This window comes from Eurosta solidaginis, chromosome 4 (assembly GCF_040869045.1).
Source record: "Eurosta solidaginis isolate ZX-2024a chromosome 4, ASM4086904v1, whole genome shotgun sequence".
Lineage (NCBI taxonomy): Eukaryota > Metazoa > Arthropoda > Insecta > Diptera > Tephritidae > Eurosta > Eurosta solidaginis.
In genome coordinates this window covers 123,401,404-123,467,721 of record NC_090322.1, presented here as the reverse complement: position 1 = coordinate 123,467,721, position 66,318 = coordinate 123,401,404, and the positions used below count along the sequence as shown (strand labels likewise).

The 66,318-nt window shown below is 38.8% G+C and overlaps 2 protein-coding genes and 1 long non-coding RNA gene across 5 annotated transcripts; 1 reads left to right on the top strand and 2 right to left on the bottom strand.

Moving 5' to 3' along the window:
• The first annotated feature begins 6,410 nt into the window (after window positions 1-6,410).
• On the top strand, window positions 6,411-22,244 carry LOC137250257 (uncharacterized). The gene is made up of 3 exons (XR_010952882.1): window positions 6,411-6,713; window positions 21,973-22,153; window positions 22,224-22,244. It is a non-coding gene; the product is annotated as an uncharacterized lncRNA (long non-coding RNA).
• A 10,340-nt stretch (window positions 22,245-32,584) lies between these two features.
• Window positions 32,585-33,394, bottom strand: LOC137248164 (cyclin-dependent kinase 8-like). Its single transcript, XM_067779026.1, has 2 exons — window positions 32,895-33,394; window positions 32,585-32,829 (listed from the first exon to the last, which is right to left on the bottom strand). The coding sequence occupies exons 1-2, from the start codon at window positions 32,994-32,996 to the stop codon at window positions 32,686-32,688; spliced, it is 246 nt and encodes an 81-aa protein (XP_067635127.1). The 5' UTR covers window positions 32,997-33,394; the 3' UTR covers window positions 32,585-32,685.
• Window positions 33,395-37,158: 3,764 nt separating this feature from the next.
• On the bottom strand, window positions 37,159-44,070 carry LOC137248163 (PHD finger protein rhinoceros-like). 3 transcript variants are annotated; one of them, XM_067779023.1, is made up of 5 exons: window positions 43,948-44,070; window positions 43,762-43,882; window positions 37,697-37,891; window positions 37,423-37,639; window positions 37,159-37,333 (listed from the first exon to the last, which is right to left on the bottom strand). In XM_067779023.1, exons 2-5 carry the CDS (start codon window positions 43,770-43,772, stop codon window positions 37,166-37,168), a joined length of 591 nt encoding a protein of 196 aa, XP_067635124.1. In that variant the 5' UTR covers window positions 43,773-43,882; window positions 43,948-44,070; the 3' UTR covers window positions 37,159-37,165. The 3 variants fall into 3 exon arrangements, with proteins under 3 accessions (XP_067635124.1, XP_067635125.1, XP_067635126.1); XM_067779024.1 differs by lacking the exons at window positions 43,762-43,882; window positions 43,948-44,070 and adding an exon at window positions 39,438-39,698; XM_067779025.1 differs by lacking the exons at window positions 43,762-43,882; window positions 43,948-44,070 and adding an exon at window positions 39,454-39,698.
• Window positions 44,071-66,318: the final 22,248 nt, after the last annotated feature.

The following is a 66,318-nucleotide window of genomic DNA, read 5'->3' as shown; positions in this document are numbered from 1 at the left end:
TATCAATAATCCAAAGGCGAAAAAGTATTCGAATTATTGGAAGCGAGGCAAAAACGCGTCTATTAATACCTCCCTCGACGGTTTTGGTCGTGTTTTAGCAATCGTCCCCCGTAATAAAGTATCACAATTTGTTAATTAAAATTGTCCAAAACATGGATTTTAAAGAGGGATGTAATAAGTGCTCGTTTGAAAGTAAATAAGGGCTTTTCTTTGTAATTTTACGATAAAAATTTTACGCAGTTTTCGTAAGCAGCTACTACACTTTTCGTAGACCTAAGAAGTACAACAGTGCCAAATAGCATCCACAAAAAAACGAACAAGCACAACATTTTATCAGGTGAGCGTGGCTGTGTATGTGCGTACTCCTACATATCCTACTTGTAGACCTGTACTATGAGTAGATCTACACCAAAAAGTCAGGAAATTGTTACGGCATTACCCGGCATAACAGCTGATTACAGTTGGGAATCACAAATCCATAGCGGAACGATACAAGGTGGCAGCATGGTGACATACCTACAAACATAAATAAAAATTTCATGTACTTTGTTTTTGTAAATTCGATGGACAAATGTCAAAATCGTACTCTGCCGCATTTTGATGTATCAAATGAAATAAAAAAAGCTAAAAATCAGCTGTCCCATGCTGCCACCTTGTATCGTTGCGCCATGCACAAATCATACAAAGAAGATTTTGCATTCACGAGCTCAAATTTGCTTCGTTCTGCGCATCTACGTCACACTTGACTGGTTCAGCGAATGAAAGAAAGAGAAAAAAAGAGCTAAAGGAAAAATACGTAAAAATTGCTCATAAAAAACAACTGAGCTAATGTTTACATGCGCAATGCTCAACCATTGTGAATCAAACTAACATCCCTATTATGAACTCGTACGATAAACGCATGCAATCTGTTTTACCGTATTATGAAATAAATTCTAGCGTGTGAAACCCGATCGTTAGCGTTTATCGTTTATCGTGGTATTGCCATACGCTAACTATCGCATATGCTGTTCAATTTTCTACGCTAGCTATCGTTGATAAATTTGTCCACGATACGTTGGGATCTATTTAAATAAAAGTAAATATACAATTATTACATAATCCAAAATAATCCAACGACAGGCTCATTTCCAACACTCTGTTGCAACACCCTAGGCAAGAAGACTTAAAGTGGCACAAACCTTCAAAATACTAGGGATGGATGGCCTATTTTTACGGGCGCGCCTTCTATTTCTGTTAAGACATACACCCCTATTATGAATTTTCATACGATAGACAATAAACGCTTGCTAGTGTATCGTAAAAAATCAGCTTTCATATTGCGATTTCCACACGCCCGATAGATGTACTATTGTGAATGACAGCAGAGTTTTGTTTACAAATTTTTGTGAATCTATACGAAACAGATAGCAAAACAAAACGTAAATACTAATAGATCAATTGTTTTGTACGTAAAAGTGGCAAAGTTTTTAAAACCTGTAATAATAAATGTTTTCTGCAACCTCTGTTGCCTTTTTTATAAACTCAAATGAACAAATTAACGAAACTTGCATAGAGGTCCTAGAAAGAAGAAAATTGAGAGATGCTTCCAATCTTCTTGAAATGAACTCTACATACATATTAAAAGTAAAAAAAAAAGTTGAATAAAAAAAATTGATTTCAGAGTATGTCTTAACAGACGCGCCCGTAAAAATAGGTCATCCATCCCAAATATTTTGAAGGTATGTGCCACTTTAAGGTTTCTTGCCCAGGGTGTTGCAACAGAGTGTTGAGGCTTTAGTTGGATTCTTTTGGATTTTTTAATAATTTTATATTTACTTTTATTTAAATAGCTCCCAACGTATTGTGCAAAAATTTATCAACGATAGCTAACGTAGAAAATTTAACAGCTGGTGCGGTAGTTAGCGTATGGCAATATCACGATAAACGCTAACGATCGGATTTCACACGCTAGAATTTATTTCATAATACGGTACAACAGATTGCAAGCGTTTATCGTGTATCGTATGAGTTCATAATAGGGGTGATACACCCCTATTATGAATTTTCATACGATAGGCGATAAACGCTTGCTAGCGTATCGTAAAAAATCAGCTTTCATATTGCGATTTCCACACGCCCGATAGATGTACTATTGTGAATGACAGCAGAGTTTTGTTTACAAATTTTTGTGAATCTATACGAAACAGATAGCAAAACAAAACGTAAATACTAACAAATCAATTGTTTTGTACGTAAAAGTGGCAAAGTTTTTAAAACCTGTAATAATAAATGTTTTCTGCAACCTCTGTTGCCTTTTTTATAAACTCAAATGAACAAATTAACGAAGCTTGCATAGAGGTCCTAGAAAGAAGAAAATTGAGAGATGCTTCCAATCTTCTTGAAATGAACTCTACATACATATTAAAAGTAAAAAAAAAAGTTGAATAAAAAAAATTGATTTCAGAGTATGTCTTAACAGACGCGCCCGTAAAAATAAGTCATCCATCCCAAATATTTTGAAGGTATGTGCCACTTTAAGGTTTCTTGCCCAGGGTGTTGCAACAGAGTGTTGAGGCTTTAGTTGGATTCTTTTGGATTTTTTAATAATTTTATATTTACTTTTATTTAAATAGCTCCCAACGTATCGTGCAAAAATTTATCAACGATAGCTAACGTAGAAAATTTAACAGCTGGTGCGGTAGTTAGCGTATGGCAATATCACGATAAACGCTAACGATCGGATTTCACACGCTAGAATTTATTTCATAATACGGTACAACAGATTGCAAGCGTTTATCGTGTATCGTATGAGTTCATAATAGGGGTGATACACCCCTATTATGAATTTTCATACGATAGACGATAAACGCTTGCTAGCGTATCGTAAAAAATCAGCTTTCATATTGCGATTTCCACACGCCCGATAGATGTACTATTGTGAATGACAGCAGAGTTTTGTTTACAAATTTTTGTGAATCTATACGAAACAGATAGCAAAACAAAACGTAAATACTAACAGATCAATTGTTTTGTACGTAAAAGTGGCAAAGTTTTTAAAACCTGTAATAATAAATGTTTTCTGCAACCTCTGTTGCCTTTTTTATAAACTCAAATGAACAAATTAACGAAACTTGCATAGAGGTCTTAGAAAGAAGAAAATTGAGAGATGCTTCCAATCTTCTTGAAATGAACTCTACATACATATTAAAAGTAAAAAAAAAAAGTTGAATAAAAAAAATTGATTTCAGAGTATGTCTTAACAGCCGCGCCCGTAAAAATAGGTCATCCATCCCAAATATTTTGAAGGTATGTGCCACTTTAAGGTTTCTTGCCCAGGGTGTTGCAACAGAGTGTTGAGGCTTTAGTTGGATTCTTTTGGATTTTTTAATAATTTTATATTTACTTTTATTTAAATAGCTCCCAACGTATCGTGCAAAAATTTATCAACGATAGCTAACGTAGAAAATTTAACAGCTGGTGCGGTAGTTAGCGTATGGCAATATCACGATAAACGCTAACGATCGGATTTCACACGCTAGAATTTATTTCATAATACGGTACAACAGATTGCAAGCGTTTATCGTGTATCGTATGAGTTCATAATAGGGGTGATACACCCCTATTATGAATTTTCATACGATAGACGATAAACGCTTGCTAGCGTATCGTAAAAAATCAGCTTTCATATTGCGATTTCCACACGCCCGATAGATGTACTATTGTGAATGACAGCAAAGTTTTGTTTACAAATTTTTGTGAATCTATACGAAACAGATAGCAAAACAAAACGTAAATACTAACAAATCAATTGTTTTGTACGTAAAAGTGGCAAAGTTTTTAAAACCTGTAATAATAAATGTTTTCTGCAACCTCTGTTGCCTTTTTTATAAACTCAAATGAACAAATTAACGAAGCTTGCATAGAGGTCCTAGAAAGAAGAAAATTGAGAGATGCTTCCAATCTTCTTGAAATGAACTCTACATACATATTAAAAGTAAAAAAAAAGTTGAATAAAAAAAATTGATTTCAGAGTATGTCTTAACAGACGCGCCCGTAAAAATAGGTCATCCATCCCAAATATTTTGAAGGTATGTGTCACTTTAAGGTTTCTTGCCAGGGTGTTGCAACAGAGTGTTGAGGCTTTAGTTGGATTCTTTTGGATTTTTTAATAATTTTATATTTACTTTTATTTAAATAGCTCCCAACGTATCGTGCAAAAATTTATCAACGATAGCTAACGTAGAAAATTTAACAGCTGGTGCGGTAGTTAGCGTATGGCAATATCACGATAAACGCTAACGATCGGATTTCACACGCTAGAATTTATTTCATAATACGGTACAACAGATTGCAAGCGTTTATCGTGTATCGTATGAGTTCATAATAGGGGTGATACACCCCTATTATGAATTTTCATACGATAGACGATAAACGCTTGCTAGCGTATCGTAAAAGATCAGCTTTCATATTGCGATTTCCACACGCCCGATAGATGTACTATTGTGAATGACAGCAGAGTTTTATTTACAAATTTTTGTGAATCTATACGAAACAGATAGCAAAACAAAACGTAAATACTAACAAATCAATTGTTTTGTACGTAAAAGTGGCAAAGTTTTTAAAACCTGTAATAATAAATGTTTTCTGCAACCTCTGTTGCCTTTTTTATAAACTCAAATGAACAAATTAACGAAACTTGCATAGAGGTCCTAGAAAGAAGAAAATTGGGAGATGCTTCCAATCTTCTTGAAATGAACTCTACATACATATTAAAAGTAAAAAAAAAAGTTGAATAAAAAAAATTGATTTCAGAGTATGTCTTAACAGACGCGCCCGTAAAAATAGGTCATCCATCCCAAATATTTTGAAGGTATGTGCCACTTTAAGGTTTCTTGCCCAGGGTGTTGCAACAGAGTGTTGAGGCTTTAGTTGGATTCTTTTGGATTTTTTAATAATTTTATATTTACTTTTATTTAAATAGCTCCCAACGTATCGTGCAAAAATTTATCAACGATAGCTAACGTAGAAAATTTAACAGCTGGTGCGGTAGTTAGCATATGGCAATATCACGATAAACGCTAACGATCGGATTTCACACGCTAGAATTTATTTCATAATACGGTACAACAGATTGCAAGCGTTTATCGTGTATCGTATGAGTTCATAATAGGGGTGATACTCTGACATCAATTTTGTTTAATTAACTTTTTTTACTTTTAGTATGTCAAGTACTTACAGTGTAGAGTTCATTTCAAGAAGATTGGAAGCATCTCTCAATTTTCTTCTTTCGTCAATTTGTTCATTTGAGTTTATATAAAAGGTAACAGAGGTTGCATAAACATTTTATTATAACAGCTTTTAAAAACTTTTGCCACTTTTACGTACAAGACAAATGAATTGTTAGTATTTACGTTTTGTTTTGCTACCTGTTTCGTATAGATTCACAAAAAATTTGTAAACAAAACTCTGCTGTCATTCACAATAGGACATCTATCGGGCGTGTGGAAATCGCAACATGAAAGTTGATTTTTTACGAAACGTATGAAAATTGATTATAGGGGTGTAAGTGTGATATCTTTAGCATAGACGTCAAAATTCCAAAGTGTTTGGATCACCTGATTTGTAATCATTGTGTATTCATACAAGTGAACATTTTTTCTATGCCTCCATTGCCATATCTTCTTGTCAAATAATAGCTGACAGGGAGAACGGCTGTCGCGAATTGCCAGAGATTGGAAGAAAGGTTTATTTTTTGCTCGCGGTTATTAAATTGGAAGTGCATTAAATTGCTCATTTGTGTTTGAAATCAGCTTTTCTTTTAAATGTGTATACAGAAAATCAGACTACATATTAATATTTATTTCTAAAATCTGGTTAATAGATTAAATGCGACCAGCCAGTTAAGCAAACATGTTAAAATATGTAAATAATGCAAAACGCCAGTCGTCTACAAAAATGTTTGAAAACCCTATTGGAAAATGATTTAAGTAATCGAACAGCGATTGAACAGGTGATGTTGTTGTTGTTGTTGTAGCAATGAACAGGTGATCGAAGCTGTTTGCTATTGTGAACGTTTTTGTCAAACATTCGCCAATTGTATGAATTCACAATGTTTGTAATTGACTATCGGTGTCTCATTCTGTATCTCTTTCTATCAGCCGCTGAAGATAGGCGGCCCAATGCGCCGCCATATTGAACAACACCCTGTCAAAACGCTAAAAAGTAGCCATATTGAACATGCTGTCAGGCAGTTGACAGATGAGATATCACACTTAGTTTGATTCACAATGTGCGCCACCTTCTATAATTCCATAATGGTTGGGAATAATTGTGGTGATTTTTTCGGGTTGGATTTTATATAAGGTGCCACGATTTTCAAACTTTTGTTGATTTGTAGGGGTAAAAGGGGTCCTAAAAATCACAAAATTATCATCCGCAACTCTAGGAAATTCTTAGTTTATGAAATATAAGCGTTTAAAAATGTAAATTTCACCGAACAAACTTAATGCGTTCTGACCGATTTATTTAAAATACCGCACTTGGAATAAGTTCAAATCATTAAACTGAGTTATTTTAGCCACTACCGATGTTAACAACTAAGCCACAACGCGTTTTAATTTAATAATTAACGAAACTTAAAACAGAAAAAATACACCCGCGTCGACGAGTTCGTTTGTTTATTTTATAATCGAATTGTCATCTGCAACCGAAATAATATGGCAGACCTGAAGGTAAGAATATTATGGAAAGGGTTGGATTTTATATAAGGTGCCACGATTTTCAAACTTTTGTTGATTTGTAGGTGTAGAGGGGGTCATAAAAATCACAAAATTACCATCCGCAGCTCTAGGAAACTCTTAGTTTATGAAATATAAGCTTTTTAATTTCCAAATTTAGTAAAATTTCAACTTAAGTCCTGCACTTAAAATTCGGGTCGCACATGTCGATAGCGATATCAAAAGACGCGTATTTGCGTCAAGATTCAGAATCCGAAAGCAGAAACTACATTTTTTTTCTCGGTTAAAAGTTATTCGCGGAGAACCCGTCGGTACTATTGCGCTTTTTTCGTTGTTGCAATTAAACAAACGAAAACCAATGAAGGAGGTAAATAGTGTTGCCAGCTCCGCAACAATATCTTTTTAACTTGTAGAAGATTATAAGGTGGTGACACGTCGACATAAATGCAAACAAACATACACTATCGATGTATTTTGTTTTGTAATTCTCTGAATAATTTGAAATTAATGTATTTGGCAGCGATTTAGTTTAGCACCCCCCGAGTTCGGGGTTAAACTTGGTATCAAATGAAAGAGGGAGTTCTCCCGATCACAAATATATTTAACTTAAAGTGCGCAGACTTATAGTTTACGAGTTATTTGATGTTAAAGCTTGCAAATTTAGCAAATTTCTATAGCACTCTCACTTACAATTTGCACATCTTTCAAAACCTTTATGCTCATAAATATCTATATAAATTGGTAACGATACACTTAAATTTTATTTTAGTATATTTCACATATAATTCTTGCATTGTTTTTACTTAATTTAAATGTTTTTATTAAATAAATCGCGCTTTTGTATCAACATTCACATTTATGCATGTATATATTTTATCGATGACATTACAAAGCTGTGCTGCCACATCAACAAAGAAAAAACAAATATAAATATTAACGTGCCACCTTTCAGTTAATAAAGAAAAAGGAAAATATATATTTTTACTACTATGCGGAAGGACATCACCGTGGCGGTAGCCACGGTTATACCACACACCCGGACTTGGTATGGCGTAGCCCAGGGTTTTTTTTAAATAAGCGCGGCCGAAGGCCGCCTACGCGGAAAGGTGTTCTACGCAGAATTACTGTGCATGGCGCAGCCGGTGTTGGATCGGCTAACATAACAATAAACATAAGAGTTATAAGGTAATATGCGGAAGGACATCACTGTGGCGGTAGCCACGGTTATACCACACACCCGGACTTGGCATGGCGTAGCCCAGGGTTATTTTAAATAAGCGCGGCCGAAGGCCGCCTACGCGGAAAGGTGTTCTACGCAGAATTACTGTGCATGGCGCCGCCGGTGTTGGATCGGCTAACATAACAATAAACATAAGAGTTATAAGGTAATATGCGGAAGGACATCACCGTGGCGGTAGCCACGGTTATACCACACACCCGGACTTGGCATGGCGTAGCCCAGGGTTATTTTAAATAAGCGCGGCCGAAGGCCGCCTACGCGGAAAGGTGTTCTACGCAGAATTACTGTGCATGGCGCAGCCGGTGTTGGATCGGCTAACATAACAATATACATAAGAGTTATAAGGTAATATGCGGAAGGACATCACCGTGGCGGTAGCCACGGTTATACCACACACCCGGACTTGGCATGGCGTAGCCCAGGGTTATTTTAACTAAGCGCGGCCGAAGGACATCACCGTGGCGGTAGAAATTGAGCCGTTATAGATAGAACATTGGATCAAATTGTGAATGGTGCTAAACGGGGATGGCTATCTAATGCAAAAATATAATTTAGAAAATCTTGCGCAGTTCAAGAGATGGCGCCAAATCGGGTTTCGGGGTCATATGTGTACCGATAAACTCCATTTTTTCATTGAAGGGTTAATTATGGAACTCTCAATCAAATTGTCGTTTAATCTACAAATGGATACCCACATATTGCCAAAAAAAAAAATTTCCTATCCTGCTTGGTTCAAGAGATATGCACACTAATCGGTTTCTAATCAGCACTGATCGACTAACCCATCAGTGTGCGGTAGAAATTGAACCGGTATAGATAGAACATTGGATCAAATTGTGAATGGTGCTAAACGGGGATGGCTATCTAATGCAAAAATATAATTTAGAAAATCTTGCGCAGTTCAAGAGATATGGCTACAAATCGGGTTTCGGGGTCATATGTGTACAGATAAACTCCACTTTTTCATTGAAGGGTTAATTATGGAACTCTCAATCGAATTTTCGTTTAATCTACAAATGGATACCCACATATTGCCAAAAAAAAAAATGTCCTATCCTGCTTGGTTCAAGAGATATGCACACTAATCGGTTTCTAATCAGCACTGATCGACTAACCCATCAGTGTGCGGTAGAAATTGAGCCGTTATAGATAGAACATTGGATCAAATTGTGAATGGTGCTAAACGGGGATGGCTATCTAATGCAAAAATAAAATTTAGAAAATCTTGCGCAGTTCAAGAGATAAGGCTCCAAATCGGATTTCGGGGTCATATGTGTACCGATAAACTCCATTTTTTCATTGAAGGGTTAATTATGGAACTCTCAATCAAATTGTCGTTTAATCTACAAATGGATACCCACATATTGCCCCAAAAAAATTTTCCTATCCTGCTTGGTTCAAGAGATATGCACACTAATCGGTTTCTAATCAGCACTGATCGACTAACCCATCAGTGTGCGGTAGAAATTGAGCCGTTATAGATAGAACATTGGATCAAATTGTGAATGGTGCTAAACGGGGATGGCTATCTAATGCAAAAATAAAATTTAGAAAATCTCGCGTAGTTCAAGAGATATGGCTCCAAATCGGGTTTCGGGGTCATATGTGTACCGATAAACTGCATTTTTTCATTGAAGGGTTAATTATGGAACTCTTAATCAAATTGTCGTTTAATCTACAAATGGATACCCACATATTGCCCAAAAAAAAATTTCCTATCCTGCTTGGTTCAAGAGATATGCACACTAATCGGTTTCTAATCAGCACTGATCGACTAACCCATCAGTGTGCGGTAGAAATTGAGCCGTTATAGATAGAACATTGGATCAAATTGTGAATGGTTCTAAACGGGGATGGCTATCTAATGCAAAAATATAATTTAGAAAATCTTGCGCGGTTCAAGAGATATGGCGCCGAATCGGGTTTCGGGGTCATATGTGTACAGATAAACTCCATTTTTTCATTGAAGGGTTAATTATGGAACTCTCAATCAAATTGTCATTTAATCTACAAAAGGATACCTACATATTGCCCAAAAAAAAATTTCCTATCCTGCTTGGTTCAAGAGATATGCACACTAATCGGTTTTTAATCAGCACTGATCGACTAACCCATCAGTTTGCGGTAAAAATTGAACCGTTATAGATAGAACATTGGATCAAATTGTGAATGGTGCTAAACGGGGATGGCGTGAAACTTTAAAGCTTTCCATTTAAACTTGGCTATAGATGCGTCAATCTACAAGGCTCCGAGGAAACCCTTTTCTTTCCTAAAGTTAAAATTTGTGAGATTTCCCACTTCATGTACGAAACATAGAAAAATTTCCGCCTGCGGCGCTTTTCTTTTATAAAATTCAAATTTGTGAGGTTTTCCTATTTCATGTCCAAAAAATGCGACGCTTTTCTTTAATAAGCTTTAAATTCCAGATGTTTTCGATTTCATGTAAAAAAGCTAACAAAATCAATATGGTAAACAGAATGAAATGTATAAGCATTAGGTCTGGGACTTATGGCAGGATTTTGTAGCCTTTGACAGACATAGAGGGAGATTTGCAAATATGCTTTGGTTATTTCAAAGTGAAGTAAGTAAAGTTGTATTGTTTATTTTATGGCGGTGTCAAAGCGAAGTAGCGCAGAAAAAGCACTTATGTCAGTTGAAGTCGTACGCGAAGCCAATGGCAAAAATAGTTATACCGTACACATCGGGCACTATCAAATACTCGTTGATAGTTTAACGAATACACATGTATGCATTCCTTGTTTTCGTTTGTTTAATTTCAACAACGAAAAAAAAGCGATAATTGTACCGGCCGGTTTTTCGCTAATAACTTTAAAAATGTTAAAAAAAAAATAGTTTCCGCTAATGAATTCTGAATCTTGACGAAAATACGCGTCTTTGGATACTAGTTTCGACAAGTTCGACGCGAATTTTAAGTGCAAAACTTAAGTCGTAATATTACCAAATTTCGGTATTTAAAAGCTATTTTTTCATAAACCAAGAGTTTCCTAGAGTTGCGGATGATAATTTTGTGATTTTTAGGACTCCCCCCACCCCCCGAAAAAAAAAAAGTTGGAAAATCGTGGCACCTTATATAAAATATTCCCCATTTTTTCAAAGAAACTGATAGCCCCGACAAAAATAATTTTTAATACAGCATCATCCACTGACTGATGACTTGATTGCAGGTATTTGCAGGGAAATTATCACATCAGCGCCATGTAATATGCAAAAGTGGCCAACCTTCAACATTTGTTGATGAAAGAACAGAATTAAACGGACACATTAACATTCCGGTAATTCTGTACGACAGCAGCTAATACGCGTCCAAAAATATCGAGAGGGGTGTCAAAAGACTCGTATTGACATCGACAACAATAATCCGAAGGTCAAATATTTTGGCTCTGTCAAGATATATTTGCAAGGTTAGGTTGAGGTGGCTGCCCGAGGGCACACTTAGGCCAGTAGTATTAGGCCCGTTGTGATACCACGAAAATACACCGTTATCTTTCCTCTTCGGACCATTTTGAGGACCTGATGAAAGCTACCAGGTCCTTAATGGCATGCTCCACAACCTGGCTCAGATTATCTAGAAATTGAGCACCCAGAAAGCGCTGCCGTGCCCCGCTTAGTGCTGGACAGTTGTAGATGAGGTGAACCACCGTTTCCTCCTTTGTTGTTGTTGTTGTAGCGATAAGGTTGCTCCCCGAAGGCTTTGGCGAGTGTTATCGATGTGATGGTCCTTTTCCGGATACAGATCCGGTACGCTCCGGTAACACAGCACCATTAATGTGCTAACCCGACCATCTCGGGAACGATTTATATGGCCAGATTAAACTTTCAGGCCATCTTTCCCTCCCCACCCCCAAGTTCCATGAGTGCTTAGGGTCGCCAGAGCCTCCTCTGTTAGTAAAACGGGATTCGCCGGGGATAGGTGAGATTGACAATTGGGATTGGAGAAGCTGTATATTGCGATGGCAACCTGAAGAGTTACGCTATACAGCCTCTTGAATCTGGTATTTTAGTCGCCTCTTACGACAGGCATACCTACCGCGGGGTTCTTTAGAGCTCCTACAGCAACGACGATAAGGCGCTTCTAACCTTTCTGCGTGCCTGCCTATGAGGCAAAGACCAGTTAGTGCCCCAACAAGTGTGGAAATTGTATCCCTTCATAGGTTATACACCTGACGGGATCTTTTAGGATCCCATTTAGGCCAGGTTTCTTTCGATGTTCCACACCCCGGTAGCTTGCATGTGGACAGGGCATATCTAAGCGTTCTTGGTCAGGAATAACTTGCCTGGTTTTACCCTGTCTAGCGAGTTCATCTGCAATGCAGTTTCTCTCGATGTCCCTATGTCCAGGGACCCATGTGAGGTGTGCACGGTTCTGTTGAGCCATCTCTTGAAGAGATCGGCGACAGCTTAATGCTAGTTCAGAATTGAACGAGTAGGAGCCAAGAGATTTTATGACAGCTTGGCTGTCGCTGAAAATAAAAATTTCTTTGCCGACGGTGTGTGCCCCTATCCTAGCTGCGGCTTCCGTTATGACTGCAACTTCTGCCTGGAATACACTGCAGTGGTCGGGTAGTCTGAAGGAGAGCTGGAGCCGTCCGCTGCTGCTGTCAATAGCAAGGCACCTATCCGACTCCGTCCAGTCATTCCTGCTGGGGATCTTTATCTTAAAGTTGGTTTCCGCAACTGTTGTGGTCGCACAGCGGTCCGTGCTAGGAGGAAGAAAACTATATTTATTCAGTATACTTGTGTCCTGTGGTTTTGTTGTTCCAACACGACAACTCCCTTAGACGCAGGGCTGACGTTACCGCCGCTCGATACCCAGCTAGATCCAATGGAAGGATGTCAAGAATGAGCTGAAGAGCTTCGCTAGGCGTTCTTCTTAGAGCCCCGCTTTTGCTTATCATGCTGGATCTGTGGACTTTACCCAACAAGTTTAGGTTTGATGTCTTGCTCAAGGCTGGCCACCATGGGACTATCCCATACATTAGTATGGGTGGGAAAATCGCGGTATAAATCCATCTGCATATGTTGGGGGGAGTCCCAATTTTTGTCAATGGCTCTTTTACTCGTATATTATGCAATGTACGCTTCCTTTTGTCGCTGAATGACGGTGTCCTTCCAGTTCAGCTTCTTGTCTAAAACTACGCCTAGAAATTTGGCCTTATCTGCCAGGCTTAGGTGCACCCCATTTAGCTCTGCTAGGTCTAGCGATGGTATTTTGTACCGCTTGGTATATAAGACAAGCTCAACTTTATCGAAATTGACGGTACGCTATGGTACCTGCATCAAGTCGCATAAAGTTTGAGGGAACCTGCCTCTGTAGGCAATCGCTTGTTCATCAGTATATGCCACACCCTTCCCGCTCCCCAAACTAGTAGCTCTTAATAGCGAGTTTACCGTTAGGTTCCATAGTAGAGGGGAAAGGACACCACACTGGGGTATGCTCCTTGCGACAAATCGTGTTATATCAACCTTCCCCAGTGAGGAAAGCACTTTCCTTCCCTTGAGCAGTTGATCAATCAGTCCCATTAGGGGTCAAGAGGCTGCCTTATATTTGTGCAGATTTATCTGGAGCAACCTCAGCATGAGCTGTCCGTGTCCAAAGAGGTAATCGAAAGGGATGCGTGCTGTGCGTCGCCACGTTATACGTGCTCGAGAGCTTCCTAATTCAGGGCCAAAACGATCTGTCTCCTAGGTCCTACAGTGTCCTCGACCTGAATGACACTCCAGTCCTGCGTTGGGAGAGCTGGGTTCATGAGATGCAGCATCCTGAGAATTCTCTCAGGTTCTGCTGAAACCCATGCGCTAGCCTTTGGCCGAGCCGGAATGTCCGTCCAGTCGACGACCTCGATAATCGCCCGGGGATAGGCTTGTCCCAGCTTTGCGGCTGCTGCCTTGTACAGCGCAACAGACCTTGCGTCTTCGCAAGCGAGGACCTTGATCTGGCGGCGGCGGACTACCCGGAGACTCCATCAGCACGTCGAGAACGGCGTCTTTAGGGATTGCACCACGGTCATTCCCTCGGTCCAGGATTCCTCCCAAGTCGCTCTTCCCTCTAATCATGATAGCTCTTCCTACTACACTAGGGCGTATGGGTTCCCTTGGTGTTGTCCTTCCCCTTGTGGAGGAGGACGAAGATTCTTTTTGTTACTCATATTGTTCGTACGACCCCTTGCTAGACGATGCCAGCTTAGGGTCAATTTATTGGAAAGGGGAAAAAGTGTCGTCCACCGCGGCAGAGCCCCTTACCGCGGTAAGACCATTTCTACTCTCTGAGGCGGCCCGGTGTCAGAGAGGCTCCGTACAAATGCCATATTAACCTCCCGGCTGCAAACCATCCAATGGGCACGGTGCCGCATAACACCCTGGACTGGGAGGGAGCAGATCTTGGTCATCGCTCACCTTAGGACTAGGCCACCACAGTTATGCAGCCCATTTCTAAACGAAAATTCCGTGCGAGTTTTTTCCCTTCTCCCATTCCTCGCATTCTAAATAAAAATTCCTTGTGAGTTTTTTCACTTCTCCCTTTCCTCCTATTCTGAACAATGTTCGAAAAAGAGGAAACCGGTTATGGGAGAAAAGTAGGTATTATGATGTGAGGGAGAGGGAGATTTCTTTGCCATTTCATAGGAGTTTTTTTACTATTTAATTTAAGGGAATGCATCAAAATAGTTTAAGGAAATTGGTTCTTTTAAGAAAAAACACTTATTTGTACAAATTTGTGCTAAAATATGTATTTACATTCTACCACAATATCCTCACTGTTAATAAAACAACAACAACAACCATTATTATTTATTTTAAGTTGAAAAGTATATCATAAGCAACGGAAGAGCTCTTTGTATATTTGATGCAGCCATTCAGAAATTGCGCAAGGATTTTTTAAGAAGGCTTAAGTAGATTTTGGCATATGGCGAAAGGCGAACTCAACTCGACGTGGCCGCCAGAAAATTGCTTTGCAGAATGAAAGCAGGCAACTCCGGCGGATTTGTGTTATCCCGCCGCCTTCTTATGCTCCCCGGTTGATGTTGCTGTGGCACCAATTCATTACTCATTTCAGTGAATACCACATGAAATGCAATAATGTGCATTGTTTATACCTCATTTCTTAATTTCAAATAAATTCGTGTAATTTCTACCTTGGATGGTTAATAAAACAGCAGAAACGTTCGGATTAATTATCTTAATACTTTATTCTTCAGCCGTCAATCCAATAATAAACCGGAAGTTCACCATCTTCTCTTTTCTTCCTTTACAGTGATGTATTTTTGTTTATTCTATTACCCTACAAGGCGGTGGTGGTGTGGTTACCACACACACAATCACAATCGTTTCCTACGCCGATGACTGCACAATAATGGCCACAGGCCCAGGCCCAAAGATCGATGCGCTATGCAATAAAATAAACGGCTACCTCCCTGATCTCTCCAGTTTTTTCGCCTCGCGAAACCTGGCATTATCACCGACTAAATCTTCCGCGACCTTATTTACAACATGGAGGCCCCAAATGTCGACCATTTTGAACATCCACGTCGATGGCACTACGGTACCGACTGTCCGACACCCCAAAATCTTGGGTGTGACGTTTGATCAGGATCTACATTTTGGTGAGCACGCAGCCGCAATTGTTCCGAAAATCCAGAGCTGTAATAAAATCCTCAAATCCCTTGCTGGCAGTACCTGGGGAAAAGATAAAGAAACACTCATTACTACATACAAAGCAATTGGCCAGCCGTTTACTTGCTACGCGTCACCCATATGGTCGCCAAGCCTAAAAATTACCCACTGGAAGAAGCTACAGGCCTGCCAAAATACTGCTCTCAGAATCGCCACGGGCTGTCTTCTTATGTCCCCATAACACCATCTACATAATGAGGCGAGAATACACCCCATCAGGGAGAGAAATGAGATGCTAACCAAACAGAAACCTGGGCATCCAAACAGACATATCAATAGTTCCCGAGATGGTGGGGCTAGTACCACAATGGTGCTTGTTTATTTATTTAATTATTTATTAGTCTAAAAATTTAACAATTAATCAGACTAAGAACTAAAGACCGGAACGTAGATAGATAGATAATTTATTGAGGATTGCAAAGTGACTTGCACATCTCCTTCACAGCCTTCATCCTAGCCGACTTCCTTGATGAACCCCAGCAGTGTTCTTGGCTTGAGGGATTAAATGTGGGAATGCTCTGGCCATGGTGAGCCCATAAACTTAGCCCTACATCTTGAAATTGCGCCGCAATCTAGAAGGATATGGTCCACCGTCCGCTGATCCATCACAAAATCGGTATGTGTTGTTCGATATTATACCCAGCTTTTGCATGTGACTGTTCAGTCTACAGTGTCTAGTAAGAATAGCCGTTAGGGTTCTTAGGTTATCTTTTCGAGAGGCCTATTAATGCCCTATATCGAGTTGTGCTGTAACCCCCTAACAGTAAGTTAGATTGACTCAGGCCTGGCATATTGCGCCAATGTTCTCTCTTTTCCCTCCCTTCTGCTAATAAATGCCTCTGTGGGCCAACTGGCAGGAACGGCTCGGGATCGATGGGTTATGCAGTTGCTGCCTCTCTTTCCGTGTTGTCCGCCTGCGACCGATCACAAATTGTCATCAATGTCCTCTAACGGGAGTCCAAAGAAACTTTCTGTTTCAACAGGGGTGGACCATAATGAGAGGAGTGTTAGAGGCGTTTGTTCCACAATACAGTTAAAGAGATGGTTGGTGTCATGTGGGGACACATTACAAGCAGGACAATGTTTTGTATGTCTGGGTTGATTCTGGATAGGTAAGAGTTTAACCAGTTACGGTATCCAGATCGAAGTTGAGAGTGACTACTCGCGTTTCCCTAGGGAGAGTGCGTTCCTCCTCTGCTAGTTTTGTTCTTTGGGTACAGGAATCACCGGCTTAGAGGTCCGACGCCTGTTTGTGGAGTTCACTGAAGACATGCTTGTGTTTTTTAGCTTCATACGGCTGTGTTATCAGGTGCCGTATTTCCTCATAATGTAATGAGGTCGTGAACAACAAGAGCCACAAAAGATTTATAAAAGTTACGAGGACGCTGGATTTTGGAATCTAGCCCAGAGCAACCTGTCCGATGCAACCATCCCTTACACGTGAAACACTGACAAGAGTATTTATTTTTTTAATTTAATTTATTGATTATTACGGCTGTTTAGGCCTAAAACTTAAACTACTAAGTACAATTCATTGTTATAATCACTTATTTCTATTGAATATGCTGTTGGAATGCCATGTGATTCCGATCAGCATATTTACTGGCGTGACAAACGGACGAGTCTGGGAGCCAGTCATTTAAGAAAGGTTGGAAAGGACGCGTTTCCAATCCTCCAGTGCTCCCAGCTTAAGGCAAGAAAATTTGGAACTTATATTTTTCAAATATATTTGTATTTTAAGCTGTCAGAATGTATTGGTCTCCGATCAACACAGCTAAACCTGTCTTTGGATATTGGAAATTGAAAATAACGTGTACCCAATCACCCCTCCACTTTGTTTAGTAAAGCCGCTGTCGGAATGCATGAAGATTCCGATCAGCCCAGCTCAAAATATAATGGGAGGTTGAAAAGGACGTGTTTCCAATCCCCCTGCTCCAACTTTTGTTTGACCTTATTTTGGTTACACATCATATGATTTTATTGTTATATTAATGCTGTCGGAATGCGAGTGATTCCGATCAGCAACAGTAAATATAGGCTGAAAATACAGAATTCCAGCGAAATTAGCTGTTGGAACTGTCTTGGAGTTACAGGTGGCGACTGATTTTCTTTTCCTTAGGGCCGGGTGCAGTGTATTTTGCTGCTACCAATATTACCATTCCCTTTTCGCGCTCCAGTATCGGTATATCATGTAAAAAAATAAAAGAAAAAAAAACTTTATCTTATTGGAATGGTTTTACAATGCTCCAATAAACTTTTTTTAAAAGTATTGAAGTTATTACTACTTTTTATGTGATTAGGAAGTTCATTGAAATATTTCAGGCCCTAAAAAGATTATTTTCCGGCAAACGCAGCAAACCCATTTCTCAGTACTGGGGTCAGGAGAAGGACCCGGATTGGGGTCGATACCTTCCCGGAAGAGGAGAGTATGGCGCAGACCCGCTGCAAGGATCTGCTGGGAGGTTGGCAATTTGTGGAAGAGACGCAACAAATTAAACATTGAGTCCGCCTGCTGTTGTTGTTGTTGTTGTAGCGATAAGGTTGCTCCCCGAAGGCTTTGGGGAGTTTTATCGATGTGATGGTCCTTTGCCGGATACAGATCCGGTACGCTCCGGTACCACAGCACCATTAAGGTGCTAGCCCGACCATCTCGGGAACGATTTATGTGGCCACATTAAACCTTCAGGCCATCGCCTCCCTCCCACCCCCAAGTTCCATGAGGAGCTTGGGGTCGCCAGAGCCTCGTCTGTTAGTGAAACAGGATTCGCCGCGGATAGGTGAGGTTGACAATTGGGTTTGGAGAAGCTATATATTGCGCTGGCAACCTGAAGGGTTGCGCTACATACCCCTTGAATATGGTATTTGAGTCGCCTTTTACGACAGGCATACCTACCGCGGGTATATTCTGACCCCCTTACCCGCTGGGGGAGAGTCCGCCTGCTCATTACCCTCCACTCCCCTGTGGCCTAGGACCCAGGGCAACAGTACTACGTTGTGTGCTCCTATTGATTCAGCTTTTCTACGCACTGAAGGACCAGTGCTGACTTTATTTCGAACGCCGCAAATGCCTTTAGTAGGGACTGCTGTCTGACTGAGTATGGCAATTGTTTCATTGGGGTATCAGCGCTGAAGGTTCAGCTTAGCGCACTAACTTATGGCGAATACTTCCGCTTGGAAAATGCTCGGATGTGCTTTTGGAGGTACTGATAATTTGGCTCTGGGTCCGAAAACTCTGGCCCCAATCCCCTCTGGTGTCTTCGAGCCACCTATGTACCATACGATCTTGAGCAGACTAGTAATACATTGCACCCGCTTATACCTATACAGCCGTACCAAGAGACCGAGAAGCCCAATACATATTGGCACAACCGGAGCACTGCTGGACATCCATCCTATATGAAAGCTATGCATTCAAAAGTGTTTGTACCAGTGGCTGGTGCACACCGAACTGGACCAATGTATACTATATTGAGGCCTGCACAAATACCAAGCTATGTTTATGTAAATCAGGGATGCACCTTAACGTTAAGCTAATCGTTTATCAAAAAATTTCCACCGTTTCCGTTGAAACACTTCGAAATATTATCGATAAAGAAATTATCAAGATAAATTGTATCTCGTTTTTAACCGAAACGAAAAGCTTTCGTTAACGTTAAAAACGTTAACGAAAACGTGATACTTTATGTTTGAATTGTGCTGGCAATGCTATAGCCATGGTGAAGCCGTAAGGTGGCAACAACGAGCGCACATACACACACAAACTCTATGTAATTTGTTTGTGTAATTCGTTGGTGGTAATGTCAAAAATACTCTGAGAAATGTTCGTACTGTCAAAATTCATCAGAAACGTTGCAATCAGCTTGGCTAATGCCTTCACCTTTAATGACTCCGCCATCAATCAGCTTTGCCAGCATAGTTTGAAATTAATAATCAACATAAACGATTTGATTTCGTTTTGATATGGCAGAAAACGAAACGAAATCATTTCGTTAATTTGACGATCTTAACGTTAATAAACGAAACGAAATGACTTCGTTTCGTTTATTAACGTTGATTATCGTAACGAAATGATATCGTTTCGTTGGTTAAGCATGCCTGATGTAAATAATGTTTCTGCTAATGTCAATTTGCACGGTTGAGCACATACAGTACCTACGTTTATACAAGGTGGAACACCACACTACCTACATGGCGATGTAGCCACCGATCAGGTTGTTGTAAGAGATTAATTAAAATATGTTATTCATAAACACTGATTCTTATATTTTCATTATCATTAAACTGTAGACTAGACTCATGACGGGTATTCTTACTGGACACTGCCTTCTGGCGTCACATGCCTTTAAATTAGGCTTGGTCAGTGATAGCAGATGTAGGAAGTGCGGGTTGGAGGAGGAAACGATCGATTACGTTCTGTGCCCGTGCCCTGCGCTTGCCGGGCTAAGACTCCAGCTGACAGCTGTCAGATCTAGAAGCAGCAAGTGGCTTAAGTTCTAGGAAGCCGCTAACCCACTGGAGCCATGAGAAGCGTGAGTGCACTTTGGGTGTCCCAAGACAAATTCCGTACCTGCTCCGAATAAATTGTAGCTATCTAAGCGAAAAAGTACTCCCTTTTGATACAGATGAGGGACTAAGAAAGCACAACACCACGGGCGGTGTCCCTCAGGGATCTGTTCTAGGTCCAATTCTTTGGAATGCGATGTATGGCGGGGTGCTACAAATCGACCTTCCCGGAGGCACGGAAATTGTCGGCTATGCAGATGATATTGCCGTAGTAGCAGTCGCCAAGAAACTTGATCTGCTCAAAGCATTATGTAATGACGCCGTGGGAAGAATAAACGAATGGTTGAACACGGGGCTGGAGATGGCTAGCAATAAGACAGAAGTGGTTCTGATGAGCTCAAAGCGGACTGTGGATGAGTTGGTCCCAACCATAGGAGATTATCAAATACATTCAAAGCCCTCCTTGAAATATCTAGGGAGTAATCATTGACTCAAAACTAACTTTTAGGGAGCACTTCAGGGCGGTGGGTGAGAAAGTTTCTAGAGTTAGTGGAACCCTAACGCGAATAATGCCCAACATCGGCGGCCCAAGCGAAGCTACCCGTCAGCTATTATCCAAAGTAACCAGCTCTATAATATTATATGCGGCGCCAGTATGGCACAGAATGGTCCACCAAAAAGTTATACTAGCAGCCTACCGCATTACTGCTATACGAATAGCATGTGCTGTTCCCACGACGCGATCCATGTTTTATCCAGGAAAATCCCAGTAGATCTACTCTCAGGTGAAATGGCCGATCTGTATGGCATTAGATTCAGCCGACCATCTCAAGATGCTAAGAAAAGCGCAAGGTCACGAACAATAGTTAGGTGGCAAGAACGGTGGGAAGATTCGAGAAAAGAGCGCTGGACCTTCATGCTAGTCCGGAATATAGCGTAATGGTACAAGCAAAAACAAGGCGAACTAAATTACCATCTCACACAGATATTGAGCGGGCACGGTGGCTTCAAGGAATATCCACATAAGCGTGGGGTAGAGGAGCATCCTTTCTGTCCAAGCTGTCCATCCGAATTGGAAAGCGCAGAACATGTAATGTTTCACTGCCCTCGTTTTCACGGCGAAAGACTGTCTGTAAACAGAGTTTTTGGAGAGGAACCTTCCATTAGGAATTTAGTTCCACGAATTTGCGGACAAATAGATTGTTGGATTGCTGTGAGCAAGATGGCCTTTATAGTAATGACGAAATTGATGCATGCCGAAAGGGAGCGCAGAGAAATGCGCATACGAAGTAGTGGCGACTAAATCGCCTTGGAGACAACCAAACGTTTATTTTCCTGTCCAAAACAGAACTGGTGCACGGCACTGCTGCTAAAGAAGGATGGCGTAGCCATATCAATTCGTTCCCGGGTTAGTCGGGGAAAGCAATTTTAGCATTAATTTTTCCTTTTCAATTTGAACATCCATTCAAGAACTTCGCATAATAGATTAAACAGTCAGCTGTATTTATTTGTTATTGTAGCACGTCTAATTAATTTACTCGTAACATAAATCAATTGTCCCTTGTTATAGTTTTATGTTCTCTATGAATGCAACAGCAAAGTATCTTTGGGTACCCCTGCCAACGGAAGATGCATAGGCATGGTGGAGGTTCATTTGAAGTTACTTTACCAGGTCCTGATTCTAGTTATCTGAAATTTCTCTTGTGCCTTTTGCCTCTCAGAAAAGAGCTATGTGTGGAGCCCTATTTATGGAACACTTTTCGGCTTATATTAAAAACTTTTAATCTATTCTTACTGATATGAGTTTCTTTTTCATTCTAGGTAATTTGATTTTGACGATGTGAGGATAGAAATATCCCAAATATTCCAGCTGTGGCTGTAAGAACATACATTTGCTCAAATTAGAAGAAAACTGCACGGTTGAGCACATCCAGTACCTACCTTTATACAAGGAGGAACACCACACTACTTTCACGGGGATGTAGCCACCGATAACATTGTTGTAAGAGCTTATTTTAAATATGTTATTCATAAACACGGATTCTAATATTTTGTTTTGGTTTTTACTTTAGAGTCAACCTGTTATATAAGCGCCTTCAGATGTAATAGTTACCGCGGACGCGGTCACAGGAGTCGTTCACTACGTGGGGATTACACTAATCAAGGACTTTCAATATCGGAAGGTTTTCCAGCACCATAACAACACCAACAATATGTGCAGTCACCCGAATAAATTGTACAACAAACGTTAACACCACATCATCAGCCAGCAACAACAACAACAATCGCAACAAGTTGAAACTTCTAAACAATTAATGACTAGTGAACCACCAACATATCCACAATATGCGCAAACATCAACACCAACTTATGTCGCCTACTTTGCAACACGGTGAAGATGGCCAAGGCCATTCTGATTCTAATACTGATAAAGGCGAACCATTGGCAAATTTAAAAACTCAAACAGACCACGAAAAATGTTAATGATGGTATTAATTCTAGTACGGATAGTGAATAATTTAAACCTAGGAAAAAAGCTAAACTTGATAAAAAACTTAACCGAAGATGACGATGTTTCTAATTCTAATACTAAGGAAGATGAACCTTTGACAAATATGAAGCTTACAACAGAGTTATCAAAAAACGACGATTATGATAATGATGTTGATGCAAAGTCCAATGTTGAAAATGATGAAAATTATGAAACAGAATCTGAAAATAGTATGAGTGTGGATTATAACCTGAAGCAAAACTGTCATATCCGGTACGACCAGAATTAGATGTTAAGAAAAGAGCCTACATAAAGAGGTTTAGTATATTTATGGAAAATTTATCATGAGACAATGCCCAATGTATGTATTTCAATTAAATTCAGCACATTGTTGGAAAAAGCATCTAAACTTTATGCATCGTGTAGAGAAACCAGAACATTTACAATGTAAATTTTGTGATATTCAAGCAGCTACACCAAGCTTCAACAAATTATTGGACCATGAGATTTCTCATATGCCCAATAGTCATTATTTAAAATGTAAATTATGCGATTGGAAGACGAAAATACATTCAAGTATGAATTTTCAATTACGTGTACAACACGCTGAAACAATTGATGTAACAACGAAAAGTTTAGAATTGACTGTTTGTCCATATTGTAATCACAATGGTATTTACGCAAACACTTAATACAGGAACATAAGAAATCAGTGGATGAAAGAACATCTTTTCTATGTTTAGAATGTGGTGAACAATTTAGAAAAAGTACAAGTTTACGTGTACATGTTTATGAAAAGTTTGCTCATTGTACACCACAAGATTTGAACGGAAAGATCTTGGGGGTATGGTTACACCTATGTGGCATCTACAAGCTATTTATAATGACTAGTATGGAATGAATCCGGATATGGAAGAAAACGGAGGTGACGAAATGAATCACCATGCTTCTTTGGATTCTGGTGATACTCCTGACATGCTTCCTAATTTCGCTACGTCTGATCTTACTATACCTACCAAACTAATATGACTCTGCAAACTGATGAGCAACACTACCAGCGCAGGAAAAATAAGAACTTCAAAACAAGGTTTCGGAAAGGGCACGACTATGAATAGACGTTAATGTATTTATATAGTTTATAAATATAAAAATTCACATATGTAAAGTTCACTAGAGTAATAAGGGAATAATTTAAATTGTAAAAAAAAAACATTGTATATATGAATTATTTATAATTAAATATTATCTGAACATAAATGACGCGTTTCATTCATGGAAAAAGCGATTTGTCAGAAGGTAACCGGTCCGGGTAACCGATAGGCCAGTTACCCGTGTTGTTGTTGCATATGTTTTGGTTAGCGATAACGAAAACATACCTAATGAGGTAACTTAAAAATGTAAATAAAATCGAGCGAGAAGGAATGTCGAAAACACAATAGGTAAGAGCGAGAAAGCGAGTCACACGTACACTATTTTGAGAGAGCGCATGCGTTACCTTTTTCCCGAAAGCAATGTAAAAGTCATTAAGACGATAATTGGTGACCAACTTATTGGTAACGATTAAGTAATCGATTAGGTAACGGGTACCTGTCTTGTAGGGTAATTATCCCTACAAGCCGGAGGTAACTAGTTCACCCACACATTCAAAGCTTTTTTCGCTCTCCACTAACACATCGACGTTTCTTGCTGTCATCGAAATGACAGCGTCATCTTAATAAGACAATTTATTAATTATTCCGGGAAATATTTTAAAATGATGAAAAACTATAATGTGGTAATTAAACTAAAAAAGTGTTTGTGCTACGGGCTTTTAGGTGTGACGTGTGTTAGCTGTTTAGGCACTTCTAAATTAACCTGGCGCATTAACTAGAGGCAGCCAAGTCCTCTTGCCACCAATTGGAATTGGAAGATTCGATGGTAATAGTCAGGCATGCTTAACCAACGAAACGATATCATTTCGTTACGATAATCAACGTTAATAAACGAAACGAAGTCATTTCGTTTCGTTTATTAACGTTAAGATCGTCAAATTAACGAAATGATTTCGTTTCGTTTTCTGCCATATCAAAACGAAATCAAATCGTTTATGTTGATTATTAATTTCAAACTATGCTGGCAAAGCTGATTGATGGCGGAGTCATTAAAGGTGAAGGCATTAGCCAAGCTGATTGCAACTTTTCTGATGAATTTTGACAGTACGAACATTTCTCAGAGTATTTTTGACATTACCACCAACGAATTACACAAACAAATTACATAGAGTTTGTGTGTGTATGTGCGCTCGTTGTTGCCACCTTACGGCTTCACCATGGCTATAGCATTGCCAGCACAATTCAAACATAAAGTATCACGTTTTCGTTAACGTTTTTAACGTTAACGAAAGCTTTTCGTTTCGGTTAAAAACGAGATACAATTTATCTTGATAATTTCTTTATCGATAATATTTCGAAGTGTTTCAACGGAAACGGTGGAAATTTTTTGATAAACGATTAGCTTAACGTTAAGGTGCATCCCTGGTAATAGTCTAGTTGAGTGGTCGACTGCTAATACGCGACGCAAAAATTCGAGAGTGGTACCCAGAGACGCGTTTCGGCCCCAGGATCTCGAATCCGGTGGCGGAAAACCTCTATCTCTGATACTTTTCGAGATATTTGCGAAAAACCCCCCAAAAATGCCCTATCTTTAAACCCCACTTATACACTCACTGCGCACTGATCACTCACTTCACCACTTTTAATCATTTTATTAACATGTTTTCTCTTTTTTTTTATAAAACATTCAACCAAAATAGTTTTATTTTTATTATTTTCTTTGTTTTATAGCACAATAAACTTATGTTCCACCAAAATATTTGCGATGAAAAACTGCCAACTTTGCCACTGGATTCTGCTTTTAGTTCCATTTATTACACCCGCTTACACTATGCGCTTTAAAAACAAGTTCCACAAATATACCACGGAATCTTACCTCATGTCTACACTCGCCATCGTCATTCCGGTTTTTGTTATTTTACGTAAAACTACTAAAGGATCACGAAAAATATTGAAAAGGCAACGCAAGATCGAAAAGTAATGCTGAAAACATCTATTTTTAACATTCTCAAGAAAAAAATTTTATTTCAATAAATTATTGTCAACCACTATAAAACCACGTTAAATTATATAAGTTACATAAATTACACGTTTGTTTTATTTATTCTGAAAAATGGGTTTTATACCTATGATGGTATTTCATCATTACCTAGAGCTCAGCGCCTCTTACTCAACTGTCACATAAGGATAGAAATACTTCACTTGGTATTTTATTACCAAATATATATGGGTACTCGTAGCATACTTGGTAGACTTAGTTGATTTGAGAACTGTCATGCTTGGCATTGTGGATAAAACAAGTCTGATATCCTATCCGTAAACTCCCTGACAGGGTGATCAAGATGGCTACCTTTTAGTGATTTTAACAGCAAGTTCAATATGGCGGCGCATATCTTCAGCGGGTGATAGAAAGAGATGCAGAATGAGACCATGATAGTAAATTAAAAATCAGTTGATCGGTTCTATTTGTAATTTTGACGTCTATGCAGAAGTTATCACACTTGTCTAATCCACAATGATGCTTGGTAGGCTTAAGTTGATTTGACAACTGTCAGATAAGTTCCGTTTAATGATGTTTGAATGTGATTGATAACTCAAGTCATTTTGCTTTTCAAAAATAAAAATTTCTTTTGGAAAAATAAACATTAATTTTTTTTTTTATTTACTGGACTTTGGAGCTATTGCTTTAATGGCTGGTAAGGCTGCCTAAAGTAATCCTCGCGTTCTAATGAACAGTGATACAGATCCCGATAGAAATTTAACATACAAATGCAACAACAATGTGATTATTATTGCATTTGCATATTAAATTTTTATCGAGATACTCTTTATTGGAATGCAGGGAATATATTTAAGTACGTGAATACTTATTAATCTTTAATTAACAGATTAGAAAATGGAAACGGAAACAAGGAGAAACGAAGAGGACGAGGCACTTATTGATTTTGTGCGAAAGCATGAGTGGCTCTACAATGTCAAATCAGCTATGTATAGGAATACCCAATCCAAGAATAGACTGTGCAAATAAATTGATTATTTCGTATAGGTCGGCCTCTAGTTGATTCTCGGATTGAGATACAAATTATAGAGTAGCCTATTTTGGACCAAGTTAAACGGACTTGACCAGATTTCATAAAAATTCTTGAAGTGGTTTCCGCGATCACCGGCGCGAGTTTTCCATAAATATAACACGGTGAAGTGCATTAAGATATGTTGACTTTTATAAACATAAACAATATTGGACAGTCAAAAATAATGACGGATATAATTTGACAAAGAATAATTACGTTAACCTGACTTTACAAGAAAGCGGTACCGCTTTCCTAGGGAATCAAGCCTTTAATGTGAATTACCAAAATATGTCGTACTGTAAAGCGCCGCTACTGCTACATGTCGTGCAGCGTAATGGGCTTACCTTAAGAAATGACTTCTTCGTGGTTAACGTTAACCACTTTGCTCACCATTTTGCTAACCAATTTTTACGTAAAAAAAACTAGTTAGTGGTGAGTTTTTTCGTCTATGCTTTGGTCATCATTCGTTGACAGCTTGTATTCAAATTGGAGTGTCAAGTTGCCTTTTAACAGCTTTTTACTATTAATTTGAATTAAATCACCGCAACGACTGCATGGTAAGTTCTAAGAATATTTTTGGTAATTGTCTAGTTGAGGGGTCGACTGCTAATACGCTACCAAAAATATAGAGAGAGGTGTCAAAAGACGCGTATTAATCTCGAGAACAATAATCCGGTGGCGGAAAAGAAAAATTTTACATATGTCCGGAGATATTTGCAGTTGAAGTTGGCGATTTTCATGTGGTTGTTGTTGTGTTCGTACCCACCAAAAAATTGTGCATCACCGTGGCGGTAGCCACGGTTATACCACACACCTGGACTTGGCATTGCGTAGCCCAGGGTTATTTTTTAAAAGCGCTGCCGAAGGCCGCCAACGCAGAAATACCATTCCTAATTAATACGCGTCTTTTGACACCTCACTCGAAATTTTTGGTAGCGTATTAGCAGTCGACCCCTCAACTAGACTATTACCCGGAGGTACCCGCGGGTCTTTTTTCGGGTTTTCGTTAATATCTTTTGAACGAGTTAAAATTTTTATTTTCCGCCTTCGGATTATTAATGCTAATGTCAAGACGCGTCGTTTGACACCTCTCTCGATATTTTTGGTAGCGTATTAGCTGTCGACCCCTCAACTAGACTTTTACCACATTTTTATAAATATAAAACTAATTTTGTTTTTTTTTGCCAATTTACTGCATTTTATACCATTTTTGTGAAGTTTTGGTAAGTTTGAAATTTCATTTTCTACTTTTATTATTATACAATAGTTAAGTTGAAAATTTTCATGTGGCCGCCAAAACAGAAAAGTTTCTGTGTAAATACTGTAGATCCCACCGGAAAATAAAAATTTTATCTCTACCCCTGTTCTAAATATTATCAAGTGTTTCGACGACTAACCACGTTAGCAAAGATATTGTCTACTCGTATAGGGTCTTTTAAATACATCTTAATCTTAATCTAGTATCTAATACTGTTTTCACACAGAAACTTAATGATCTCATTTCACCTGCTAATGAAATCGTAAATTTTTTGCTTTCACACAGAAGTAACTGCTGGATTAGTATGAAGGATGAGACAGACAATCATGGCGGAACGATACAAGGTGGGAGCATGGTGACATACCTACAAACAAAAAAAATTCCATGTACTTGTAAATTCGAAGGACAAATGTCAAAATCGTACTGCGCCGGTAGTTGATGTATCAAATCAAATAAAAAAGGTTATAATCAGCTGTTCGATGCGGCCACCTTGTATCGTTCCGCCATGTAGACAATGACATTTGCTTTGAAAACTAAGAAGCGGAAACGGAAGAGGAACGCTGCAAACAGAGTTGCATTGTGCTTTTGACTTCAATAGGCATTCGATTAGCTACTAATGAAATAATAATAGATTCGAATTTTGTAGGGAAGATTGAGCTCAATAAGCGTCTTAATGTAGAAAATTGCCTTTATTATTCAATAAGCCGTCTGTGTGAAATTAGTATTAATGTAGAAAATTGCCTTTATTATTCAATAAGCCGTCTGTGTGAAAATAGTATAAGCTTATTTAATATCTAATCAAATATCTAATCTAATCCGTCTTGGTCATTTCGGGGCTTTTTCTCGACTAATACGGGATCATTTGGGGACCTTTCGGCATTATTTCTGGATGGTTCTCGGGGTCCGTCCGGGATCCCGTCAAGGTCATGTCGGGACTATTAGGGGATCATTGGAGGACCTTTCCGGCATCATTTCTGGATAGTTTTCGGGATCCGTCCGAGATCGCGACGGGGTCATTTCCGGATCATTTGTGGTACCTAGCGGCATCATTTCTGGATGGTTTTCGGTATCCGTCCGGTATCCCGTCGGGGTCATTTCGGGACTTTTTCGGGGCTAATACGGGATCATTTGGGGACCCTTCCGGCATCACTTCTGCATGGATTTTGGGATCTGTACGGGGACCCATCAGGGTAATTTCGGGACTTTTTCTGGATTATTTCGGGATCATTTGGGGACCCCTTAGGGGTCATTCTATGACTTTCTGTATTATTTCGGGATCATTTGGGGACCCTTCCGGCATCAATTATTGATCATTTGCCGGATCCATCAGGGTCATTTCGGGACCATGTTGGGATCATTTGGGAACCCTTCCGAGGTCATTTCTGGATCCGTACAGGATGCCGGAGGAGTAATTTTGCGATTTTTTTTTTTTACTTTTTCGGGATAGTTTTGGAACCCTTCCGGGATCACATCTGGATACGTGCGGGATCCCATCGGAGCCATTTTCGGACTATTTCGGGACCATTTTATGACCCTTCCGGAATCATTTCTCTATGGTTGTCGCGATCTTGATAATTTAGGAGCACTTCCTGGATGGTTTTTGAGATTCGTCCGGAAGCCCGTCAGGGTAATTTCGGAACTTTTTCGGGATCACTTTGGTACCCTTCAGGGAACATTTCTGTGTGGTTCTCTGGATAAGTCTAGAATCGTGTCGTTGTCATTTCGGGTTTTTTTGGGACTATTACGGGAACTTTTGGAGACCCTTCCGGGGCGTTTCTGGATGGCTTTCGGTATCCGTCCGCGATAGCGTCGGGATAATTTCCTGGCTTTTTCTGGATAATTTCGGGAACATATCAGGTTATCAGCTCATTTAGTTCTCTTTTTTACTCAATTACAAAAATAAAATGCATTAGATAGAAAAAAATTTTTAAGTAGATAACTTGATAAGCAGGCTAACGTGAATAGCACATATATCTCATTTTCTCCTTGCGGACGGGGCCGCGGGTAAAGGCTAGTATATTATAAATGGGAAAGTTTGGATGTTTGTCCAGACGTTTGTCTTTGTGACTCATTTCGGAATTTTTTGGCGTCCCTTCCGGCATCATTTCTGGATGGTTTTCGGAATCCATTCGGGATCCCGTCGTTGTCATTTCGGGACTTTTTCGTGATTTTTTGGGGTCCCTTCCGGCATCATTTCTGGATAATTTTCGGATCCGTCCGGGATCCCGTCGGTGCCATTTCGGGGCTATTTGGGGTATCTTCCGGCACCGTTTCTGGATTAAGGACCTTTCGAAACGGGTAGTTCAGCACATATACCTTTTTAAATTATGAGCTTTTATGGCCATGGATTTGCTGCAAATTAAAAAAAAAAAATAAATGTAAGGCGCGATAACCTCCGAAGAGATCTAAGGCCGAGCTTCTCTTCCAATTTGCGTCGTGCTCCTCTTGATTTTTCCCTACAAATTGGCCGGACGGGACCTACATGTTTTATGCCGACTCCGAACGGCATCTGCAAGGCAGATGAGTTTTCACTGATAGCTTTTCATGGCAGAAATACAATCGGAGCGCTTGCCAGACACTGCCGAGGGGCGACCCCGCTTAGAAAAATTTTCTTCTAATTGAAAAATCTTATTTCTAAAATTTTTGATGTTGCTTTGCCCAGGAGTTGAACCCAGGGCATACGGCGTGATAGGCGGAGCAGAGCTACCATCACACCACGGTGGCCGCAATTTAGTACTTTTTTTACTATATTACAAAAATAAAATATATTAAACAAAACAAATTGCTTGATAAGCAGGCTAACGTGAATAGCCCATATATTTTTTCAAAATTTTCTAATTAAAAAACTTGGAAATTTTCTTTCTAGATTTAAGGATCCTCGCCACAAATGTATTAAGTTGTTCTATTTAATAAACAAAATGTTTGTTTGTTTTCGATAAACTGTTTACAAAAAATTTTAAAATCAAAGTTCATCAACATTATGTAACATACACATACAAGGACATATAAATAAAATATTGAAAACAATAATTGATGTTTTTGCTTATTTTTTAAATTTAATTTTTCATCGAAATGTTGTCTAATGATATTTATTAGAAATTTTTATTTCTTTATTCGAATAATATAATTCTCTTAATAAATAAAATGAAATTAAAATACCTTAAATTACTATTCGAATACGTTATTCGAAAATAAAGATTTTTGGTAAATTTACTTTTTTTTTTTAGAATAATGGACTGCCAATTGTGCCAATTTACGCGGTCATCGTTTATGGAATAGAATGACGAGGACTTGGACGATTTTTTGGTGGCGCATGGCGTATTGGCTGGGGCCATGGCATGCGGCCAGTGCTCCAACCCATGTAGACTGGTAGACGACATGTGGGTATGCACTCGGCAGAGGACCATGACCACAACCACCAATAAAAAACGTAAGGTCGTTTGCTCTTTTAAACAGAGCCGAAAAGCCAACACCTTCTTTTCGGGTGCCAGGCTCAGCACAAGAACCATTTGCAAGCTTGTGGAGCTTTTTATAACGTCGCCCTACCCGAAGGTAAACGCAATAATGGAAGACCTTAGTATATCAAAGCAAAGCTGCAGTGACTGGGTAAGCTTCATTAGAGATGTGTTGGTAGACTGGAGCATACACAACGGGGATAGTACGATAGGCGGTCCCGGAAAAACCGTGGAAATAGACGAGGCCAAAATGGGCCGCAGAAAGTACAATCGCGGCCGAATGATAGAGGGCCAATGGGTGTTTGGTGGCATAGAGAGAGGGTCTCGCTAAATGTTTGTCTCGGCTGTCGCAGACAGGACCAGGGAAACACTTCTCCAGGTTATTAAGGAAAAAATAGCGCCTGGAACTACTATAATAAGCGATTGCTGGAAAGCATATGATAGCCTGGAGGAGCATGGGTACACCCATTTTTCGGTGAATCACTCCCAAAATTTTGTTGACCCGGTGACTGGTGCCCACACCCAAAACATCGAACGGAACTGGCGGGAATTCCGGTCCTCTATTCCCGATTATGGCCGAACAGATACAAATTTCGACGGTTACATAGCGGAATTTCTATTCAATAGAAAGAATACCAATATGGGGGACCGCATTCACTATTTATTCAAACACATCGGGGTTGTGTATGCTCCAAGCGGCTCTTAAGGTGCTAGGAATTCCCGCCGCGGTCATGGTCCCTAAGCTGACCAACGCAACCTTAGCATGGTGAGTAAAAAGTATATATGTAAAAAAAGATGTCAAATTTATTATTCTTTCAGATATATGCAGACATTTATTGGTCCTTTCGAGAGGTCGCAAAAGGCCCTTATCAGGGCCACCAAAAAATTAACAAAGAGATTAAATTTAACTAATTGATATTACTTTCGTCCTTTCGGGACGTCATAAGAGGCCCTTATCAGGGCCACCAAAAAATAAAAAAAAGAGAAAAAATTTATTTTTAATAACTGATCTAAAATTTTATTTTTTCTTGAGCGAACACGGTCACGAGAAATCCTGAACTCCCTCCATTATGTGGAGTACTCTCAGCTCACTGTGTAAATGGTGTTCTGTGGACATAAGAAGACAGCCCGTGCATAAGATTTGTTTATGATAATGAAAATAGTTATATTAATAAATAATAAAAGCACCACCAGCGCTACTTTGATTTTCAATGATAATAGGATTTGGCATCTGATCGGGATCTAAACGGCGTTGGGCTTGAGCATACTGTTGCGGCTGTTGATACATACCAATACCAGGTGCAGGTGGTTGCTAAAGAAAATAATATAAAAAAAATCATCAGCAATATTTGAAATATATTAGTTGTATTAGCATACATTATAACCAGGACGTCCGGGTATTGGAGGTTGACCCGGCATGGGTGGCCGACTGGGCATTGGCGCCTGTCGAGGTTGTGTTGGTGGCATAATTTGACCCATGTAACCGCGCTGCCCAAGGCAGGTTCTATGTACTTCCTAGAGTTCCTAGCAGGAATGTAATATATTTGTAATTTTTCCATATTCAAACGTTTCTCGTTTTCGAGATTTTTTACAATTTTCTAGTTTTCCTAAAAAAGAGATGGAACAAATTTATTTGAGTTTCAGAAATTAATAAATAAACATAAAGGCAGTACAAGAGTTTTGTGCATTTGATATTGGAAACGTAGCAATAGCAATTATAAGCTATGGATTGTGAGCAGCTTTTTTCATTTCAAAATTTTTTTTTCACATTTTGTTTTGTATTGGCAGGTGCTGATTTGCTATTCAATGTTGAAAAAATAAACTACGGTTTTTGATGTAGCGTATTTCCCATGACGTAGCAAATGCATATCCATATAATTTTTTGTCGTTTTGTGTAAAAGTACTATACCAGTTTGCAAATACTATGATGCTAGACCATTTGCACAAAGTCCTGACCTCCCCTATAGTAAAATAGCATGGTAACAAACGAATGATCTTTATAAAGTATTGGAAACATAATATGTACATACAAAACTTGCAAGTCTTTCTGTTTGCAACTGTAATAAATGTATTCCTATATAATTATTTAAGCTAAAATTGTATGTATTACGTTTTTACAAAATTTTTGTTTTTGTAATAAATACTTCCTTACGTACTAGCCACTTGCCGTTGATGAATATTTTAGGGATTTCGCGACATCTTTTTCCATATTTGGTGCGGGGACACCACTATTTCGGCGTCAAGTCATACTAGACTGTTTTATTGATATTTGCTAGCAATATATATTTCCGACCATGTTATATGATTGTGGAACTCCGTGTATTAGCCTTTGTGTTCTAATTGTTTAATGACTTCCAGTTTGTCTTATATAACTGCGCTGACATTCGGTGGCAAGCTTGTGTACGATGTGTCCCCCAAATGCATTCTCTAAATTTGGGTTGGTTCTAAGTTTTCGCAGTGAATATGTTCGTGTTGTATATATTGTGATTAATCATCACTTTTGAGTGTACATATGTACCTGTTTTTTATATACATTATTTGCAGCTATGTTGTATGCTATATAAATAAATAAATAAATCGTGTCAAGTTTCGGCATCAACGAAATTTTTTCGCGCATTTTCTTTCATCGACTCAACGCATTCGAGGCTACCATCAGTTATAAGCACGTGACGCACATCGCTGCATTGCACTGGTATCATCCCACAGAAACCGGTACCAGCGCTTAACTCTAATACACATTTTCCCTTTTACTATATACGTATTATGTGCAAGATAATCAGCTAAGGCAATCGATGCTTGCCAACTAATTAGCCCCGTGGTGCTTTCTGCTACGAAGCTTTTGAATTCACGCAAGGTAAGTGACACGTCCAGCGCTGATTGTTGGAAATGTTTGTAAGCGTATTTTAGCAGTTGATTCAGCTATTTCGTTAGTTCTATTTGTAGCGTGTTTTTGTTCCTCTTTTTAAAATTATTCATGTTCGCGTTCTAACTTCTTATAATCAAATGTAAGAGTTTCTATTTGTGTTTCTAAGGCTCGTTTTTCCATGTTAATAACGTCTCTCTTTTTAACTTCACCCGTCATTTCATTGATTTGCAATTTTAGGCGTTCATTTTCAGTATATAACTCCGTATTTTGTTGTTTCTCTCGATTTAAACTTTTAGTGGAATCGCCATGCTGTTGAAGAGATAAAATTTTAATTAAAAAATGTATATCATTCATTCAAAAAAAGTTCTGCCAAAGTAAAAAATTGTATTTAAAAAAATATTTAGCAAAGTTCTATGTTTAACGAAAATACAACAAAGTATAACTGCAACAAAAGATTTAGAATTTATTTGTCTTCTAATTAATTAATAAATTTCAGTAGCTACTTGTATGTATGTATGTATGTATGTATTTATTTGAAAATTTGTTCCTAGCACAACAATTTTGACAAATTATTTAACAGTGCTAGTCATGAATAGCATGAGCTATAAAAATTTAACATTTATAATAATAATAAATTAGATTAATCAAATTAAATTAAATATAACGGATAATAGTGAAATATTTATGTATGTAAATGTAAATCTTAAAACTAAAGAAAAGTAATTAATAAATATTAGAAGACAGCAGTAGTGATGATAACCTTTGGCTGGTTATAGATCGAATAGTATTTAACAAATAAAGGAAGAAGACACAGAGAAAGGAAAAGGACTTAGAAATGAACATTTTAACAACAACAATTTGTGATCCAGTTTAAGAGTCGTTAAAAAATGATGTTAGCTCTTTTTTGAAGTGCAGAGCATTACTTAAATATAGATAGTCAGGTTCCTTCGTGTGTATCAATTTATGGAGGAAGGACAGTGTTTTGACTTTTAAAAGATTTTCGAAGGAAATGTTTAGCAACCTTTCAGCATGTTGTGATACGTGGTCAAGTCTTTTCAACTCATAAACATATCTAGCAATGTTGTTGTAAACAACATTTAGTTTGTTCTTGCACAGATAGTCACAGTTTGAGTAAATCACACAACCATGGGTAGCGTAGGTATTAAGTACGCTTTAGCCAGAAGTAGTCTTATGTGCAAAGGCGTGAAATACTGTGTTAACCATAGTGTACGAAGCATTCCATACACTTTTCCAACCGTTATAAAAATATGGTCTTTCCATGTCAATGTTTTGTTAAAAATTACACCTAAGTTTTTCGCTGTATCTACGTATTCTATAACGGAATTGTCGAACACTGCATTCTCTAAATCATTAGTGGGGAAAGACCTTCTATGAATGACAATACATTTTGACTTATTCGGGTTTATACATAAGCCATTCATATTAGCCCATGAAAATATTTGATTCAAATCGTGGTTTAAGTTACTTATACACAAGCTAGTTTGATCACGAGGACAACACGTAAACAACTGCACATCATCAGCGTAGATATGAACATTACAATACTTAAGGACATCGGGTAAGTCATTGGTATACAGAACAAATAACAAAGGACCCAGGATAGAGCCTTGAGGGACGCCTCTTAAGACATGTAGGAAGTCAGACTTTTCACCATCAATACATACTGCTTGAGTCCTATCGCCACGATATGATCTTATAAGGGCAACTGCATGACCAGAGAAGTTAAATAAGTTTACCAGCTTCCTACAGAGCAGAGTGTGGTCTACAGAATCAAAAGCTTTAGAGTGGTCAAGAAGTGTTAAGAAGGCAATGTAACTTTCATCCACTCGCTCACGAATTTCTTCTGTCACTTCTTTTAGTTTATTTTTTATTTTTGTATAGTAAGATAAAATGGTATAGTAATATTTCAAAATCTGGAAAAAGCCGCCTCAACAGACTTCGTTGAAAAAGAAAATTTTCACGTAAACAATAACTTACCTGTAATCGTTGCGCCCGTGCTTCATTCATCATCATTCTTCAGAACTCATATCTGATTTTCGACTTTTACGTAGTCGGCAATCGTCCTCATCATTAGCTGCTCCATGTGTTGTATTATGTTTGTTTGTGTTACTGCTATGAGCACCACCGCTACCTTCCCTTTTGCCTTTACTAACGCTATCTTTTTGACAGTAGGAACGCAATTTAACACTAATTAATTGCACGCATCTCAAGACCATGTTGAAATGCGCTAACCACATGATAGGCGGTTTTACATGTATTCACGGAACATTGTATACAAGCACCGATTCGTGCTCGACACAAAATGGATGGAGTGCTCGATATTTTTGTTATTGGTTCCATGCGATCAACACAACCGATGCTTACTTCGAGTATCCATAGAGCGCAGGAAACATGTGCCCAATGTTTGCCTGATTTGGTTGATTTCATGGCGCCAGCCTTATTTGGGCAGAGCAAACAGTCTGGATTAATACCCACTCAACATGTCCGACAGAGCCATTGTCCTGGTATAAAAGAAAACAATATTTTGTTTAAATTTAGTGATTGTTCAATTAATATAAAATACTTTTGATAATTAGATTTTTTTTTAAGTGAACATTCGTAAGAGGCGAAAATCATTTATAGGTGGGATATGAAGTTAATTTACACATTTAACAACTATTACTAAACGCTTTCATATCTTTGTTCTTTTGATTAAGTTCAAATATGTATTTTTTATTTAAAAGTAAAAGAAAAACAAACCCGATGTAATCGCTGTAATACCCTAACATGCCTGATTTACACAAATATTGCAATTATCACAGAAAACAATTTCATTTGCTTCCTCTGAGTCTGGTGATCGACACACATCGCATATAACATTTTCATCATAATCAATGCCAAGGCCTTCCTCCTTCTTCAGGATCACCTGTATTTGTTTCCAACATCGTATCTGTACATATATAAAAATATATTTCTTTCAGTACTATGTTATGTATAGATTTGTATATACACAAATTAAACAGAAAAGTAACAGCGTACCTCCAGTTCTTCGATGACGCGCTCAAATTGCGTTTCCCTTATGGAATAAGCACCATATTGCTTACGATCGGAATTAAGTAATTGCAGCGATGATTCATCGACCGGGTCATTGTCGTAGGCACATGTATTTTCCGCTTGCGTAACCACATTTGTTAGACAATGCAAATCGCTCGAGTAGGTATTGTCTTTGCTTATACGCAGGAAGCGATTTTTGGAGCTAATACAAAAAAGTATTAAGCATATTAAACTTGAGTGAATAACATGTAGAACTTACAGTTTAAAGTCATGCGAAGGCGGCATAATTGGTTCTGATAGCACATAAACGGTTGGCTTTGGCAAAGAGTCAGGATTGACAGGCACCTGCACGCCCTTCTCCCACTCTTGCTTCCATTGATCATTTACAATGAGATACTCGTAATTAGCCAAAGGCTCTGAATCCGGCACTTTCATTGCACTTATGACATCCTTTCTGTAAGTGAAAGAGAAAACAAATTCAAATTTTAAACTTATATGTATCGCTAAACCATATTAAACTTAATTAAACCATATTAAACTTAATTAAATTAAACAACTTTGTAAAAGAATAACATTTATTCAGTTATAACCTTCCTTGTTAACAATGCATCTTAGTTACGATATTTCTATTAGGATATCGCACCCCCGCTTCAGAAGTGACACAACTCAAAAAAATCAATTTCTGGTATTAAGGCATTTTTGAATGGTATAAGTTTAGTCCCATACGCTAGAAAACCGACACAACCTAAATGTTCAAAGCTTTCCGGCCCCAAGTGACAATTTTGAACTTTGGTATTTAGCTCTAGCAAAACGTCCTGAAACGACACATTTATTATTGTGTAATTTTAAAAATTTTTTTAAGCCAATTAATTCGAGTTGGGTCATTTCTGATAAAATTATTTAGTGGAATAATTTTGGATCACTTTCGAAAAATCCTTAAACCACAGCCAAAGGTAAGTTTCTTTTTCTGTTTCCCCTATTGATTAAAATATATAAGATAATAGTCTTTTTACAATTTAACTTCGTGCTAATAACTGGCAAACATTTATATCGTTTAATCAATTGAGAAAAATACTATACTATTATTATACTTAATTTGTTTACTTTGTAGCAATGTCTGAAAGTCGCGCAAAAAAGGTGCTGAATATTTTGCTCAAGCAATGTCAGGAGATCGGCGGCCACCGTGGTGTGATGGTAGCGTGCTCCGCCTATCACACCGTATGCCCTGGGTTCAACTCCCGGACAAAGCAACATCAAAATTTTAGAAATAAGATTTTTCAATTAGAAGAAAATTTTTCTAAGCGGGGTCGCCCCTCGGCAGTGTTTGGCAAGCACTCCGGGTGTATTTCTGCCATGAAAAGCTCTCAGTGAAAACTCATCTGCTTTGCAGATGCCGTTCGGAGTCGGCATAAAACATGTAGGTCCCGTCCGGCCAATTTGTAGGGAAAATCAAGAGGAGCACGACGCAAATTGGAAGAGAAGATCGGCCTTAGATCTCTTCGGAGGTTATCGCGCCTTACATTTATTTATTTTTTTTAATGTCAGGAGATTGAGCAGAACAATAAACAAATTGTGAATGTTCTTTTAGCGGAGAAAATTACTAATGATGTAGATGTATCCACTTTACTAGATTTTCCGGAAATAAGTAAGTAAAGTTAATTATTTATTTTTTTATAGCTCAACCTAATTCAGTAAGTTTTGTAGATGCAGTGTCTTCATCCGAAACAAGTACTTTGCCTAGTTTTGCTGCACCTCTAAGTCTTCATCTTAAAGATAGCAAAAAAGAAGATATTCTATCACTCCTACATGCTAATCACATTAACAAGTTTTATGCTGACTTTTATGAATATCTATAGTGGCTCTAATATATAAAATACTATTTATTAAATATCACAGCTAATAATCTAAAATAAGATACCAGTTTGTTCTTAGTATTATACATGTTTAAAACCTATGTATTTATTCAATGTATATTCAATGCATTAAAATGTATACCATACACTATGAGTTATGTACTTCTAGAACAATGGTCACCATTTAGTTGAATAATTATTGGCGCCACTTCACACGTATTATTATTCTCTTTCGTCTTTAGTTGTCGCAAAAAGATACTTCGCAAACAAACGCTCATGCGCAGAAGGTTTTCATGTTTTAATATTAACAATTTATTTTGTTTAAATATTTCCTTAGACTCAAGCAATAAAGTAGTATTTATATGACACATTTACGAATTATTTTTTGTGTGTTAACAGACATGCGTGCATACGTCCTACCTCATTGATTTTTCATCAACAACTAAACCACCACCAATAAGATGATTTTAGTTCTACTCACACAGCCACAGTTTGAAATTTGGTTATCCCTGTTCTAGAAGTTACTTCAAATATAAATATGTTTCAAAAAATATTATATTGTTTTCATTTTACGGTGCGTTACAATATTTTTTGTGAATATAAAAATAAAGTTAAAGTGACACAACTAAAAATAATGTAAATTTTATAACCAAATCATAAACGACACAACTCATCAAAAAAATAGTTAAAACATTTTCTGGAAAAATTATTTCTAAAATAATGCTAAATATTCTACTAAAGGTAACGATAAAGGCAAAGCAACTTGAATTTAAAAAGTCTGGTAACTTTGGAAACAAAACAAATTATGTATCAAATTTAACCGTCTCTAAATCAATGTTGTTGTTGTTGTTGTTGTAGCGATAAGGTTGCTCCCCGAAGGCTTTGGGGAGTGTTATCATGTAATGGTCCTTTGCTGGATACAGATCCGGTACGCTCCGGTACCACAGCACCATTAAGGTGCTACCCCGACCATCTCTGGAACGATTTATGTGGCCATATTAAAACTTCAGGTCATCCCCTCCCTCCCCACCCCCAAGTTCCCTGAGGAGTTTGGGGCCGCCAGAGCCTCGTCTGTTAATTAAGCAGGATTCGCCGCGGATAGGTGAGGTTGACAATTGGGTTTGGAGAAGCTATATATTGCGCTGGCAACCTGAAGGGTTGCGCTACACAGCCCCTTGAATCTGGTATTTTAGTCGCCTCTTACGACAGGCATACCTACCGCGGGAATATTCTGACCCCCTACCCCGCTGGGGTTCTCTAAATCAATATTGTTGTTTTTCTACTTATGTCACTTCTGAAGCGGGGGTGCAATATGTTGATATGTAATTTTTTGTGCAAAGCATCGGATCTACTCGGCCGAATGTCAAAGATATGTCGTTTGCTTATATCAATACGTTCTATTAGCAAAAACCCAGTTTTTTTAAGCCTAATTTCAAAAGCAACGAATATTGATAATGATTTTTTGCATGGGCCTGAGGAGACAATAAAAACATCAAACAAAAATGTATGTTTACATGAATCCGAAATCGTAAAGTTTTCGTGGTGACACTGATAAAGTTTCATCTTCAAAAAGTCTTCCAACAATACCACCAACTTTGTATCAAAGTCCAGATTATTTAAACGACTTCGTGATTGTCATGACGAGCCATTTCCTGACTGGTTAGTGTGGAGTGCCAGTGGCAATGCTTTTTATTGCCTACCATGTCGTCTGTTAAGCACCAATACTTTAAGTCGACCTAAAATTTGTTGCCCTGACGGATATTCGAAATTCCAGGTATGGAAGAAGCTATACGATAAACTGCCATCACACGAAAATACTCAACATCACATTAAATTAGATTAGATTGATATTTACTATTATGTTTACATATTTTTTGCTTTCACAATAAATTTTAAATATCACAAATTCATTTTCATTTCACAGACATGTATGATATATATATATATTAAGTAATAAAAAGTATACATATTATGTAATAAAATGTAATAAAAAAGTATTTTAGCCTCAAATAACATCTATGCATAGCATAAATGTTAAATTCAATGATGATCTTTACAAAATCTTATTCAAAAAAGAAGGCTACAATTGATACACTTATCAACAATGACCACCTAATAACTGAAACTCCAAAGTGGAAAGAAATTGTATATAGAATTTTGGACACTATTTTATTTTTGGGTGAAAAAGGTCTAATTTTCAAGGCGAAGGTGAACGAAACGATGGACATTTTTTGGGCATCTAAGGTCTCATAAGCCATTATGATCAAATACTTAGACATCATTTGGAGAAAGTTAGGATTTCACAACAGCAGCACAAACGTTTACAAGTTCACTATCTTTCCCCAGACATTCAGAACGAGTTTACAGAAATTTGTGCAAAACACGTAAGGGGAACTATATTAGATCAACGCAAGAAAGCCAAGTAACAAATTTTTCAATTCAAGAACGGTTTTTGACTTTCGTGAATTGTAACCAAAAAACTGGTCAGAAACTGATCTAATTTTCCATACTTGATTGAAGATTGTCGATAACGGCGCCAATATGAAAGGAGCTTACAACGGAGAACTACGTCACATTCTCGACAAATCCGAAAATCCAGAGCCGTAATAAAATCCTCAAATCCCTTACTGGCAGTACCTGGGGAAAAGATAAAGAAACGCTCGTTACTACATACAAGCAATTGGCCAGCCGTTTACGTGCTACGCGTAACCCATATGGTCACCAAGCCTAAAAACTACCCACTGGAAGAAGCTACAGGCCTGCCAAAATACTGCTCAAAGAATCGCCACGGGCTGCCTTCTTATGTTCCCAGAACACCATCTACATAATGAGGCGAGAATACACCCCATCAGGGAGAGAAATGAGATGCTAACCAAACAGTTCCTGTTGAATACCCAGAAACCTGGGCATCCAAACAGACATCTGATTGATGAGCCAACACCGCCTAGGGGCTTAAGGAGTCATCTCCGTAAGCATTTTGAGGAAATACGGCACCTGAGAACCCAGCCGTATGAAGCAAAAAAACACAAGCAGGTCCTTGGCGAACTCTACAAACAGGTGTCGGCCCTTTATGTCAGGAATTGCCCGGTGAATCCAGTACTCAAATAAAAGTACCCAAAACTTGTGGAGGAGGAACGCATACTCCACAGGGAAACGCGTGTCACTTTTGCTCAACTTCGATCTGGATACTGTCTCTTACCTATCTAGAATCAACCCCGACATACAAAATGTATGCCCCGCTTGCAATGTGTCCCCACATGACACCAACCATCTCTTTAATTGTAATGTGGAACCAACGCCTCTAACACCCCTTTCATTATGGTCCACCCCTGTTGAAACAGTAAGTTTCCTTGGACCCCCGTTAGAGGATATTGATGACAATTTGTGATAGGGCGAAACACTGCTACAACAACAACAAAAGTTGTTTGAAATTAACATTAGCACATTTCACACCGATTATAAAACAGTTACCTTTTATTTATTTTGAATCATTGTAACTATAAGTAATTCTATTAATTTTTCTGTACACGACCACTCAAGAACTGTCCTCGAAACACTCTAAAGGAAGTCTAAGGAAAGTAGTAGTATGACCAAGATTGACAAAAAAAGTTACAGGATTTATATCACGTTATTTAGACATTAACCTAAGTGCAGATCGAAGGTGAACAGGGTGATGCAAATCTGGGTTTAATAACATAACGGACGTGCCTTAACCGTCTTGGAGACGTAGCCGCATCAAGCAGTTGTCTGCGGCTCAAAATATTGAGCATTTCCAGAGACAACCGTGGCATTTCTGAGTACCAAGTTTGAGTTTGTAAATCAGAAACTCATTCGACGGGGTCGAACGAACATTTGCGGCGGTATGCTCCTGCAACACAGCTACAACAACAACGGTATGCTCCTAAGAATGATTTTATGTGTAGTGTTGTGGAATAATTAAACGTTTTTTTTATCCTTGCAAATACAGGCGTAATAGTTCTTGATTGCATGATGTTTGATTTTTAAATTGATGTCATTACTCTATTGCTTTTAGAAGCTCTTTAATGTCTTCTAATGTCCTTTTAAAGTCTGAAGTGCGTTTTTATAATTTTGCCTGCTATGAAACTTCTGCCGTTGTTGTTGTATTAACGATAAAGGCGCTCCCTGAAGGTTTTGGGTCCTTTGTCGGATGTAGATCCCGTACGTTCCAGTAACAAAAACCATTAAGGTACTAGCCCGACCATCTCAGGATTGGAAATTACGAGGCGCATCGTATGCGTAACTATATTGACTCCTTCTGATGGAGAGAATCAACGAAAGTGGAAGTAGGGCACCATCCGTTGCCTCCCCCGTTTAGTCCTGCTTGATTTGTATAATTTATTTGCAATCATCAGCCATATAGTCACTAGCGCTTGCTTGATACACATTTTAACTCATAGGTATGTACTTACTGGAACACTAAAAACAATACCAAACAACAAAGCAATATTACCTGTTCGACATATCATTGTATTCCCCACCCAACCGAAGTATGAATTTGAGAAGCCATTCACCAGCTGAAACTGTTTACGTGTCATAGCAGATACTCCCCCAAAATTTATCGATAAGCCAACCTGAAAACGTATTTGCAAGTTTTAGACCAAAAAATGCAAGTTTTAAAATGTGAATTATGAATTACTTGAAGTTTAATGTGTCTATAGCAACCGACATGTGCCGCGGTTGCCGCGGGCATGTGTATAAATTTCGATTATCTAAAGGTAACAAGTCAACGTCATGGAAGATAAAGCAGTCCCATGGAAATATGTTTAATGCTTCTAGGAAGCCAATATTCATCAGTTAAGCTCGATTGAAAGCTTTTCCATTTGTTTGCTCGATAAGAAATTTCTATATATGCTGTTTCCTTAGGAATGGATGAATGTTTCGCAGGAAAACTACCAAATGAGCGTAACTATCCCTAAACGGAACCACTATTGCAACGTGATGCTTCGGAACACAATCATTTGGCTCAAATGATCGTCCTGTCTTTAAAAACGGAGCCAATTCAGCTTTTACAATATCCAAGGACTCTAAAGTTCTATTTGGAGTTATGAGACCTTCATCTAAAGAAATGAAAGTAGAATATCAGGAATAATACGTTAAAGTTAATGTTGTTGTTATAACATCGGTGTGACAATCCTTGGCCGGAAATATCAGACCGATCCACTGTGATACTTTGACCTGACTGCCATGTGTACTACATATATAACGTTTGCTCCTGAATAAAATAGTTAGCTTACTCTCATCGATCTTCGGTGCTTTAGACGTCCTATTTATAGAAGCAGCATAATGTGTATTGTGTCTTTATAGGCCGCCAAGTATTAGGCATTGAATCCATATTTGATTTTCCATTGTCATAGCCAGTACTATTATTATCGCCAATTGATAAACTAGACAATTGGGACTCGACATCTTGCGAAAATATTGTGTGATTAACAGACAACGATTCGTTTTGTTAATTAACACATCACTGCAAATGTTATCCAATTTAGAAAACCTATGCATATGACGAATGCTATAAGAATAAAGCATATACTAAATTAGGGGGCACATACGATAAAGCACACTCACCAAAATTGGTGGCGATTGATGTCGCATTGGCAGTGGTAGCCTCTGTACCTGCCGGACCATTTGTTGGCGTTTTTTCTACATTGCTCTCAGATTTTGTATTATTCTCCGTCTCAATGGTTGCGCTGCTGTTGTTATTGGGTTTGTTTGCACTCGAACGGTATAATCCTCTTCTGGTTCATCGGTCTCCATATTTATTGTATTCCCGTTGTTTGAAGAACTAGGACCTGATTCTATTTTAGATGACGAAGTGCTTGATATGGCTTTACGTGACGAACTCGGCCCATCATCGGCATTTAATATAGCTGCTGTTGATGTAGAAGAGCCCTGCGGCTTAGAATATGGATCAGATCTAAAACACCTTCATTAGTGGCATCAGCTATTACTGCTGCATAGCGTCTGCCACGTTAATATGGGGATTGTGGTTTTGGAAAATTGTGATAACATACTCGCGAAATACGTTGCCACTTCGACTCCCCCGTGACTATCATACACAGCGAAAAATGAGGTATTTACAACATTTAAAAGCGATTTGTGAGCGTCCTACAAGTAATAAATTGTTTGCAAGACTCCATTTTTTTCTTTTTGTTTTTATTCTGACATTCCGAGCAAAATAAAGGAATGGGTTCCACTTTCATTCCCTTTTATTAAGACATTTACTCTTATTCCCGTACTTACTCCCGTATGCACATGCAAATAATGATGTTCGTTAGTGGTACGATAGATATGCTTATATTCTACACAATACCTGCCATGTACGTTTACAGATGAAGATGATATTTTTACAGCTTTAGGTATGTACACTTTTAATTTTGCAGCATATTTGGTAATAAAATACCATGTAAAGTAATTCCATGTGTTGAGTAAACAATTACATGCAAAAGTCATTAAACGGAACAGTAATTCTAACGACAGCATGACACTATTAATACATGTCCAAAAACATCAAGAGGGGTATCAAAAGAGGTGTTTTGGATCTAGGATCGCATAGGTGTTTTGCTCGGGTATAGTTTTGGTTTCCAAACCGTTGTTGGACCCACCCAAGTAAGTTTTTTTATAAGCGCGGCTGAAAGCCACCAATGTAGAAAGGTGTTCTGCGCAAAAATACTATGAATCCCACCCCTGCTTTACGGTTTTTCGTTAATATTTTTTGAACGAGCTACATTTTTTTTTCCGCCGTCAGATTATTGTTGTCGATGTCAATACGCGTCATTGGACACCTCTCTCGATATTTTTGGACGCGTATTAGCGGTGTCATGCTGTCGTATAAAATTACCAACAGAACTTATGTGAAAGTACGCAAATCAACTTCAGTCTGCTACGAGTATCCATATATATTTGGTAATTAAATACCAAGTAAATTATTCTTTGTGTTGATTAGCCATGTAGAATTCACTAAAAAAGAACTTATGAGACAACTAACGTTAGGTTGAACTGGGCGGTCCGTGAATACCTCACATAGACTGAATGGGTCCGTAGTGTTACTAGAAGTTTATTTAATGACCAAACTGAATAGCCTTATAAAACCCAGAACCTATGTATCACTCCTAATAGCTGAATTCTGATAAGCGCAGGGCAGGAGCACGATCGTTTCCTCCTCCAACCCGTACTTCCTACATCTGCTATCACTGACCAAGCCTAAGTTAAAGGAATGTGATGCCAGACGGCAGTGTCCAGTCAAAATCCCCTAATGAGTCTACAGCCCTCTCTTTTTAATGATAGAAGCAACTTTGTTAGCCTAAGGTTGTAAGACCTACACTTTATCTTCCACCTTTAGAGCCCGCAACTTATGTGACAGTTCTCAAATCAACTTAAGTTTGTCAAGTATTCTACGAGTTAAGTGTGACTACGTGGCTCTGAGCCCTGAGGCGTAACCCAGGTAAAATATCGAGAGAGGTGACAAAAGACGCGTATTTACCTCGACAATAATAATCCAAAGTTGGAAAGAAAATTCTTAACTCGTTCAAGAGATTTTAACGAAAACTTGAAAAATGACCGCGGTTCCTTCCGAAACCGTCGTGGGATCCACAGTATTTTTGCGCAGAACAACTTTCTGGGTTGGCAGCCGCGATTATAAAACATTACGGTGGGATCAAAATTAAATGCGTGCAAAATCCCTCAAATAGAGTTTTACCGTTTGATATTTCATCATTCCCCGTAGTCATACTCAGCTCGTAGCATTTAAATGCGTATAGAATATTTATGATGATATTATTAGAATTTATAAAGTTTTTTCTTTAATTGCATAATTAGATTTTAAGACCAAGATACAAACAAGTTTTAAGTGTAGACTCTATGTAAGGAAAACCAAGGTCCTAAAAAACGCCGGTCCGGTGGCAACGCTGGCAATTTCACGTAAAAATTTTTTCGGGCATAAGAAAAGTGGTGAGTGCTATAAAACAAAGAAAATAATAAAAATAAAACCATTTTGGTTGAATGTTTTGATAAAAAAAAAAGAGAAAACATGTTAATAAAATGATTAAAAGTGGTGAAGTGAGTGATCAGTGCGCAGTAAGTGTTTAAGTGGGGTTTAAAGATAGGGCATTTTTGGGGGGGGTTTTTCGCAAATATCTCGAGAAGTATCCGCCACCGGATTCGAGATCCTGGGACCGAAACGCGTCTCTGGGTACCACTCTCGAATTTTTGCGTCGCGTATTAGCAGTCGACCCCTCAACTAGACTATTACCCCATATTAAATATATAAACAACATGTATGAATTTGTTAGTGATAATTTGTCATGCTTTTGTTGATAATCAACTGAAGAAGGCAAATACCAAAGAGTTCGAAGTTCATGTAAATACCAATTGATTTCTTTAAATAGCGTTTGGAGAACAAAACCCATATGTATGTATGCATACAACTGCATAGAAAGGGAGGGATTAATTAATTATGATCAGTAGATTTATAGGATTTTTATTATTTTCCCTGCGTCGCCGTTGATATTACATTGCGTTAAGAGAGGACATCAACACCTTACCCACAACCAGTTAAACTTTTAGTAAATTTTGCTCTTTTCATTACTGATTCAAAACGTGGGAAGTTATATATGTAGCATTCCATGGAGACTTTCGCATTGCGGTCATTATTAATATTCAATCCCTAGAAGGTTCAATGTAGTCATATCAATAGGTCCGGAGATGGTCGGGTTAGTACCTCAATGGTGCTTGTTACCGGAACGTAGATAGATAATTTATTGAGGATTGCACAGTGACTTGCACATCTCCTTCACAGCACCTCATCGTAGCCGACTTCTTTGATGAACCCTAGCAGAGTTCTTGGCTTGAGGTATTAAATGTGGGAATGCACTGGCCATGGTGAGCTCATAAACTTAGCCCTACGTTTTGCGATTGCTTCGTATTCTTTGAGGATATGGTCCGCCGTCTGCTGATCGATCACAAAATCGGCATGTGTTATTCGATAGTATGCCCACTATCTGCATACGGCTGTTCAGTCTATAATGCCCTGTAAGAATAGCTCTTGGGATTCTTCGGTTATCTTTCGATAGGTCTATTATTGCCCTGTAGCGACTTGTGCTATAACTTCCTAACAGTAACATAGATTGTCTCAAACCTGGCGTATTGCTCCAGTGTTCTCTCCTCCCCCCCCCCCCCCCCCCCCCCCCTTCTCCTAATAAATACCCCTGTGAGCCAACTGACAGGAACGGCTCGAGATCGATGGGTCATGCAGTTCCTGCCTCTCTTTCCGGGTTGTCCGCCTGCTCTTGTTGTAGCAGTGCTTCGCCCCATCCAATAGGTGCGACAGATCACAAATTGTCATCAATGTCCTCTAACGGGAGTCCAAGGAAACAGAAAGTTTCAACAGGGGTGGACCATAATGAGAGGAGTGTTAGAGGCGTTGATTCCACAATACAGTTAAAGAGATGGTTGGTGTCATGTGGGGACACATTATAAGCAGGACCATTTCTCATGACCGGGGTCAGGAGAAGGACACGGATTGGGTTCGATACCTTCCCGGAGGAGGAGAGTATGGCGCAGACCCGCTGCATGGATCTGCTGGGAGGATTATAATTTGTGGGAGGGACGCAACAAACTAAACACTAGAGTCCGCCTGCTCATTACCCTGTACTCCCCTGTGGCCTGGGACCCAGTGCAACAGTACTACGTTGTGCACCCAAGGATCAGTGCTGACTTTATTTCGAACGCCACAATTGCCTTTAGTGGGGCCTGACTGTCTGACTGAGTATGGCAATTGTTTCATTGGAGTATCAGCGCTGAAGGTTCAGCTTAGCGCACCAACATATGGCGAATACTTCCGCTTGAAAGCTGCTCGTATGTGCTTTTAGAGGTACTGATATTTTGGCTCTGGGTCCGGAGACTCTGGTTTCAATCCCCTCTGGCGTCTTCGAACCAGGGCCGTAGAAAGAAAATCCGGGGCCGGGACTAAAAAAATTTACGACCCCCTATAAAAAATCCACTAATACATTTGATTAACGTGAATTAATGACGTTTCATTCATAAATCATTATTGATGGATTACATCAAAAAAAATTTTTGCCACATCAACTAAATGATTTTTGGCTAAGAGCTGACAATAAAGTTAACACAGAATATTTACTATTTGTTTTATTTTATTGTAACGTAGAAATAAAATTCTCTTTTAACAGCCACATATTATTTCAAATAATCTTTTCTAGTTATTTGGTAACATGTTCATACATTTCTGATAAATTTAATGATGATTATAAATTTTAATTATTCAATATAGAATGTTCGGATATCAAAGAGTGGCTTTACTTGCTTTTTTCGCTGTAAATTTTTTTATAATAATATCAAAATTTAACTGTCTTGCCAAAACGGATGCAACACAAAGCGTGGAAAGTCCTAAAACTCGCTCTTTAGATGAACACGATCTATGAAAGTCTTTCATTCTTGAAAGGAAGCTGAAGGAACGTTCTGCACTAGATACAGTGACAGGTAAAGTGCAAAAGGTACGTAAACCAATACAAAAGTTGGGGGAAAATTGTATACATATTTTGAAAATAGACGGCATTTAGCAATTCCAATGGTGACAGACCTTTATCAAAATTTGCTTCGTAAATGTGTTTCAAGTGAACTATTTCACATTCTAAGCTTTGAGAAATATCCGACTTGTATTTTTCGACAAATTTTGCTGCGCTCGCCCGAACCGTAGTTTCATCCATGTCTTAAATTGCCACAAAAGGAAAACTTTTCGTTCAAATTTCTCATAGCTGCAAATCGTTCAGTAATGCCAGTGATTACCGAATCAACGATCACCAAGAATGTATTGTTTTTGAAATCAGACTCTGAATCATCCGTAATAATCTCATTTAAATTATCTTCAGAACGCCTTTTGGGTTTTCTCTTTCGAATGTCCGGAAACTTTGGCGAGATGTTCAATTGAATAGCAAATGTTTTACATTCGTTTAAAATTGTTTCCCATTGGTTCCTGATCAACTTCAAATCAGCTAATAAGGCATCTAGATGTCGGACCTCAACATCTGTGGTGGCGTATCTCGCTTGGAGGACCACGCTTCTTTCATTAATGGTAGGGTTTTGAACCAAATTGAGGACAGCAAGATACATTCGAACTTGTTGATGTACTTGAGAATGCCGGTAACATCGCCGTATGCTTGCCCAGCAAATTTGGCTTTTGGCTGAAAGACTATGAAGAGAGCTAGGTACATTTTTTTTGAGGATGTCACATCGTTGTGGAGTGCTGCCGAAGAAAATAATTGCAGTCTTACAACATTCTGCAGCATCAACACCACATAAATTGATAGCGTTTTCTTTTCTGAAATAAATTGTTGCCTAAGTAAATGGTAATACTCTACCCCATCGGGTTTGGGGGTCAGAATATACCCGCGGTAGGTATGCGTAAGAGGGGACTAAAATATCAGATTCCAGGGGCTGTGTAGCGCAATCCTGCAGGTTGCCAGCGCAATACATAGCTTCCCCAAACCTAATTGTCAACCTCACCTATCCGCGGCGAATCCTGTTTCACTAACAGACGCGGCTCTGGCGACCCCAAGCTCCTCATGGAACTTGGGATGGGGAGGGAGGGGATGGCCTGAAGGTTTAATGTGGTCACATAAATCGTTACCGAGATGGTCGAGGTAGCACCTTAATGGTGCTGTGGTACCGGAGCGTACCGGATCTGTATCCGGCAAAGGACCATCACATCGAAAATACTCCTCAAAGCCTTCGGGGAGCAACCTTATCGCTACAACAACAACAACAACAATAGAGTTACTCCTACCACAGAAAATGGTCAAATTTATAGTGCATACAAAGAACATTTCAACTCACCAAATTCACTCATATTAACAGAGTATATGTGGAACTTAAGAGCGAATTGAGAGTTTCACAAAGTTGCACTGCCACACCGCCATTTTATACAGGGTAAAAGTGTAACGCTTTTGCGTTGCGAGCAGGCAAGAATTTTCACAAAAGAACGAAATACACCGTAAAGGCGTTGCCTGTTTTTTAGAACAGAACAACAACGCTTGCGTAACACTTTATCCAGAAAAGAAAACGCTATAACAGCTGCGGGTTGCACAAGGCGAGTAATCAGCTTTCGAGTTTTTCTCGAGAATGTGACGTAGTGCTCCGTTGTAAGCTCCTTTCATAGTGGCGCCGTTATCGTATCCTTGTGCACGACAATCTTCAATCATGTATGCCAAATAAGATCAGCGATTTTCTGAGCAGTTTTTTGGTTACAATTCACGAAAGCCAAAATCTGTTCTGGAATTGTAAATTTGTTGCTTTCGAATTGAAATGGAGTGAGCGCAAAATGAACGTAGTCAACGTGACTAGCATCAAGCATAGCATCAACGATAATAGCAAAATACTTAGCTTTCTTGCCTTGATCTAACATAGTTTCCCTCACATGCTTTGCACAAATTTCTATAAACTCGTTCTGAATGTCTGGGGAAAGATAGTGAACTTGTAAACGTTTGTGCTGCTATTGTGAAATCCTAACTTTCTCCAAATGATCTCTAAGTATCGGATCATAATGGCGTATGAGATCTTATATGCCCAAAAAATGTCCATCCTTTCGCTTTTTGAAAAAAAAAAAATAGTGTCCAAAATTCTATATAAAATTTCTTTCCACTTTTGAGTTTCAGTGATTAGCTTGTTCATTGATAAGTGTATCAATTGTAGCCTTCTTTCGAATTAGGTTTTGTAAAGATCGCCATTGAATATAACATTTAATGTGATCTTCAGTATTTTCGTGTGATGGCAGTTTAGCGTATAGCTTCTTCCATACCTGGAATTTCGAATATTCGCCAGGACAACAAATTTTAGGTCCATTTAAAGTATTGGTGCTTAACAGACGACATGGTAGGCAATAAAAAGCATTGCTACTGGCACTCCACACCAACCAGTGACGCTCCACTTTCTCTCCATTTGGCAAGATTCTGTTTAACAACGAGGTAGGAAATGCCTCGTCATGACAATCACGTGGAAAAATAACAGGGCACTTTTGATAACCTCGACGAATTATTTCGTTGACTTCTTCAGATCGCAAAAACTCATTATTCACGGTACCGATATCGAAGTCGTTTAAATAATCTAGACTTTGATACAGAGTTGGTGGTATTGTTGGAAGGCTTTTTGAAGATGAACCTTCATCAGTGTTACCACGAAAACTTTACGATTTCGGATTCATGTAAACATATATTTTTGTTTGATGTTTTTATTGTCTCCTCACAGTTCGAGGGACCAGGTAAAAAATCATTATCAATATTCGTTGCTTTTGAAATTCGGCTTAAAATTTCCACATGGAACAACTAAAGACTCTCCTGAATTAAAAAAAATGTGTTAGTACCTCTAAATCGCGGGCCCCCCGAGAAATACCGGGCCCCTGAGAAATATCGTGCCCTGCACTTGCCAGGCTAAGGCTCCAGCTATTAGGAGTGATAAATCTGTCAGATCTAGAAGCAGCAAGTGGCTTAAGTCCTAGGAAGCTTCTAGTATTTGTCAAGAGGACGGAGTTTTTTTATAACATACATAGGTCCTGGTTCTTGATAGGGTTTTCAGCTTGGTCGTTAAAACAAACTTCTGGTAACACTACGGACTCATTCAGTCTATGTGAGATCCTCATGAACCGGCCACTTCAACCTAACCTATATTTTGTGTTTTGGTTTTTACTTTAGAATCTACCGGTTAAGTAAGCGATGTCAGCTAACTAAGCGCCTTCAAATGTAGATCCATAAGGAACATGAGGTCGCCAGAGCCTCGGCTGTTAAAGAAACAGGATTCGCCACGGGTAGGTGACGTTGACAATTGGGTTGGAGAGGCTATATATTGCGCTGGCAACCCATTGAAAGGATTGCGTTACAAAACCACTTGAATCAATTTGGTATTTTAGTCGCCTCTTACGACAGGCATAGCTACCACGGGTATACTCTAAGCCCACTAACCCGCTGGAGCCATGAGAAGCGTGAGTGCACTTTGGGTGTCGCAAGGCAAGTTCCGTCGTGCCTGGTACTGTTGGGTGTGCGGCCAGGCAAAGCAGCAGGGTACACATGCACCATTCAGGAGGATACCCGCGCCGAGCCCAGAAAATCTGGGAAAATTAGATGTACTGCTCAGATCCAGCAAACGAGTATGTTCTGTACTGGCATATGATAAACTTGCAGACAACCAAACGTTTACTTTCCTGTCCAAAAGGGAATTGGTGCTCGGCACTGCTGCAATTCGTTCCCGGGTTACTCGGGGAAAGCAGTTTTAGCAGTACTTTGTCCGTTTCAATTTGCACATCCATTCAAAGAACTTCGCATAATGGATTAAACAGTCATCTGCATTTATTCGTTTTTGTTTTCGTAGCACGCCTAATTTACTATCTATTACCCCAACATCTATCAATTATCCCTTGTTATAATCTTCGCGTACCCCCGCTACCGGAAGATGCCTTGGCATGGTGGAGGTTCACTTGAATTTACTTTACAGGTCCTGATTCTGGTTATCTGAAATCCCCTTGAGTATCTTGTATTTATTAAGCACTTCCGGTTATATTAAAAACTTATTATCTATCCTTACTGATATTCGTTTCTTTTTCATTCTAGGTAATTCGATTTGACGATGTGGGCATAGCAATATTCTAGCTGTGGCTGTAAGAAGAACGTACATTTGCTCAAACTACAAGAAAACTGCGACAACTGTCCCTTGGCCTTTTTAGTATCACATATAAGGCCCCACCATGCATATTATGGGAAAGGGTCAAGTTCCAAGGCTCAACATCACCTGCAAATCGACTTTGATAGCACTAAATGGGGCTGCATATATTCCGGTATTATATCTACAACACTCATATCTATGCAAACTGATACTAACAACACCACCCGCGTAGGAAAAATTGAGCACCATCAGTGTGAGCTTCGAAACTCAAAATGGTTTCAGAAAGGGCACGACTACGAATGAGTTTATGTCTTTACATATATAGTTTGTACATATAAATATGCAACTTAACAAGGGGGCAGACACACTTACTTGTAAGAATGTGCTGACACCACACTTCAACAAACACAAGCAAAGCCAACGTAGGTAATTGATCCGATATCATATTGCGTAAGCAGACAAAATGCAATCCATGGGAACTGCAGCGTAAGCGATATGATATGCGGACAAAATGCAAGCCGTGTGATTCGCCACGCAAGCGATAAAATATTATTTTGGCCAATCGTGGGAAGTGCAGTGTCAGCAATTATGAAATCACTTAGATTAATGTAGAAGCTTAGAGCTTAGTTTAAGTTAATGATAAAGTCAGTCTGTTTTTATTGGATGTCGGTTTTATTTGGATCTTTTCAGGTTGCAATGGGGCCGCGGGGCGGCCCCCAACTTTAACTTTTTGGAGCCCTAGTCCTTGGGCTCCTTAACTGGCGCCCGAGCAGGGACCCACTGGCAAGTGGGTCCTTCAAAAAGGACCTCCTTAAATGTGAGGTCCATAGTGATTAGTGACAAAGTGATAGTGATAGTGGAGTGCTAAGAAAAAAATAATAATAGAAATTTTACCGATAAAGGAATAAAAAAATATATAGAGAGGCAAGACCTCAGCTTAGATAATTTAAGGCTTGTACAGCCAATAACGAAAATACCAAAACCGAGATTCACCTTCGAGGGGACCCTCCGGTTATAACGATAGCTTAACTCTGCGATTCCCTTCGGGACCCTCCAGGGTATAAAAGCTCCTCTCCCCAGGAGAGGTAAAACGAATAATAAAAAAAAAACAAGTGAATAACAAAAAGTTGAGTGAAAAGTGATGCTACACGCAATAAATTACTACGTCCAATCCTAAAAGCCCTCAGAGGGCTATACAGGAATAATATTAAAAGAAGCGAGCCTGTGACCCTTAAGATCCTCTGGCGCGCGAATAAAATTCAACACGAAAATTGAAACATTTTATAAGTGAATTATCCTACGGCCCCACTATTGTTATTCCAAGTGCACGTATAATCACACTGGCTGGGTGAGTCCGTATACCTATACGACTCCTGTGACCGTGTCATGTACACAAAATTTTTTTTTTGCAATATGCAACTTGTCGCTCCTTTCAGGATACGGCAAACATTTCCTTCTGAAAAAGTTAACCCGAGCGTACACATAAGAACACACTTGGGCCGGCTTATCCTTTTGTGGAGTTTCCAGGGTACACATCAGCACACACTGGAAACGGTCACTCCTTACTTGCGATACTTTCAGCGTACCCATAAGAACACGCTAAAGATCCGCAATATGTCCAGGGCGTTGTGGAGCAACTGTGCCTTAGTAGGTTGCCTTCAATCTGATTGTCGACGACTAAAATGGAGTGACACAGCCTCCCCTGACCAAAACCATAATTATTTAAAGACTAATGTACTGTGAAACGCCAACTTGGTACATGTCGCCGTTGCCATAAGAACACGGTAAAAGTTTCACAAATGTAACTAAAGTCCTTTCTTTCTTTGCAGGAAACTGTCAAAGTGTAAGGACAACCTTAAAACTAAAACAAAAAACAAAAAAATCGTCTGTGCAAGGACTATCCCGTCAGGTGATCGCGAACGCCAGTAAGTAACACAAAAAAAATAAAAAACAATTTTTAAAGAGCCACCGTGTGCCAAATTAAAATTTAAAAATATATTTTTTAATCTCAAACAAAATTTTTTTTTTATCTGAAATGGACGCTTTAGCCACGAAAGTTAATGAACTTAATGGGGGCATTAATGCTCTCCTCGAGCAGATTAGGCGGCTTGAGACACGCCTTGGGGGTATAGAAAGCAACGGTGTTGCTCTGAACTCTTGGCTAGGGAAAATTGAATGCAATAACGCGAGTTTAGAACAAAATCTTGCCAGAATCAATGAGCGATTGGGAAGAGTAGAACAGGGTGGCGTAAGAACGCAGCCACAGGGGGTATTGGCAGCGGTGCGATCACCACTGCCGGAGCAAGACCTAAAGGATATTGGCAGACTCCCCGACTGCGTGAAGGAGCTGCAAGTTTTTGAAGGCAGCCCTTCTCAATACATCTCTTGGGTTCACAGCGTTGAAGGAATTCTGTCGGACTACGATATCGTCAAGGAAAGGCCCCTGTATCGTGCAATCTTGCAACATATTAGGCAGAAAATCCGTGGCTTTGCCGATGCAGCACTGGTAGCGTATAATGTTTTCGATAGCGATTGGGTAGAAATAAAAAGGGTATTATCGCTGCATTACGCAGACAAAAGGGACATTAGGACTTTAGAGCACCAACTGAATCAGCTAGCTCAGAGAGGCTCAAAACTAGATGATTTCTACGCAATGGTCAATCATCAGTTGTCTCTAATAGTGAACAAAATCAAGTGCGATGACTATAGCCAGGAAACCGTGTCGGTCCTTGTGGAAACGTACCGTAACAGGGCACTCGATGTTTTCATACGGGGCCTCAGTCCAGAATTGTCACGTATGCTTATAGTGCAGAAGCTAAAAACACTGCCAGATGCGTACACGGCCTGCCTTGACATCCAGAACCTAACGTTAAGGAACACAATACTCCATGCAAACACTCCAAATAGAGTAGTTGTCCCCACCAATACCCTGTCGCAAGTTACTCAGAGACCACCGTTACCTCCTCGATCACGGTCTACATACAACTGGACGAATCGGAACAATACTCAAGGGAATAGCCGGTCATCCTACAACAGATTCCAAGGCAATCAAGGGACGAACACCGCACCTCCTGCTAGACTCGCACAGGTGAACCGACCGACGAATAACAACGCCTTCAAAAGGGGACCTGCATCATCGATTGAAAAGATGCACAAACAGCAGAGGCTCTACAACATGGAAGCCAACAGCGCAGATGTAGAAAGCGGACCTTCGACGTATGCTGAATCGACAGAAGACAACTTCCAGCAGGTAAATTTTATGGCGGACGGGCCACCAGCCTATTTCATATGAGGACTACCGCGCAATCCAGTATACCCTATCTCACTTGTTTGACACCAAACAAAGTAGCCCTAAAGTTCTTAGTTGACACAGGGGCAAATAAAAATTTTATAAGACCTGAATTGGCAACTAATACAGTCCCAGTCAATCCACCTTTCTCAGTAACCACCGTAGCAGGACCTGTAGTAATAAACAAAAAAATCAGTGGGAGATTTTTCCAAAATGCTGGTAACGCACTTCCTGGTTTAAGCTCGTTTGATGGGATAATAGGCGATGACACCCTCAAAGAACTGGGTGCGGTCATAGACAGGAAAAAACATGTCCTTACAATAGATCCCAATATAAGAATTCCGCTCAAAAACAAAGTCGTAGGAAGCCTACATTTTTTCGAAACTGACGATATACCCGACGCAATTCTCCCAAGCCTAAAAGCCATGATAGAAAAGTATTCTCATTTGTTCGGTCCACTTAACATCAAATCAAATATTAAAACCACAGTTCGAGCTGAGATAAAGACTACCACGAATGAGCCCATATACACGAAAAGTTACCCATATCCTGCAAACATGAGGGAAGAGGTAGAAAAACAAATTACTGAGTTGCTTGAAGAAGGAATTATACGACCATCCAAAAGCCCGTACAATTCTCCTATTTGGGTAGTTCCGAAAAAACCCAAACCCTCTGGTGAAAAGCAGTATAGAATGGTAGTGGACTTCAAACGTCTGAATGCAGTCACCGTGCCAGACGCCTATCCTATCCCAGATATTAATGCAGCGCTGGCCAGTTTAGGGAACGCAAAATATTTCACAACTATAGATCTGACCTCAGGCTTTCACCAAATCACAATGAAAGAAACAGATATACCCAAAACAGCGTTTTCAACAATGAATGGAGAGTACGAATTTCTGAGATTACTTTTTGGGTTAAAAAACGCTCCGGCTATATTCCAGCGAATGATTGATGACGTTCTTAAAGAGTATATAGGGAGGATATGCTACGTGTATATCGACGACATTATTGTCTTTGGAAAAAGTACCGACGAACATTTAGTAAATTTAGAGATAGTGTTTAAACGGCTTGCGGATGCTAATTTGAGAGTGAATTTGGAAAAAACTAAGTTTATGAGAACGGAAGTAGAATTTCTGGGATATGTAATAACATCCGACGGGATGAAGGCAGATCCTTCAAAGGTCCAAGCTATAGAGAACCTCTCACCCCCAGAAACGCTTAAGGAACTAAAAAGCTTTTTGGGAATGACGTCGTATTACCGAAAGTTCATTCGAGATTACGCTAAGGTTGCTAAACCCTTGACCAATCTCACACGCGGTGAGAATTCGCAGGTCAAGGCAAACCAATCTAGAAGAGTGCGTATCAAAATGAATTCAGAGGCCCTTCAGGCCTTCGATACTCTAAAAAAACTACTCGTTTCCTCAGATATTCTCGCATTTCCAGATTTCGAAAAACCGTTCAACCTTACCACCGACGCCTCAAACTATGCCATTGGTGGGGTGCTATCCCAAGGAGAAACAGGGAAAGATCGACCCATCGCCTACATCTCAAGATCTTTAAGCAGAACAGAGGAAAACTATGCCACAAACGAGAAGGAAATGTTGGCTATAGTTTGGGCTCTAGACAACTTGAGATCCTACCTCTATAGGGCGAAAAAAGTTAGAATTTTCACTAAACACCAGCCTCTCACTTTTGCGTTAGGAAGTCGAAACTATAACGCCAAGTTGAAGAGGTGGAAGGCTAGAATAGAAGAGTATAACCATGAATTGATTTACACTCCTGGTAAATCGAATGTCGTGGCGGATGCTCTCTCCAGAGTTCCATGCCAGGCAAACCATTTGACAGCACCGTCGGAATCCAACGATGCACCAACAGAAGCTAGAAGTGACAAGGGGACAGCTCACAGTGCTGAACAGGATTCTTCGGACCTTATTCCACACGTTGAAGCCCCTTTGAACGTTTTCCGAAACCAAATAATTTTTACGGAGGGGAATGCAATGACTTGTGTTGAAAACCCACATCCAGGATTCACTCCTCATTATGTGAGACTAGATATAATTGAAAAGTCCAGCTTAACCGAAGCCTTGAAGGAACGCCTAAACCCAGCATTCATAAATGGAATAAAGATTCCAGAAAGTTACTTGCAACTCCTACAAGAAGTATATATAGAACATTTCCTTTTATACAAAATTAGGATAACTCAGAGGGTGGTCGAGGATGTGGCCAACGAGGATAGGATTTGCGGTATAATAGAGACAGAACATAGGAGGGCCCATAGAAACTCAAAAGAAAATAGGGAACAAATCGTGGAAAAGTATTATTTTCCCAAAATGGCTAGTAAGATAAAACATTTCACTTCTAACTGTGAAACCTGCCTTGCTAACAAGTATGATAGACATCCGGCAGTACCACCGACAAAAGAGACTCCAGTGCCGAAATATCCATGTGAAATGGTGCATGTGGACATTTTTGAAATTCAAGGGGAGAAATTTTTATCTTGCATAGACAAATTTTCAAAATTTGCCAAGCTTTTTCACATTAAAAATAAAGCATCCGTAACTCTCCGCGCTAAGCTAGCCAAAGTAATACACTATTTCACAACTCCTAAAATGATAGTCACCGACAATGAGAGGGGATTTATGACTCCATTGGTATGTAACTACATAAGAGGTTTGGGAATCGAACTATATCAGACTCCAATTCAAAGAAGTGAAGTAAACGGCCAGATCGAGAAATGCCACTCTACCATTATTGAGATTTATCGGTGCCTCCGGAAAGAAATAAATAACGCTAGACCAAAGGAATTGGTGTATATTGCTGTCGATCGTTACAACACAACAATACACTCTGTAACGAAGAGGAAGCCTAGCGACATATTTTTCAACAGAACCGAAAGAATTAACTACAAAGGCCTAACCAACTTCAAAAGTAGGGTCCACAAGGAGATTAGGGAACAAATCAAGAGAAACCACGAGTTAAGAAATCTCCGATTGAATAAAAAAAGGAAAAGAGCTAAGGAATTTAGGCCAGGAGATGAGATTTACGTCAGGGATAAACAGATGAAATCAAAACCAATGCACTTTACAAAAAGGAAACGGTTGGTAAAGACAATACAGTGACATTGCTCACAGACACTGGCAAAAGGATTCATAAAGCGCAGATAAAAAATACGCCAACATAAGGTAAAAAAAAAAAAAAGATAATAAGGTCACCACGGGAAGTCAACAACAAAAAGATGTCCCAATAAGGGACCCAAAGATTTGAAATTCTATAGCACAGACGACGCCAAAAAGGCATCAATTTCAAGATCAAAGATCTTTTCTATAACAAACCACATAAGCGATTAAAGAGGCAACATAAAATATTGCAAAAAACAAAAGAAAAAAAAAAAAACAACAAAAAAATACAAAAAAACAGAGGAAACGATTTTTCGTTTAAAAAATTTTTAATGAAGCAATATCTGCCCACAAGAATATTAATTACACGCTTAATAAAAGAGGCAAAATAAAAAATAAATTTTTTTCTTAAGAAGAAATCTGCCCACAACAAAAAACTAATTATGCGCTTACTAAAAAAGGCAAATTAGACAAATAGAAAAAAAAGAAAAAATAAAAAAAAAAAAAAAAACATAAAAAACTTTAAAGAAGGGGGTAAAGAGGAAACATTTCAGTAATTCTTAGAAATATTATCCTCTTTCCTCAGCTTCTTTACCACGAGTTTTTGTAAGGCGGCAGGATCCAAGGGTAGTAGCCTTTAACGCTACCTTTCAAACAAAAGTAAAGAATTACAAACTACCTCCCTTTCATATCCATGCTCTCGGATCCTGTGGACCTTCCAAGTACCACGATGGGTAGCCGGGGACGGTGGTAGGATATAGGAATACATTTAAACGCAACAAAAAACACATAAATAAAATAATAAAATTCAAAAAAGCACACAAAAAATTTAATTTTTTTAACTCTTCCCTTAGTGTGGAAAGATTTTTTTATTATACAATAGAATGTTCTTTAAATAATAATAATAAAAGGAAAAAATACAAAAGAAAACAAGATTTACATTATGTAACCATTTATTATTAGTTCACCGTCCCTGGGATAAATAATAAAAGTGCCTAAAAACAAAAAATGGTCAATACTAATCTTACCAACACTAATGAGTTTTTTTCTCTCCATAATGGAACACAGTTTATTTTTAATATCTGGCGTGTACGGCCTCAACATCTACAATTATGGCTCCCCACTGGTAACTATTGAGCACGGGCGTGGTTGGATCCTGAACGGACACTTCAGTTTAGTCCATGTGGTCGACCTAAACTACTTCAACACGGCTTTGGTCAAATTGATGGAGTCAACAGAGCACGATATTACAAGCAGGGCTGTGCGGACTGTGCTACAATTCCACCTAAATCAAACTAAGCTGCGTCTCGACGAACTACAAATAAGCAAATCACGAAGGGTACGTTCCATTGACTGGATTGGTTCAGCATGGAAGTGGATAGCTGGGTCTCCAGATGCAGCGGATTGGGACTATATTCTTCGAAGCATGAATGACGTGATAATAAACAACAATCACCAGTACCGGGTCAACAAAAAACTATTCAACGGTACCCGCGAGGCAATCGAGAAAGCAAACGAAGCGATGCTCCACATTAACGCTATAAGCAAAAACATTAGCGAGGAGAATATCGAACTTCTTGACCTAAGCAAAGTCCTTATCTTGAAGGAACAGGTGTCAGAAGTCGTCCAAGCGTGCCAAATGGTGAAATCTGGCGTAATCAACACAAATCTTCTTGATCGAGACGAGATTGGAAGGCTCATAATGGAGGAAGATTCCCTACCATATCAGAACACCATTGAAGCCATAGAGTACGGGTCGGCCTCCGTGTATTCAAACGGTAGCACACTTTTGTACGTACTCTCAATGCCAAAGGTAAAACCAGATGGCTACCGACTCCTAATAACACGGGCCGCTGTTATAAAAGGACAACACGTTGACCTCAGCTATAAAAAAATGCTAATAAACGAAGTTGAAACGTTCGGGGTGAACGAGGATTGCCCTTCGATCAGCAACACAACAATTTGCTCTCCCAAATCCCTGACTAAACTACGGGAAAACGGGTGCCTAGCTAGGCTAGTTAAAGGTGGCGATGCCAAATGCCGCTTTGAACCAGACAACACCAAAACCGTCGAGATGATCACAGACTCAACAATATTTGTACCAAACTTTGAAGGCCTATTACAAGGGAAGAACTACTCCACAACCCTAAATGGAACGTACGTCATTATTTTGAACAACGAAACAGTCACGGTGGGAAATCAAACATTCACCAGCAGATCAGTACGCACAGCGCAGGCCCTGCCACCGCCCTTGGTAAACATCAGGAGCGAAGGACTAAAATTGAACCTTAACTACATTCACGGCCTGAGCATGGAAAATAATAATCAGCTTAAACAACTTGGCAATAATTTTCACTTTTCGCTAATTTTTGACGCTCTTGCCTTGGCCATTCTAGCAGCCGTATGCTACATTATCTGGAGAAAACTCACTACTACAATCAACTTTCCTAGACTAAATCAGACCACAGATCAGGACCAACCAAGCCATGCAAAGGATCCTTCTGAAAAAGGAGCTCATCTGCGGGACGCAGATGTTTAAAGGGGGGGTACTTAACAAGGGGGCAGACACACTTACTTGTAAGAATGTGCTGACACCACACTTCAACAAACACAAGCAAAGCCAACGTAGGTAATTGATCCGATATCATATTGCGTAAGTAGACAAAATGCAATCCATGGGAACTGCAGCGTAAGCGATATGATATGCGGACAAAATGCAAGCCGTGTGATTCGCCACGCAAGCGATAAAATATTATTTTGGCCAATCGTGGGAAGTGCAGTGTCAGCAATTATGAAATCACTTACACCCCTATTATGAATTTTCATACGATAGACGATAAACGCTTCCTAGCGTATCGTAAAAAATCAGCTTTCATATTGCGATTTCCACACGCCCGATAGATGTACTATTGTGAATGATAGCAGAGTTTTGTTTACAAATTTTTGTGAATCTATACGAAACAGATAGCAAAACAAAACTTAATACTAACAATTCATTTGTCTTGTACGTAAAAGTGGCAAAAGTTTTTAAAAGCTATTATAATAAAATGTTTTATGCAACCTCTGTTACCTTTTATATAAACTCAAATGAACAAATTGACGGAACTTGCATAGATTCCACCGTGAGAAGAAAATTGAGAGATCATTCCAATCTTTTTGAAATGAACTCTACACTGTAAGTACTTGACATACTAAAAGTAAAAAAAGTTTAATAAACAAAATTGATGTCAGAGTATGTCTTAACAGAAATAGAAGGCAGTTTGCGCGCCCGTAAAAATAGGCCATCCATCCCAAATATTTTGAAGGTTTGTGCCACTTTAAGGCTTCTTGCCCAGGGTGTTGCAACAGAGTGTTGGGAATGAGGCTGTAGTTGGATTATTTTGGATTATGTAATAATTGTATATTTACTTTTATTTAAATAGTTCCCAACGTATCGTTGAAAAATTTATCAGCGATAGCTAGCGTAGAAAATTGAACAGCGTATGCGATAGTTAGCGTATGGCAATACCACGATAAACGATAAACGCTAACGATCGAGTTTCACACGCTAGAATTTATTTCATAATACGGTAGAACAGATTGCAAGCGTTTATCGTGTATCGTACGAGTTCATAATAGGGGTGTTAGATTAATGTAGAAGCTTAGAGCTTAGTTTAAGTTAATGATAAAGTCAGTCTGTTTTTGACATTGAACGGAAATAAATGGTAAATATTGTTAAGCGGAAAAACTTATTTTTATTTGGATCTTTTCAGGTTGCAATGGGTCCGCGGGGCGGCCGCCAACTTTAACTTTTTGGAGCCCTAGTCCTTGGGCTCCTTAACTTGGACATATGTAAGGTTTACTAGAAAATTAAGGAAATTATTTTTAAAAACCATTGTATACATAATTTATTCATAATTTACTCATAATTAAATATTATTTAAACAAAAGGGACGCGTTTAATTCATATAAAAAGCGAATTGACAGAAGGTAACCGGTACGGGTAACCAATAGGCCAGTTACCCGTGTTGTTCGTGTTGCATATGTTTTGGTTCGCGATAACGAAAACATACCTAATGAAGTAACTTAAAAATGTAAATAACATCGAGCGAGAATGAATGTCGAAAACACAATAGGTAAGGGCGAGAAAGCGAGTCACACGGACACTATTTTGAGAGAGCGCATGCGTTACCTTTTTCACGACAGCAATGTAAAAGTCATTAAGACGATAATTGGTGACTAAGTTATTGGTAACGATTAAGTAATCGATTAGGTAACTGGTACCTCTTGTAGGGAAGATCTTAAATGCAATCAAGTCAAATACCCTGCAAAAACGCTCCACGTCATTTGACTAGTCATTTGACCGCCATTGTGCGGTCACGGCCCTTGTTAAATTTTAGTCACGTTTGCACTAGCGAGAGTAGATTTTTTACATTTTTTTCCCATTTCGTACCTATTTATGTGATTATGCATTCCGCTCCCACTTATAGTATGTGGGCGTAGTACTGTGCTGCTCACACACGTCACAATGCTCGTCAAATGGCGGTCATATTCTCCGTCATTTCACTCTACATTTTCGAGTCATTTGACAATCAATTTTACTGCGGTTTTACCATTTATATAACCGCCATATATTATGAATTTTACCTGCAGATTTACTTTACCTGGAGCAGCCATATGAATAAAATATGAACCAAAAAAATTGAATTTTCAATATTTATTATTTTCATTATTATTATATATGTACATGAAATTGGAACTTATATTAATACAGTTTATATAAAAAAGAAGTAAGTACTTTAATAATAAATAAACTCGCTTAATTGGTTTTTGTTTTCCAATTGAAATCTTTTCTAAGCGAGCAAAAAGAATTTTAAGCTTTAGAAAAAACTCCAATTATTTGAATCAATTTACTCAACAACAGATTCGATTTACTCTTTTTTTCAGATCAAGAATATTCAAAGGTGTCGTGGAATCCGATTGCTGTCGTAATTGAATTTTAAAGTAATAAAGTAAAGTAAAATATGAATTTAAAAATGTAGGACTAGTAATTGAGTCAGACTTATTATTGTTCTAAATCTAATCATTCAAGCAATAATTCCGCAACCCTAGCAGGAGTACCGATTGGTTTCAAATCTAATTTCAACAGCAATCGTATCACGACATACCTTATTATATATGTACATGAAATTGTAACTTAAATTAATACAGTTGATAAAAAAGAAAAGTAAGAATTTTAATAATAAATAAACTCGCCTTATTGGTTTTTATTTTCCAATTGAAATCTTTTCCAAGCGAACAGAAAATAATTTTAAGCTTCAGAAAAAACTCCAATTACTTAAATAATCTACAACTTAAAGCTTAGTAGAAATTCAGATTAGGTTTACTCTTTTTTCAGATCAAGAATATTCAAAGGTGTCGTGGAATCCGATTGCTGTCGTAATTGATGAACTTAAAAATGTACGAATTGTAATTGAGTCAGACTTATACCTATATGACACTGCTTTTTTTGTGTTGGTGGTATCATAAAAGCCATCAATAACAAGTGCCAAGAATATATCCGCGGGATACCTGCCGACCAAAATGATTCAAGGGGTTGTGATTGCCAACCTCACCTACCCGTGGCGAATCCTGTACCTAACAATTTGGTGTGAACAATTGGTGCCAGTTAACCCTCTGAAATAATCGGCGCAATTGTACGCCATTGTATTGGCATTAATTTGGCAAAATGCAAAAACTTTTCATCCTCCTCCCATGTCCATTCTGTCTTCTTTATGCTAGGATCAAGCCATTCGTACCAGCGTGCCTTACATTGCTTGGCAGATTTGTGGTGCAGCAGTGATGCAATGCGTGACCACTGGTTTTTGCCATATTTCATTACAGCTGCTTTGAGGATTTCATCCTGAAAGTTATCAATTTAGTTAATAAACGGCCAAGAGTAACCAGTCGCGTCAAATGC

Bases quoted from the DNA above. Each gene is read 5' to 3' on its own strand.
- LOC137248164 (XM_067779026.1), bottom strand. From the start codon at position 32,996: ATGGGTCAAATTATGCCACCAACACAACCTCGACAGGCGCCAATGCCC. The intron at 32,830-32,894 runs GTATGCTAATAC...TATTTTCTTTAG, and splicing joins CCGGACGTCCTGGTTATAAT to CAACCACCTGCACCTGGTAT.
- LOC137248163 (XM_067779023.1), bottom strand. The intron at 37,640-37,696 runs GTAAGTTCTACA...TTTTTGTATTAG, and splicing joins CCTTCGCATGACTTTAAACT to CTCCAAAAATCGCTTCCTGC. The intron at 37,334-37,422 runs GTACGCTGTTAC...ATATATGTACAG, and splicing joins GCGTCATCGAAGAACTGGAG to ATACGATGTTGGAAACAAAT.